Source organism: Gossypium hirsutum, chromosome D11 (genome assembly GCF_007990345.1).
Source record: "Gossypium hirsutum isolate 1008001.06 chromosome D11, Gossypium_hirsutum_v2.1, whole genome shotgun sequence".
Lineage (NCBI taxonomy): Eukaryota > Viridiplantae > Streptophyta > Magnoliopsida > Malvales > Malvaceae > Gossypium > Gossypium hirsutum.
The window spans coordinates 29638041-29710129 of record NC_053447.1 but is presented as its reverse complement, the minus strand read 5'-3'; the positions used below and the strand labels follow the sequence as shown (position 1 = coordinate 29710129).

At 33.4% G+C, this 72089-nt stretch overlaps 3 protein-coding genes and 1 long non-coding RNA gene across 4 annotated transcripts in view; all 4 read left to right on the top strand.

Moving 5' to 3' along the window:
* LOC107911396 (uncharacterized) overlaps positions 1-277 on the top strand; it is a 666-nt gene extending 389 nt beyond the window's left edge. The window contains exon 2 of the long non-coding RNA XR_001687870.2: positions 55-277. This is a non-coding gene — a long non-coding RNA (uncharacterized lncRNA). The remainder of the gene's footprint in view (positions 1-54) is intronic.
* Positions 278-34998: 34721 nt separating this feature from the next.
* On the top strand, positions 34999-36968 carry LOC121223171 (uncharacterized). The gene is made up of 3 exons (XM_041104267.1): positions 34999-35267; positions 36338-36495; positions 36613-36968. Exons 1-3 carry the CDS (start codon positions 34999-35001, stop codon positions 36966-36968), a joined length of 783 nt encoding a protein of 260 aa, XP_040960201.1.
* Positions 36969-37662: 694 nt separating this feature from the next.
* LOC121223170 (uncharacterized) lies at positions 37663-38454 on the top strand. The gene is made up of 2 exons (XM_041104266.1): positions 37663-37701; positions 37957-38454. Exons 1-2 carry the CDS (start codon positions 37663-37665, stop codon positions 38452-38454), a joined length of 537 nt encoding a protein of 178 aa, XP_040960200.1.
* An 8307-nt stretch (positions 38455-46761) lies between these two features.
* On the top strand, positions 46762-48292 carry LOC107913353 (probable xyloglucan endotransglucosylase/hydrolase protein 6). The gene is made up of 4 exons (NM_001327081.2): positions 46762-46974; positions 47084-47184; positions 47311-47507; positions 47710-48292. The coding sequence occupies exons 1-4, from the start codon at positions 46794-46796 to the stop codon at positions 48098-48100; spliced, it is 870 nt and encodes a 289-aa protein (NP_001314010.1). The 5' UTR covers positions 46762-46793; the 3' UTR covers positions 48101-48292.
* The last annotated feature ends 23797 nt before the right edge of the window (positions 48293-72089 follow it).

Below are 72089 nucleotides of genomic sequence, written 5' to 3'. Positions count from 1 at the left end.
TTGCTCTTTAGTTCTTTGTAATCCTCTGTTGTTTGCATTCACTTCTCCCTGCAGGTGTCAGAGGCGTGACGATGGCGTGCGAGGAGATGGAACGGTGCGCAGGGGTAGAGGCGGCGGCCAACGGTGCCCTAGGGTTTCTCTTTTTTTGCTGCAACAATTTGTTTGTGGGCTAGGGTTGTATTGGGCTGGCATAGTTGAGTTTTGGGTTTATTTTATTTTGGGTCTGGTTTTTTTGGTTTGTAAATGAACTGTTAACATTTTGGGTTTTATTTGTTTATTTTCGGGCTTTTAGCTTTGTCAAAAATTGGGTTACAACATTATATAAAAGGAAGGTCATAATTACCTTCCCTACAAAGACAAGCATTTTAAGGGAAACAAACTATAAGATAATGGTTAAAGGTTAAATTTCAATTTCAATTTTTATATTAATCTCAAATTTTAATATTTATACTTTAATTTTTTATGTAATTTGATATCTCAACTTTTATAAGGTAAGGCATTTTTTACATGAAACATGTCTAAGTCTTTTTTTTCTTTGACATTATAAGATAATTGTCAAATTTCAACTTTGATTTCTTTATTTCGTTTTTTTAAATTATATAACAATGGTCTAATTTTAGCTTTGATTCATATATTACGCTCAAATATTAAATTTAAACTCTATATTTAAAATTTTGATATAATTTGGTATTTTAACTTTTAAATTGTTCTTATTTGTTAAGTTTAGATCTATTGCAATGTCTCTTTTTTTTTCTGTCACATATTATCAACTGAGTCCTTAAAAAAATTTAATGATATTAACAAATAGACTTAAATTTTGAATTTTGAAAAATGAATAGACTAAATTATTAAAAATAGAAATATAGAAACTTAATTTCAAATATATAAAAAAAATTAAAAATATTGATACGTATATTAAAAAATTAGAGATTAAACATATTGTAACCTTATAATTTAAGCATGTTGGCCAAAAAACTAAATCCAATATAAAACTTGGAAACCATACTATTATAGGAAAGGTCCAAATTATAATACTGTGACATCGAAAAGGAAGGACGAGAAGCTTGGCATAATCTGCTTATAAGTCTAAGATGAAGCTGTTATTAGTCCTGTAATTGTTGTTGGTCTGTCAAATCCCGCAGGCTGACTTACCGGCAAACAACAAATATATTAAACCTATGTTTTTATGTCCAACCAAATTGCATTATTGGAGCTTCGATCAAAAAAAAAAAAAAACATTATTGGAGAAGTATTTGCACTATTTAATTTGTCATCAACAATGAAAATATATAATTTGGGGACCATGACCCTAATATATAACTTTTACACTTTAACATTAATTTCTAACCAACCCATCATCACGTAGGAATTAATTACCAGAGCATCTACGTATATTTTACTCATACTTTATTTAATAACTAAAGTCCCATAAACCTTAATTATATTAAATTACTTTTAATTTAGGCTAATATTTTATTATAGTAAATAATAACATATAATTATTCTTTATATATATATTAGTTTTCTTATCCCGTTCGATGCATAGATTAATCATGTGTATTTATTAAAATATGATATTTTTATTTGTTAAATTTTAATACAAAATTTGTAATGTTTAGTAATTACGCAATCTATGACTCAAAGTTTATAATACAAAAGAATGGAACAATTATTGTCAATGTTTTAAAATTTCAGTTATTTAAGTGAAATTTTTGTTTAAAATTATATGAAAATTTGTATTATGAGCTACATAAATTAACACCAAACAAATAATATCTATAATTGTATTATTAATTACAAATATTAATACCATTATTTATATTTTTTTCAAAATTTTAATTAAAAATCTATATTGATTTTTTTAAAAAAAATTAAATAAATTGATCAAAATGTTAATAAAATATTTTATGCTAATTTTAATTTTAATTTTATGAATAAATACTAAAATACACTGAGATATTGCATCTATGAAATAAGAGGACTAATATATTAACAAGGAAAAACATAAAGATAAATATGGTAACTTTTAAGAATATTAAAGTAACATTAAAATGCAATTTCAAACAAAATAATAATTGTCCCTTTAAAAAAAAAAGAAATGGTAATAATTGTCATACTTATCTAAAAAAGTTAAATTTAATATCAACAAAATCATCATTTAATATTAACCAAATATTAAGAATATCAAATATATATAACATTAAGTTCTCCTAAATAGAAAATAAGAAAAGAAAACACCAATAATGGGCCAAAATCTTCGTTAAAGGCAGACCTCGTTACTGTTGGATTGCCATTAACTAAACTGAGCAGGTTAAGGTTGATCTCTTGGAAGTCCATGCGGGGCAAAGGTCAAAATATCCCTTTTAATATTTCTTTTAACTTTCGATAAAAATCTTAAACCCTTATTAAACTGTTGCAATTCTTGTTTCGGTTGACACCTCCAACAATGAATATTACCGGTAGACTTCTTTTCATTTTTCCCTTTTGATTGTCTGATCTAATATTTGAGAATAAATCTTGAAATAGTCAAAATAAAACCCTCAAGATTTCAAATTTTCTTTGGCCAAATCTTCACGGTTGATGGTTAGATAACCACATAACTCTAACCACAATCTCTTATCGTCCTATGTAACTCTTAATCGATTAAATCTAAAGAAAATTCCTCTAAACGTATCAAACAGACCCAAATAGGTTCAAAACTTTCTCTTCCGTGTTTTGAAAAAGTAAAAAACAGAAGAAAAAAAAATCTCTTTATTGCGAAAAAAACCGTAAAAAAAATCTGTCAGGTTAAAAAAATATGGATGGGAGTATGCTAATTATTTATAATTGATTCAAACTTTAAATCAAAATTTATCTAATTAATTATTATTTTAAATCTCTGAACTTATTAATTTTATTTCAGACGTGTTTATTTTATCTCGTTAAAAAATAATTGTTGGGATAATTTTCGTTTTTAAAAAATAAATTGATAAAAAAATTTGTTGGGATAATTTCTATGTAAATAAGATTTAAATACACTTGATATATCATAATTGTTGAAATATTTAAATTTTGATAGGGATAATTTTATAATTAAATTAAATTTAATAACTGTGTTGTCAGTTAAATATCATATATTTATAATTATTAAATTCTTTAATAATATAAAGTTGATATTATTAGTTAATTATCATATATTTATAATTTTATAGTATTGTGTTATGAGATTAAATAATAATTTAATATTTATGATATTTGAATCAATATGATTAACTTATTATTTAAATATTATATATTTATGATATTTTATGCTAAATAAGTTAATCATATATTTTCATGACCCTAAGTTAAAATATATCATTAATAAGTGTATAAATAAAATGATTATGTGATTATATCAATATTTTCATATAGTTATTATGTATCAATTAATTAGTAATTTAGGGTTAAATTTAATATTATCAGATATATAAAAATGTACCAAATTGATTAAAAATATACATATTAAAATATAAATTCTAAAACTATTTTAATAAATATATTATATCAATTTTATATTACTATGTTATGAGTTATTGAATACATTTTTATATATTTAATAATATTGAATTTAACCCTAAATTACTATTAACTTCTTCGTAAGAATTATATGAAAACATTGATATAATTTCATAATTATTCAATTTATATACTTATCAGTTAAAATTAAAACTATTAAATAATAGTGTATAAAAAAACTTGTGTATTCATCGATATCTTGAAATCTTTAGGTCTTGTAGTGTTGATATTTCAAATTAACACACAAGTATTTTGGAGAATGTGAATATCATAACTTGAATATCATAACCCTAAAATATAACTTTTTAATCTTAATTTCTAGTCAATCCATTATCACTTAGGAATTAGTTACTCGAGTGCCTACACATATTTTACTTATACTTTATTTAATAACTAAAGCACGAAAAACATCAATCATATTAGATTACTTTTAATTTGAGCTAACATTTTACGATAGTAAATAATATCATGTAATTATTGTTTATATATATATAGTGTCTATATTCTCCAACAATCTCCTACTTGGACCATATATATATACTAATTACCTTATAATTACATGTCATTATATAATCTTATGAGCTTTAAACTTTGCTATCATATCCAAAAAGGTAGTTTGAACAATCTCATCAATTAGTTATGTTAGCATAGAACCAAAGCAACTTTTATTACATATATCGTAACTAAATCCATCCTTAATCATGTACATAAACACAACCAAATGACATAGATTAGGTGCAGATGTGTAACATGGAAATTATACGGAATGTGATCTAAACATGTCTATTTCCAACCTTAAACCTTAGTGAGATCAAATCTTACCAAAATTAGAGTGTGAATAAACCAAATAAACCTTATTTTAGTAGAAAATAACCTTAAAATATGTGTAACCTCCCCAACCCGGCCTAGACTTTATGGTCGGATCATGAAAGTTACATTAGCCACCGGAATGGCTCAGTAAATGTAACGCCTAAAAAATTTAAATTTTGATTGTTAATTTGGTTAGAAGTTAAGTGATCTGCTAAGGTAGTTAAGTGTTTTGGGTTATGTCTTTGAGTCCTTATGAAAGTATTTTTTTTTGCTAAATTCTTTATGTGATTGATCAGCTAGTAGTAGTTGGGTTAAACTGAATTTTAATATAGCTATTAGATAATGATTAGATTATTTGAGTTTTTTTTTATATAAAATGGACCTGAAAGCCACTACCTCTCATTAACTAGAATTAACGACTACAAACTCATGGATATCCCAAGGATACTCCATGTTAAAAGAAGGGTACAACATTTATTTAATGCAAGCTTACAAAGGCAATCCTTTACTCTATTACTACAACAGATCCATTTAATCTTAAAATTGGTGAAAGATTCCAAAAAACCGAAGATCTCCTTCAACCGATAGTCGAAAATAGAGATATCATCCCGATGATTCTTTTAATGATTCACTAAGCTCGCACAATTGGACTAAAAAATTACCCTTGTGATATTTTTTTACGCTCCCACATGATCCCTTCCCTCAAAGCCTCCACCTTTGCCCACTCCACATTTATCCAAGTCTCCCTATACATCACACAACCACCTAGAACAAACCCATCATAGTCTCGAGCAATGACCCTAAGGCCCACCGAATTATCATTAATAGCTGCATCAACATTAATCTTGACAAAAGCACAATGGGGCTTGTTCCACTTTTAGGGCCTAGGGGTCTTGGGGATTAAAGGCATATTCGTGAGGTTAAAAATCCTGAAATCATCCTCTAATGATCTAGCCCATTCCCACACAATTTAAGCATCTTCTTACTTACCCTGAAACATGGCATTATTGCAGCTATTCCAGATGTTCCATAAAACCGTGATAAGGTTCTCATAAGCCTTTAAGTCCAACAGATGGGTAACATCCTCTAACCAATCAATACACCTCACATAATCATTATCAAGTAAGCGGCCGTCAAATCCACCAAAAAAGAGAACCGCACGGGACTTAGGGCAATTTCTTAAAGTGTGGATGGTATATTCTTCCCCCATCCTACACTGAATGCATACTCGACTAGATCCCTGAATAACCGAAGCAACTCTGACATTGGTCGGGAGTAAATCATGATCGACCCTCCATGTGAAAATAAAAATTTTAAGAAGAGCCCGGAGCTTCCAAATAGTGTGCCAAAAGAGACGATACGGGCCACATCCTACCTTATGAAAGATAAGCCATGAGTAACCCAATTTTGAAGAGTAGCATCTGAACTTATTGTGAAACCAAACAATTCTATCTGGTGACCCATTCTAAACAATTAGCAAAGCACAAATTTCTTCACTCAACATGTTGCCATAAAGCTCCTCCTCTCGGTCTCTATCCCACTCAAAGGAATTGGGCATCCATAACTTGCTTACCAGCCCATCCCTATTGCCATTGAAAGAGGCCCTCAAATAGTTTCCATCAAGACCCTCAAAACCCCAACTATTGAGCCCAAATCTTTCATTCATGCCATCACCAATTTGCCACCCGAAGCTACTCTCAAGAGCTTTAACAGCATGCAGGATACTCGTCCAAGAATAAAAAGGTTTATCTTCCATTTTTGGGTGGAACACATCACCATTTGGGAAGTAATTTAAGCTAAGAACTTGATAGCATAAAGTGTTCTTGTGATTAATGAGTCACCACACTTATCTTCCGAGGAGCGCTATGTTGAAAAGCCTAAGGTCCCTAAATCCAAGCCCGCCCATGCCTTTTGGTTTATATAAGGAATCCCATGCCATCATCGTCCATCCTTGATCTTTGTTTTCATTCGCCCACCAAAAGCTCCTCATTCTCGAGAGCATCTCATCAAGTGTGCCTTTGGGAACAAGAAAAATTGAAAGAGCATAAGTAGGTAAAGACTGTAAAATAGATTTGATAAAAACGTCATTTCTGTTAGAGTATGCCCAAAGATCAATCATGAGATGGTTGTAATAACATACTTGATTTATCATGTTTATTAATATAAGGCGTTACCATTATTATTTCAGTTTCTTTTGTGTGTATAAATAAATTGTTTTATAATAATGTCCTGAGAATAATATGATTATTCTTAAAAGGTGCTTAGTCAAGTATTATTGTTGGATAGGACAACGATAACGCATTAAGACTATCATGTAGTTGATTGATGATAAAGAGTTGTCATTGATATGGAGTTTCAGAATCGATGCATGAATATGTGTGTTAGAGAACAACATATTGGGCTGACCCGTTATGAGTATGTTTCTTGGATTATTATGTAATTGTCACGACTTGAGATCATCATAATCCCAACATCGTGAGTTGTATATTTTGATATAGTCAAACGTACACCGTAACTAGTTGTTCTATAAAGGCTGATGTTGGATATACCACAATCTATGTAGAGGGATATGGTTGATCGATATAGGATAGGTCCCTCCTACATAATGGGAGTAATATCTTAGGCCACTTGATTGAGTGAGATTAGAAATGCATGGCCATGCTCAAATAAGCTGATATGAGATGTCATACTTATTTGTATATCATAGTCTACTTAAGATATCAAAGAACATGGAATGGACTATAAAAGTGTGACTATTCCATGACTTGTGTTCAATCCAGAGATAAAGGGCTTAAGGATTAATGCATGAAAAGATTAATCATAAGAAGGTTATGTCGAATCATGATTTCTTGTGACTTAGGTAGCAATGATGCATTGCTAGGTGCCACTCATTGTTTGTAACATTGGAATCGTTCTAACATTACTGCTAACGTTACAAGAACCTACAGGGTCACACCCTATAGTTGAAATAAACGGAATAAAACGTAATTGGTATTGTGTTCGGTTGTGGCATGAATTAAATTAATTATAGAATTAATTTAATTGGGTAATCAAATATCGAACACATTATATGTACAAGGTTGTTGTACACATAATGAGAATATGATTTTGGTTTGTATATAAAAAAATAATTAGATATAAAATCCCGTTTTTCTTTGCTTGGTGAGTCTAGCAACCATCAAAGCAAAGTCTTCTCCAAAATTGTTTGGGGATTCCTTCCGTTCATAGTCAACTTGGTGGATTACGTAGAGGTCGGAGTCATCAAAGATTGCGGCTTAGCTCGATAGTAGATCAGATTACTTATTGTTGAGGCGTCGCTGTCTACTCAAAATCACCATTCGATAATTTCAAAACCCTTTTTCACCCCAATTTGTTCCTCACACATGGATACATGGTTAGGATCGCTGGGTGTTATATTTTTTCGCTGCGCCGTAGGGGTGCCAGCGATCCAACAATTACCACCATAGGATAAAAGCCTTTTTGACCAACTTTTTATCCTAATGGAAAATTGATCAATGATGTGTTGAAAAGCCTTCGTTTTGTTCTTGCCAATGATTAGAGGCAAACCCAAGTAATTATCCATGGCTTCGAGAACCCACATACCCAAGACACCACTTAGCTGCAATCTTTGATTCCTTGAGGTATTAGGGCTAAAATAGGTGATGGACTTAGACGGATTAACCTTTTGACCCGAAATCATCTTAAAGTATTGTAAGATATCTTTGATAGTCTCAACCTCTTATTTTTTATTCCTCACAAATAAGAGAGCATCATCAACGAAAAAAAGGTTATTAATACGGGTTCCATTTTGGCTTGCCCGAATACCCTAAAGATTATTTAAGTTGATTGGGTTGTTGGGGGTAGTTTTTATTTCATTTCACTTTATCTTTTTATCTTTTATTTTAAAATTTAAAAAAGAAATATTTCCAAGATTCCCTTCCCATTACTCACGTTCTCAATTTTTTCCCACTTTCCCATCCATTTGCTTCACATCTGTTCCAGTGGAGAAATTACACAAAAAATTTGTTCTTTCTTTCTCCTTTATCCTACTTGAAAACTCCTTTACTTTCTTGTTTATGGTTCATTGGGTTCTTCAATTTTGGTGATAGATTTGTTTGCTACTCCGTTTCGTGCAAGTACTGTTTTTTATTATTTAGTATTTCTTTCTTCTTTCGTTATGTGGGTGTTCATTTCCTTATCTTTTGTTCAAGATAGGGTGTGTGTGTGTAATGTGTTATTTTGTATTAATCATTTGAGGTCTTCTATGTGACATTCATGAGATGATTTATCCTCTGACAAATTAAGTTCTTTGGTGTTCGACTATTTCGTTGGGGGTAAGTCATTTAATGTTGTGTTGGGAATTTCAATTTGCATAGTGTGGTCATTTTGTTGTCGATTTTACGATTAGATTTGGTTAAGGAATGTGTTAATTAATTCTTGTTTTCTATTAATTAGGTATTGGATTGCTCGATTCTTAAAGTTACATCAAAATCAGTCAAGGTGTGTAATGAAAACCCGAGAAAATAGCGAACGATAAAAGCCAAAAAAGAGGATTGTCGTTGCCACATGACTGTGTACCAAGCCATGTGGCAGGCCCTATGTGACACATGGTCGTGTACTAAATTGTGCGAGACACACGGTCTGGGCTAATTGGGCTATGTCGACCACACTGGCGTGTGTGAGACCGTGTGGGCCTAAAATCCTGAATTTTTCCATAGGTCCCGTATATTATAATTAAGCTATAAAAATGTGATTCTTGAAAAATTGTTAAGCATAAAACTTGATATAAGTATGGTCAAAGTATGTATATTTATCATGTAGCATAAAAAGTATAGTTTGCAAAACATTATGAGTATTCAGTAATATGATATGACTGATCTGTATATGCTATATGAGCATGTATGATATGCATATTTTGGACATCTGTAATTCTGTACGTGCATTGAGGTGGGATTTATGTATTGCAGGAATTGTGGGCAGTTTAATTATCTACTGTAACTGGTGGCATAGCCACATCTATTTTTGTACATGGCAATAATTCGCCTATTGATCTGGCAGCTAAGCTGCATATATTCTAAAAAGTGTAATACCAAAATTAAATGGTGTGTAAGGCTGGATGGGTGTTTCATACCTTTTATGGTGTGTTGGGATGGTTAGAGATGGTATGTAGCGAATAAAGGTAAGATTATATTTCTACATCTAACATGTTCTGATATTGTATCTGTTAAGCAAAGTGTTTATCTGAGAGTCGAAATATTGTCTATTGATTATACTATATGTTACATACTGAGTCAAGTACTTTTGTTAAAATATGAAAAATGGTTTGGTTTATAGTATTTTTATTTTGATGGACTGTTTGAGACGTTTTTGGGACTGGTTAAATTTTTGGATTTTATTTTCTGATTTTAATTGTTTTACCGTTTTGGTGGGCTTAAAATTTGATCTGTGAAATGTTTGATTTCACTATAACAAACCGTGTTTTCAAAACTAGACTCAAAAAAGATATTTCTGCTGCAAACTCAAATGCTTATGAAATATATAAATATGTATATAAAAAATGTTTTTGTTAAAACGGTTAAGGAAGATATGCTTGCAAACAAATTGGATTTTTATGCAATAAGAGCAAACGATGTTTTCTTATAATAAACAAATTATAGGTTTTCAAATGAACATGCAATAACATCTCCAGATCTGGTCAAAACGTCTAGGCCGGGTTTGGGGTGTTATAGTAAAACATCGAGGTTACGTAAAAAGAGTTAAGTAGTAAAAGCCTCAAATTTCTTAGAAGAAATCATCTCTTATTTATAAAAAGGCATTGAAACTCAATAAAGTACCGATATGATTTGGGTATTCTATCAAACTTTGAAAGTTTTGAACAAAACTTTTTTATACGATTTTGGTGTGTATATATAAGTAATCTCCTTATACAACTGGTGAGATTCACTTTTAGAAAACAATTATGTTTCAGTTTCAAAATCATAGTTAAAATCTAATTTTTTTAAGAAAATATTAGTTTATTTTAATTATCTCATTTACTTAATTTTAGTTACAAAATCAATAGGAAAATTCATACTTGTTCTATTTAAAAATAATTTAAAATAATATCTTGAAAACCTTAACCGTAATCGAGTTTATTGTCAATAGCCTATAAAATTAAATCCCAAAATTAACACCCGCGTTAAATAATAAAGTTCATACCATAGTCCGTTTGTAACAAGCAAAATAATCAACAAAATTTGTAAAATAGAGTTTAAAATATTTTTATAAAAGTCTGATGACAGTGCTCTAAAAGTCATGCCCGAACCTTAACCTCACGAGTTATCTGGTAAGATGTGAAACTAAAGAATGAGCTATGAAGCTCAGTGTAGCCTTAACACAAAAACAAATAAGTACATAAATAGTAAATATAGCATACAAACTAGAAGGAAACAAGGCATAACAGATTATCAGTCCCACAGTAAATATTCAGTAAATATTCAGTATGTATGGTTAACGGTACAATTTCCTACCCCATTTATCCGTTACATTGCACAGTAAAAGTTCCCTAGAACTCATCCATCCTTACACACCAAAATAATATTTTACGCGTGATAGTATAACAATATATTTGATCGGTGAACTGATCTGACATTTAAAGCTTATACTTCCACCTTCAATATCGCAATCCCAATGCAATAGAATGAATGCTTTTATAAATCAGAAAATAGTAACGATAGCAGTATTGAATGCAACTTTTCATGCAAACAGTAGCCGTTTATAATTTTAACTGTAGTAATAGGCATGCATCGATAATAATTACAGAACCAACATAGGGAATTTGTCACCACATAATCAACATAATCAAATCATAAAAATAATAGCATACTATAATCAGATCTACTATACACGATTTCGTTACCCACTGAATTGAATCGTCGATATTTCAATACCACAAGATAGTCTATTTTCAAATCAGATCTAGGATTGCTTAGCAAAACCGAAACTATTATGCAAACCGTGTGGTATACCTTTCGGTCAAATTTGATCCAACTCTCCCATATTTGGCCCTTTAGACACCATAGACATGAAATTATGCAATATTAAAATCAATTGACAAATGCTTCGGGTAGATCTAAATGTAATCGATTAAACCAAAAAGAAATGATTAACCACAACTCAGTTAATTTTCCCAGAATTGGTGTTTAATCCATACAAACTTATAACTTACCGATTTGCTATAAAAGGATATAGATCTAACACCAATAGTGTTTCAAATGAACAAAGGAGTCCAACAAGATAGAAAATGAAATAGGTCATTGGTGGTGGAGGAAGGGACAATGATAACTAGGGTGAATAAGGAGGAAATTGGCAGCAAGAAGCAATGGAAGGTGCGGCGGTGAGATGTGAAAAAGGGAGGAAAATAGAAATCCACATAGGTGATAGTTGTGATGGAAGCAAGAGAAAAATAAAGGGGATCGGAGGTTAAAGGGACAAGATGAGATGGCTATGTAAAACAAAGGAAGAAAATAAAAGGAAAAGGGAAGAGGGGGAAGACGGTGAGCCAATGGTGGAGGAGGGAATGACGAAACTTATAGAGAAAAGAAAGAAAAATAAAATAGAAGAGGAGAGGGGTACAGAGGAAGGAAGAGGGAAATGAGAGAAGGGGGATGGGGCTAAGGTAAGAGAAAAGACTAACAAAAGAAATAGAGAAAATAAAGGGTAAGGGCGGCAACAAAGAAAACAAGGGAAAAGAAAATGGGCCATCCATACAAAATTAGGTATAAATACCTAAGGTTTCAACACTAGGGTTGGAGACATAGGGAAAAGATGGGAAGGAAATTTAGGGCTTAGAGTTTGTCGGTAGTCCATAATAGACCAGGCTCTAATAGTAGCCTAAATATTCGCCCAAGCAGAAAATAAATTAATTACAGTATTTACCAAATTAAATCCCAAAAATTAATGCACTTTTAGGGCGTGAAAATATGTAGACCAAAATAACTTAAAAAATGTCTATAAAAGAATAGTATTTAATATTACCAGCTCCTACTAAAATTGAATCTCTTGTGTTATAGTATGCCCAAAGGCCAATCATGAGATGATTGTAATTACATACTTATTTTACCTTGTTTATTAATATAAGACATTGCCATTATTATTTTAGTTTCTTTTTCTGTGTATATAAATGAATTGTAATAAAGTCATAAGAAAAATATGATTATTCTTAAAAGGTCTTTAGTCAAATATTATTGTCGGCTTGGACAACAGTAATACATTGAGACTAATGGCAAAGTGTTGTTGACATAGGGATGTCAAAATCAAGACATGAGTATGTGTTAGAGAACAAAATATTGGGTTGACCCGCTATGAGTATGTTTCTTGGATTATAATGTAATACTCACAACATTACTCATAGTGATAACTATGCATATGATTCTCAGACTTGTTATCATATTTATCCCAAGATCGTGAGTTGTATATTTTGATACAGCCAAACGTCTTTCGTAACAAGTTGTACTAAAAAGACTGATCAATATAGGATTTGTCCCTCGTACATAATGGGAGCAATATCTTAGGCCACTTGATTAAGTGAGACTAGAAATGCATGCCCATGCTCGAATAAGTTGATATGAGATATCATACTTATTTGTTTATTGTAGTCTACTCGAGATATCAAGAAACATGAGATTGTATTATGCAAGTGTGACTGTTCCATAACTTGTGTCCAATCTATATATAAAGGACAAAAGGATGTAATACATGAAAGGTTTATCATAAAAAGGTTATCTTGAATTAAAACTTCTTGTACCTTAGGTAGCAATGATGCATTGCTAGATGTCACTCATTGCTTGTATTATTAGAAACGTTCTAGTATTACTACTAATGTTACAAGAATCTATAGGGTCACACCCAATGGTTAAAACGAACAAAATCGAAACACAGTTGATATTGTGTTTAGTTGTCACATGAATTAAATTAATTATTGAATTAATTTAATTTGACAGTTAAATATTAAACGAATTAAATGTACAAGCTTATTGTACACAAATAGAGAACATAGTTAAAATTAACATATGAATTTGATTCATATAATATTTTAATAGAATATAGTTTATCGAAATTATTATAATAAATTATTATAATTATAATTTCGGTCAAACATTGAAACATGGTAGTTATAATTCTTCTTAGAAAGACTATAACGTGTTTAATGCTTGTCATATGTTCTCTATAAGATTGATTCTGTTTTCAATATATGCATACCAAAATCCTGAATTAGGGCAAGGCTGTTTTAAAATAAAATTGAGAAAAAAAGGTCTACCAGTCGTTTGAGAGATTATTCTCTGGAATACTTCCAAGAGAGTTTTGACGTTCGTTTTATACCGGGTGGACTACGTAGAGGCTGAAATGTGTTCTTTGTGGCTTGGAATCAACATCAAATCAACAACATCCTTTCATTGTTTTCGATTAAGAAGGTATATCTTCAACCTTATTTCAACCCGTTTCATTCCTCGTATAGATCCATAGCTATGGATCGCCGAAATATTTTTCCACTGCACCATAAGGAGTACTGACGATCCCAACATCCTAAAATGAAATTATAATCATATGAGCAGTGTGCTCATAAAAACCTTGGGTGGTAACCCTGTCACATCCCGAAATTTAGGTTAAAATTTCAAGCTAAATTTGTAACTATTGGATTAATTTTAAATCTCTATTTGAGTATGCAATTGGGCTCCTCTTTGGGCTTAATCTGTTTAAATGTTGAATATTATATCGATACTTATGTAAGTTTTGATACCTTTCTAATAGGTATCGATACCTTCATAATTCCTAGTGTGCCGCCCAACCCTAGTATATAATAATATTTTTCCTTGGTCGACCTCCTCTATTCATATCCCTAGCTTACTGTTGTCTCCCCTTAACCTAATTTTCTCTACTTTCTCTCTATTTTCCCTCTTTGAGCAGCTTTCTTCTTCTCATTTCTTCTTTTCTTCCTAGTCGTCACCCCTCATCCACCATACTTGTTGTCGCGTCTTGCACTCCTTGAGCCACCGATCTCTTGGCCTTGATGAATCACCTCGCTCATTTGAGTCTTATTATTGTTATATCTATCGATGATAGCATCCTTTATCATTTGTGGTAGAATGATAAATGAGATCTCTTCTAAAGGTTAGGACTCTACTCTCTAATCTGTGATTGTGTTGCGGGTTGCCCTCCTCTGTCTTATCAATTGATATTTCTTTAGCTCCTGAATTTAAATTATGTTAATTGCTAATGTGCTTTTATTTGTGTGTTTTTCATGTAAAGCATCAAATCTAGGAGAATCAAATTGGATTTGAATCATAGGAGTCCATTATATCTGAGTTGAGGAAGTGGCACACGACGTGTGGAGTGCAGGTGTGTGCCTTAACCATTTGTGTTTTAGTGTTTGGTTAAATGTATCATAATATATTCGGATGATTGATTGCTAATTTTGTCCAATTTTATTACTTATATTAATCTAACAGATTTGGTTACATCAAGTAACATATGATCTAATTAGAAAATAACCTTTGATAAGCTACTGAGAAATCGATGGATCGACACATGGAAATGAAGCCGTGTGTGATAGATTTAGTTGTGGAATGTTGTCATTATTCTGAATTGTTATTGTTGATATGTGATTGATGTTGTTTCACTATTAATTCTGCATATTTTATCGTCGCATGCCTATTGTTATTTCTTAATTAACAAATTGTTACTGTTTGTATGTTAATTACATGTTACTACTGATATTGTAACTATTACCATTTACTATCATCATCAGCATGCAATATTGTTGCTTGGGGTTTTGGTTTCTAAGGAGGAAGTGCATGCATTTAATGTCGGATCGATTTACCGATCAAATTTCTATTTTACTCGTAGTTTATCTGCAACCTACTGATATACTAAAGGTTTATTCGCATAATTACTAGCGATTCACCCACAAATTATTGTTTGCTGTGTAGGGTTGGACGAGTTTTAAAGAACTCTTATTGTGGAGTGTAGTGGATGGATGGGTAGGAAAATTTTTATTGTTATTCATATGTTATTGATAATTACTGTGAGATTGATAATCTGATATGCACTGTTTATTGTAAGCTTGTATGTTATATTTATTGTTTATGTACTTATTTGTTTCTGCATTAAAACTACACTGAGCTTCATAGCTCACTCTTTAGTTTTCGCAACTTTCCAAATAACTCGTAAGGTTAGGGCTCGGACTCGACACTCGGAGCACTGTTGATGGATTTTACTTAAAAACGTATTTTAAACTACTCTATAAATATTTTTTGGTTTTATTTTGTTTAATGGACTATTAAAATATTTTAAAATAATTATAAATGGGATTTTTCTAACAACTTTTGAAATAAAATAAACTAGCATTTTCTTAAAATGGGTTAAACTGATACATATTTTTGAAACTAATTCAAAACCATTTTTAAAATTGATTTTCATCAATTCTGGCATAAAGTATCGATTCCCTGGCATAAAGTATCGATTCTTGATCATTTAAATCGATTTTAAAACCTACAGAATGCCAAATTGGTATCGATATCGATACCGAATGACTACGTTTTATAGATTTCAAAATTGGTAGAATGCTCAAATCATATCAATACTTAGTAATTGAATCCACAATCATAAAGCTTGTCATTATATGCTTTATAGACATCTAACCACTCTAAACTCATACTTTAACAACCAAAAATTTAAAGTTTATGTGCTTTGACTTTGATATGTTCTTATTATTATTGGAATAAAGGACTGCCATTTACTGTCACAATATGCAGCTTAGTGACAATATTTTGCATCCACATTCCTCAAAATTGAAGTTTATATACATGGCGATCTCTAACTTATCAAACATTTGATATGTGAGCATGTAATGTTTTGTTTTCTAATATAATATATGAATAATTTGGTTGATTTCCAATAATCTATACCTTAATTGCTTAAATATCCATACAATATCCTAACAATGTATGGAACATTAAAACATGAACAAACTTAAGCATACATTAAATTGCTGAAGCATAGGAAATATTTTTCATTTTTTTAATCTCAAAATCATTCTTGGGGCATTAGCTGAGACTAAATTTATTACTAGCAAGTAATATGTCATCAACATATAAAACCAAAAAATATGATTACTCTCACTAAACTTGTGGTATATACAATTATCAACCAAATTCACCTCAAAACCAAAAGAGGTAACCACTAGGTAAATATAGTAATATAATTGACATAAAGTCTACTTAAGCCTATAAATGTTGTTCTTTAACTTACAAATCATTGAGTTTGCATCACCAGACACTAAATTCATTATCATCCTAAAAAATTCTTTTGATGCAACCAGAGAGAAAGTCTTTTTATAATCAATGCATTCTTTTTGTGTAAAGCCTTTAGCAATAAGACGTATCTTGTATCTCTCCATATTATCTTTTGAATCTCTCTTAGTTTTGAATATCCATTTGCAACCAATGGGTTTCACCCCTTCTAGCCACGAAACAAGATTGAGCACATGGTTGTCTCTTATAGACTTTATCTCTTCATTCATGGCATCTATCTACTTTTGAGAGTTAGAACTTTCCAAGGGTTGATAAAAGTTGATAGGATTATCTTCCATCACTCTAATTTCAACTTCATGTTCTTGGAGAATATAATATAATCATCTAGTATTGCACTTATCATTTCTCTAGTGGCATTGGTTCTTCTATAAGTTTGTATATATGTTTTAAATTTAAAAAAAAATTGATGTCGTGGCATGCATGTGGACTACTACGTTAGCAAGGTTAACGGACGTTAACTTTTCCATTTATTTTAGGGTGGTTTGACAAACGACAGTAGTTCAAGGGCTAAACGAGACATAATTTTTTTTTAAATGTTGAGGGCTAAATTTATTGAATAATTTATATTTAGGATCAAATTGATAAAGTGTAAACATTAAAAGGCTAAATTTGTTATTCGACCAATAAAAAAGCCCACATTAGCACTTCTGGTAATATTCAAACGGCTCCTAATGTTTGGTGATGAAAATATTTGACTTTAAATAGTTTAATAACCAAAATAGAAAAAATTAGAAGTTCGTGGCCAAAATAGAACACGGGCAACACTTTAGTGACCATTTATTAACTTTACCCTAAACTGTAATATATCAATATACCAATATTTTACCTTATATGGAAACCCTAAACTCATATTTTAAACAAATTTAACAATGATAATTATTAATATATCAACCTTTAAGCAAACAATATATACTAAAATATAACAATCTAGTAAGATACTAACATCTAAAATAACAAAAATATCAAATATAACAATAAACAATCATTTAAACTAATCTCTAAATTTAACATTTTACTACTAAAAAAGGTTTAAAAATGTAACACCCCAAACCCGGTCTAAAAGGCTAAGCTGAATTTGGACGAGTTACACCAACGTATTGAAAACTAATTTCTTTTCGGAGTTTTAACTTTGAAAACCAGAAATTCATTTTAGTCGAATTAGGTGGTTTTGTAGTTTTGTGTTAGAAATTGACAGATACTGACGAGATTATAAAAAATAATAAGGCAAGTCCAAAAACAGATTACAAACCCAAAAGAAAAACCCAAAAGATCAAATCATAGTTATATCAATGCAAAACAATCCTAGCTCCCGTACGCCGTTCGATCCTAAGTCAGATGTCTACTTGAACAGATAAAGGTAAGACAAAGGGTGAGCTACCAAGCACCGCGTATAACCAAACTAAGATAAAAATAAACAGATCATAATATATAAATCAAAGTAATGCAAAGAACTTAATAATAATTATATAACCAATACGAAACAGATCTATATTATCACAAAGATTTCAACAACGATAGTACAACAGAACCGAACAAAACAGAATTGAGCAAAACAAAACAAATCAAGCAGAGCAGAATAGAACAGAACAGAACTACGCAGAGGATTCGTGTTATGTAGATGTATTTTTCAAATAGATCAGAATGTAGATTTATTAGAAAACATCCTACCCAACTCCGTTACACACCAAAATAGAGTTCCCCAAGAACTCGTCTAGCCAAATCACACCAACAAATAACTGTGGATGGTGCCACCAGAATTTTGCAGTTAAAACTGCTATATCAAATACATGTAGTCAAGCCACTATAGTATAGCCAAGCTATCAGAACAGAATTATGGATAAACCACCAGATAATGCAGATCACTAAACTACCAGAAACTTCCTCCTTTCACAACAACCCAAATCCCATGCAGTGTGTCATGGCATGCATATGCAGAACCGGAGTGATGAGTATGTAAGTCATGTTATCTTTCAATAACATAACCAATAGACATGGGTGTCCATGTTTTGTAAAAAAAAACTTATCAAACTTCAACAGATCATATCAGATTTTCCATGAAGGCACATGCACGGTTATAAATTAGAATCAGTAACAATCAATCTAACATGTTCAGATATCGTATATTCCTCATCAACAAAGTAACGTAGAAGATCATAAATCAGAATCAGTAACAATTAATCTAACATATTCAGATATCGTACATTCCTTATCAACAAAGTAACATAGAGGATTATAAACCAAAACCAGTAACAATCAATCTAACATAATCAGATATCACATATTCTTCATCAACAGAGTAACACGGAGGCGTACCAACAAACTTAACAAAATACAGATCGTACCTAGATAATTCACACACATTAGACAATAGCACATTACGTTTTGACAGATCCTACTCACCTAGGTTCAAACATAGCAGATATACGTACAGATCACAAGTTGTTCATCATCAGATATCAAGTTATATAGCCTAATTCAGATCGTACGGACCCTATAGTAGGCCTGCGTTCGTTTCAAATTACGCTTGTGGCTTAAGGGAAAAATTCAAAATATTACTTCACACGCCCGTGTGCTTATCCGTGTGTCCTACATGATCTGACACACGCCTGTGTCACTTGCCCATGTGGTCCTAATTCACAAATAGTGAGTTACATGGCCTAAACACATGCCCATGTCATTGGTCCATGTGAACCCTGCACAATTCATAACCACACACGGTATGGGCACCCTAATTTTTGTGAACAGTAAGTTACACGACCTAGCACATGGCCGTGTGGCGTCGACAGTCCCGTTTTCTGATGACTTTTCGAAGAAGAAGGGGTTTTCGATTCCCACCTGATACGGATTCGATGCATGAGCAACAAGGATGAATTTTCGTCCCTAAACAATAAGTAATTTCCCAACAAACAATTAATTCGCTGTCAAATTGCTAAAAACTAACAATCCAGAATCGAAGTTACGTTGAAGAACTTTCGACACCAAAACTTTAAATCAACTTACCGGTCAACAAATTGAACTAAACAAGTGAAGTCAGACCCCGTACAGAATCAGTGTAACATAACATAACAAAAAGAAAGGTCACTTGAAAATATGAAACCAAAATGAAGAAACTAAAGAATGGGAAAGGAATAACAGAAAAAGAAAGAACAAAATGAAAAACCACCTCGAAAGTTTCTAGAAGGTTTTAGGTAACCAACCGAAACCAAGTACCACACAAAAAAATTCAAAAATAAAACATTCCCTATTGCTTTCGCCGGATTCGAACACAAGAACAAAAGGTATATAGAAGCTTAACCATTGAACTAGTACGCTCATTCTTGTCATCAATTGGCTGAATTTAACTTATAACCCACATGTCTAAAGATAGGTATTTAATCAAAAGTAGAAAAATTTCAAGAGATAGGATTCGAATCTAGACCCTTACACATATAACTAGAAACTTAACCACTAAACCAAATTAAATCACTTGTCAAAAATTTCCTAAATCTAAACTCAAAATCGAGGGATGGCCACTCTTGGTTTCAAAATCCAATTTTTTCTGACCTGATTTTTGGGATGTTACAAAAAAAAAACTTAATTGAAAATGTTGAATACTAGGGATGTATTTTTAGAGAATATTTTACAAATATGTTGTGCTTGAGAGAAAATGAGAGAAGAAAATATGTTTGGAGAAAATGAGAGAAGAAAAAGAGGTTGGGAGAAAATGAGAAAACAACTCGTTGTGCTTGAACATTTTGTACTTTTATATACACAAAACTTAATTGACTAAATTGCATAACATTTAAACCTATTATTAAAAGATAATAATATGTCCAAATTGTAATGACCTACTTTTCAACGGTGTCGGAAAATTCAAGTTTTGGACTAAATTTATTAAATCAAGTTAGTAAATAATATGAATAGAATAATTACGAGACATATACGGAGTTAGAAAGGTCGAATTATTAAGTGTTATTGAAATAAACCGATTATTAAAAATAATACAGAGACCAAATTATTTCATGACTAAAACGAGTGGAAATTAATTTAAAATTTAGTAAGGCCTTAATTGATACTTAACCTAATGACTTATGAATAAATTTTCCGTAAATAAGTATGGATTAGTGGCTTAGTTTGATCATATCCATTCATTCTCCATTAAGGAATTCATGAGTTAATTGGGATAATTGATTAATGGATAATTAAATTAATTAATTATTAATAGATTGATAAATAAAAATAACAACATGCTAGTGTCATTTTCCTTCATCTTATTTCATGACCAAAAAAAAAATAAAAAAGTAATTAAGTTTTTTCTTTATAAATTTAGGCTTGATTTGTTTCATTGAAAATAATTTTTGGAAAATAATTTCTAGAAAATGATTTTTTTTGGAAAAATTAATATTTTTTTGTGTTTGGATGAATTTGTGAAAAATATTTTCTATTGTTTGGAAAATTTCCAAAATATATTTCTTAAAAACTATTTTCAATGAAATAAATATACATTTGAGGTTTTCTTAGCTTTTCATTTTTTAATTGAGTTTATTTTATATCTATAAATTTATAGTTTATATTATTTTTGCATATATTGCAATGATTTATTTATAAATAAATACATCAAATTAAATATATAATACTACTAAATTATTAAGTTAGAATATTAAGAGTTATAAATTGAAAACAACCGAAGCGAATAAATGTTTCCTGATTGTATTATAAAAAAATAAAAAAAATAATTGAATAATAATATAGCTTTCAAACCACAATTAGTACTACATGGTTCAAGAAAATGTGTAAGTGTACATAATCATTGACAAATAATAAAGTGATAAGTATAGAGTATCGTCTTCACAGTGATTGTATAGGCAATTTTTTTGAAATAAAAACTTAGCAAATTGGTGGTAAAAATAATTAAGGGTGAATTAGACTAACTACTCTATTTAATTTAAAATTACCTAAATGAAATTAAATGAAAGAGAAACACAGATAAAAGCAACAATTCATAGAAGAAAACCTCAATGACACTAATATGTTAGATTAATTATCTTCTTTAACTATGAATTATTAAAAGCTAGAAATGGTGTTAAGAAAAAATCCATGGCGACTTGGTTATTCATTAACCCATGAAATCATACTTATTAAATTAGTAAATTTCATACTTATTAAATTAGTAAATTTTCCTAACACAAGTCCATGTTAAAAAAACTTAGAAATTTTCATAAGCATTCATTCATATTAAGTAACGTAACATAATATTTTTATGTTGAAATAGTTTAATCACATTAATTCTAAGGTTATGCAAGGTAATAAAGTTTTTCAATATTATTACTAATTTGACATATTTTATCATAAATAAAACAAAACATGCACCAATCAGATAGTGTGTCAATTAACTATAATCTAGGTTGATTAAATAATTAGTTCAATTTCACCCACACATTCATAATGCACAATAACATGTCATGATTTTACCTGATTGAATGAACAACCAAGGCACATAATATCATTAGCAACATTTTAATAAATCTAAGTTAAAGAATATAATCAATCTAAAAACAATAAATTTAAGTCATTATGATTAAGTTAAAACCAGAAAATATTTGACAAGTATGTTCATCAATGCAAAACAAAATAAAAGTGAAAAGAGGAAGAACAAGACAAATCTAGTGTTTTTTTTGCTCGTGCTCCCTTCCTTTTTTCTTTCTGCGTCGCTTGTATTGCATAAATCTCATTAGGAATGTCAAAATTTTGCTGCCCAACACACTTTAGAATTGTTTCTCCCAAATTTCTATGTTTTTCTCTCAAAAGGGAAGTATAGAAAATGGAATAGAGGATGAGTGGGTGAGTGAGTGAATGAGTGAGTGCTGAAATGAGTGATCAACTAGGGCCTATTTATATATGAGGGGAGTGGCTATTTTTAGCAAATTGAAGTCTTGAAAATATCTCCCCCATGGCCAGCCTTTGCTTTAAGGGAATGGAGTTGATGGCTTTGCTAAATTTAGCTTGGTACATGAGAGAGGAAATTTAAAAATGGCGAGGGGTTTGAATGGCAATATGAGGGAATTTTGTGGCTTTTTTAAATATGTTAATCAACCTTGGATGGTTGATTTGGGCTTCTCTTTCTTAATGGGCAATTTAGACTTCTTCTTAGTAGACTATCTAATTTTTCTGCCCAATTTCTGAGTTAGGTCAAGCATGTCCTATGATCCATTAATACCTTAATTTGGGTGTCCAAAGCTTATTATTAATCAACCCTCCTCTACATGGCTTGTGCTATAGGGATGCTACAACATTTGAGCTCCAAAAGCTGACATTTCAAGACTGCCCTTTCTTCAAATGCATCAAACAACTTCAAATTGGCAAAATTGTGTAAGTTTAGCATGTAAATAAATAAAAATAGAGATTTGTCTTTAATTTTTTCCAAATTGGATATTTTGTAATAAAAATACAAAAATCTAATAAGAAACACTCGAAATTTGCATGAATTATTAGTCAAAAAATGCTATAAAATTCTATATATTTTGGAGTTATCAGTACACCACATGATGACTACAATATTGTCCAAGTGCATATTTAGTATTACACCACATAATTAATAGTTCACCACATAATAATATTGTCCAAGTACAGCTCAGATTATGGTAAAATCGTAAAACATGAGAAACGAAAAATGGTAAAAACATGATAACTCCGAAGAACAGTAGAAACACAAGCCAAGAAGTAGGGACAAGCTTAAAAATGTAGAACAATAGAAAGGGGTTCAGATCTATGAAAAATTCTTCTTTTATAGCATATAGGTTGAAGAAAATATGAATGGAAAAGATGGTATCCTTACTTGAGTTATCACCGTCGAAGAGGAAGAGGTGTAGACGCTGGAGATGGGTTGTTTCTTCGATGACGAAGAGAGATTCCACTTTGTTGCTCTGAAAGCTTCCCAATTTTGTTTCTTCAAGAGTGAAAAAAGCATTATCAATTTGGAAAATGTTATACCAAAAAAATTTGGTAAGACATTTTAAGAGAATAGGGGGTAATTTTACATTGATTGGAAAACCTTTTATGTTGACCATCCTATTTTACATGAAACAAACATCAGAAAAGGCTTAAAATATTTTTCGTAAAAGCTTTTACGTTAAACAAACGAAGCCTTAATTAGATTTTTAAGTAAATATGCTAGTTTATGTAAGCCCACTTGTTAGATCTTTGAATTGTTGAAGTTTAGTTTGGTTTCTATGGTTGATTTTATGATAGATTAGTAAGAAAATATGAGGACTTTAAATGAAATCGTGTATAATGTTAGTAAGGTAATGGGTGTTGTAGGAATAAGCTTGATTTAAGCTTAAAACCTTTGAAGGTATTTTTGAGTTTTAAGGACCAAATTGAAATAAGATAGGATCTATTAGAAATTTATGTTATCGTATGATAGTTAGAGGTCTTTATACTATATTTATTAAGTCGGATTTAAATTTGATCGGGTAAATGATAGGATAGGAGTGTTTCAAATATTAGATGTTTAGGGACAAAATTGAATAAAATTCATTCATGTATATAATGTGTTGAATTGTGTGATTAATGAATTTTTTGTATTCGAATTTAATTTCATAGCTATAAATGATGCAAGACCATCTCAGGACAAAGGGAAATCCAAAGCCGTTAACGAGTAGATACTCTGTTTTGTACTCTCATAATTCAAGCTCTTTAAATAATTAAATGTATATGCTTGAATTGTCAAATTATCGAAAATAGTAAACTATCTACGTGTTATGTTTGAAAGGTACGTATATACCTAATTATGTGATTATGATCATTATTAGTATGTGATTTGTACATATATATGCTTGCTTAATATTATATGATGAGTAATAAAGGAATTTTCCCTATTAATATTATCGGATAGAGTCACGGGTATTGTTGGCATGCCATAAAGTTCGTTTTGATAGGTGGGAGATTCAACACTATGAGCGTATATATATATCATGATAGTTCCCTAATACCTTAGGGGTTCAGAATGTATCACTAGCTCAAATGCCCTGAGGATAAGATCATATTTTGGTGTGGTTGATGGGATCAGTGCATTTATGCCCAATTAGCACTTCGGTGTGTACTTAGTGTGATGGTGGATTGATTTATGTATCCATCCTTGAGTCTGATTCTGTTAATAGGGAATAGAACATAAAACTTATTATCTATGTGATTTGTAATGATGTGATATATGACTGTGAACCAGTGAAAATAGATGTAAATACCTTGAGGGTGCATCAAGAATCTTATATTGTAAACGAGCACCTAAATGAAATGAATATGATCGATCAATAAATGATTATTTGGTTCATTGATATATACGTGCTAATGATATTGATATCGATTTAATTATTTAGTAATATGTTACATTTGGTAGTTAGTTGGTTATATGATTTTGTAATGTTAAATTTGAATTTGAATTATATTCGTACCACTGAGTATACATTACTTAGTATACGATTATGTTTGTTTCTGTGCGTAGGTCTCAGATGAGAGCTTTAGTGGATTTGAGGTCAAGCATCCAATTTCTCAAGAGCAGCTCAGAAGTCATCTCATTGCTATGTTGTATGTATTTAAATGTTTTGTGTTAGATGGCATATACCTAGTTCGGTGGATTAAGTACTTAGTAAGGTTTTACTACTTTTGGTAGTTTGGCTTACAATGTTATTTTGGTTGAATTTTAGCTTTTGGTTGCTAGCTATTTATGCTAGAGCATATATGTAACACCTCAAACCCAACGTAGACGCTATGATCAAATCTGGAGTTGTTACTTAATAAGATTGAAATTTTGGTTTTTGTATAACTGGAAACAAAAATCATCATTAACTTTCAAAATCATAGATTAGCGTACTATTTTATTAAAAATGTTGATTGTTTTTAATTTCTAAAAACTTATAATTTTTGTAACGGAAATTCCTTAAAAAAGAATATTTGAGAAACACGGTTCGTTGTTCGAAAGTCTTTAATTTTGCAAAAAAATGAGTTTTGTCGTGTAAAACATTTAAACAATATTAAGCAAAATACGAAAATAAAGTTTAAAATCTAAACAGTTCAAAAAGTCCAGAGAGTCCAATATTTACAGAACCCAAATACCAAAATTTAAATAAATCAAAATTTTTAAAAAATTTGATAATAATCGAGCTCCTGATTTACTGACCTACCTAAGTCTGGGGATTACTTGAAAATATCAGTCAAACAGATAATAAGTATTTGAAACTCAGTGTATAACGAATAACTTAAAATAGTTAATGTGCAGCAAACAGATTTATCAGAAACAGATTAATATAAGAGTAGTACAGATACAAATATATATAATCCTAACTCCATCCTCAACATACCAACTCCGACCATCCCAACACACCATATGGGGTATAAAACACCCACCTAGCCTTACACACCGCTTAGTGTAAATAAGACACTTTCCAGAAAATATGCAAGGAGCTGCCAGATGATGGGCGAATTATTGCCTTTTTCAGTAACACTTCCTCTAAAAAATATATAACCCATCCCAGATGCAAATACAGAACGTACTGTAATCAGACATATTCATAGTATATACGTATAAAATAACTAATATAGAGCATATATGGTATTTTTCATTTTTTCTATAGCCCATTACATAATTAACTCATCATACGATATTTCAGATGAAGAACAAATATCAAAATTCGTGCAAACAGGTGATTGAATTTCACATTTTGAAGCCTATTTAAGTATAATCCGACCCCACAGAAGGCCCACAGTCGATCGGAATGACATGTACGACTCTAGGGAAAATTTTAGAATTTTGGGCCTACACGCCCGCGTGGCACATGACCTCACACACACTCGTGAGGCCAATATGCCTTTATGGTCCACACGACCCAAATAGCCCAAATCGTGTCTCAAACACGGTCTATCACACGGCCGTGTGTCACACAAGACCTACTACACGACCGTGTGACGTCGACAAATTATTTTTTCGACTTTCACAGATTACTATTTTTCGTGTTTCTTGAAACACACCTGATTCGATTTTGATGTGAACACCCCCAAGAGCCTACTAGTGTCACGGGGCTAGACCTTTCATCTCGCAAACCGTGCAGCCTTAGGCGATCCGTTTGCTCCAAACTCGCCCAAGTCAGCCTTTACGCCTCAAAAGTGAGGATTCCTTAGAATTCCTCCAAGGCACCAATTTGTATAGCGGAAGCGATTGTGCCAAAAGAAGCTACAAAAGAACAACAGAAAGAGCGCTCGCAAAGTGTTTGAGTAAATGCTCTCAATTCTTATTCACAAAGAATAATGAAACAATTCAGGAGTGAGTACAAATGAGGGGGAGGCTCTCTATTTATAGTTGAGCTCCCCTAAAATCGATGGTCAAGATACAATTACATCGACGGATGAGATTTAACCATATCCCTTAATTTTAGGGATTTACAAGATAAGCCTTCCCAAACCTAATCTAATCTTTACAAGATACGATTCCCTCTATCTTCTAAGATTAGTTACCATATTAGCCTAAGTTGCTATCTCTTCATTATCGGGCCAACCAGGCGTCAATCTGACAGGCTTGTCCAATATCTCTTTGAATCGGGCCAGTTCTTGTGGGCCAAATGATCCCCATCTGAGCAACAGATCTCTATTGGATGCATTTGGTGTGCTGGTCACGGGCTTTGAACTGCAGCCCGTGACATTCTCCCCCACCCATTCTCGCAACGTCCTCGTTGCGACTTTCGAATGGCACTGACTTGATTCGCCTTGGTCTCGTCTCGACGCCTTAGCCTTTCCCTTCCTTCGGGACTTTTGCTTCGGCTTACGTCGGTTCTTCACTCGAACCGTCCTACTCATTTGTACATCTCGATGACAAGAAGCTATGTCGCTCTCTTGCTCACATTCTAACTTTGCTCGAACAGAATCCTCTTGATTCGCCACACTTCGCCCACAGTCTCTCGGCCTCTTTGCTCAAGAACTTCGAAAGGGCCCCTACGTTCTCGCCAAGTCAACAAGTTAGAATGCAAAACACTATCACAGTGTTCGAAATGTAGCTTCGCATTTACTCTGGTCAACTGTCCCTCATGCATCACTTTCTTTTCCTTGAAGTCTAATGCACCACCCACCTCTCCCATAGATGGAAGCCTTGTCGATGACTCGGCCAACTCTGACACTTCACTCAACTTGAGCCTCATTGGTCCCAGCTTCACTGTTTTCATCGCAACTTTTTCCACTAAGTTCGATGACAAACTCACCTCTTCCTTGGGTGGAAGCCCCTCCGACGACTCACCAAGCTCAGACGTTGCCTTTCTTTTGACTTCGGCTTGCTTTGGATAGTTCCGCAACTCATGCGGACCACGGCACAAGAAGCACTTTACTCGCTTCTTTTTGCTCCTCTTTGTCCTCTTGGCTTCGGCTTTTCCCTTGCTCGAACCAAGCTTCTTGGGCTCATTGTCTGCTCCATCGTTCCCCTCGATGATAGACTTCCTCGGACACTTCTGCAACCTATGCGGACCATGACACAAGAAGCACTCCACTGGCTTCTTCTCGCTTTCGGTCTCCTTGGCTTCGACACCCCTTGTGCTCGAACCAAGTACCAAGGCCTTACCTACCGGCTTCTCCTTAAGCGCGGATTTCCTCAGACATTTCTTCAACATGTGTGGACTGTCGAAGAGAAAGCATTTTAGCTTGTCCCTTTTCCTCTTGCGTTTCTTCTTCCCAACTCGTGGTTTCCCATTACCACCATTGTCGCCGTTGCCATTGCCATTAACTCTATCTTCCTTGTGATCCATTTCACATACACCCCTTCCATCGGACTTGGAAGACCCAAGCTTGTCTTTCGCTAGACCAAGCTTAACCACGGACTCAACTACCGTCATGGCTTCCGACAGCTTTTGGACACCTCTTTGTTCCACCTCCTGTCTGACCCACGGCTTCAATCCCTTTTGAAAAGCAAGCAATGCTTCTTCATCGGTCACATCTGAAACTCGGAGCATGAGTTCCTTGAACTCTTGAACATACTCCCCTACTGTGCCCCGTTGTATTATCCCTTGCAACTTTGCCCGAGCTTCTTCCTCGGTGAATTCTGGGTAAAACTGTCCCTTCAACTCGCATTGGAACTCTTGCCACGTCCCAATCTCACCTTGCCTTTTATCTGTGGTCCTACCTCGCCACCATAAAAGTGCAATGTTAGTAAGAAACATTGAAGCAGTGTTTACCTTAACCGCATCCTCCATGATTCCTTTGGCACGGAAGTAGTGTTCCATCCTCCACAAGAAATTGTCCACATCGCATGCAGACCTTGTCCCCACAAACTCTTTCGGCTTTGGGACATCCTCGTTACTGAATGTTGCATTTTCCACTTCTTTCCCCATGACTGCTTGACACAAGGCCAGCTCTCCCTCGAGCTCCTCTATTCTTGTGCTCAAAGCCCTCGTCGTGGCCATTGTTTCCTCTTTCAAAGCCATCATCATGGCCTCGAGAGCATCATACCTATCCGATAGCTTATCCCTGTGTGAATTAAACAACTCGTTTACCTTATCCATGGTGGAACCAAGAGACATCTTTACATAGTCTCTAGACTGCTCCTTCCAGTTTACTATGCGATCCTCGACCCCATCGAGTGCCTCCTTTACATCCTCCATGGATCCCTCGAGTTTTCCCACACGTTCCTATACTGCCGATAATGTCTCCTTCAAAGACTTCCTCGCCCACCTTTGTTCAAACTCTTCTCTTGACATCCCAACGGTGCCTTTGAACCAACAACTAGAATATTACTTGGTTCAAACCTTGGCTCGGATACCACTTGTCACGGGGCTAGACCTTTCGTCTTGCAAACCGTGCGGACTTAGGCGATCCGTTTGCTCCAAACTCGCCCAAGTCAGCCTTTACGCCTCAAAAGTGAGGATTCCTTAGAATTCCTCCAATGCACCAATTTGTATAGCGGAAGCGATTGTGCCAAAAGAAGCTACAAAAGAACAACAGAAAGAGCACTCGCAAAGTGTTTGAGTAAATGCTCTCAATTAAGTCTTACAATCTCAGAAACATATAACTTGGCAAACTTCTAAAGGGAATAATCTATCCTAATAGGAATGAAATGGGCAGACTTGGTAAAATGATCTACGATAACCCATATAAAATCATTTTTAGTAGATGTTAAAGGCATCCTACTAACGAAGTTCATAGTCACACGTTCCCATTTCCAAAGAGAAATATTATTGGGTTGAAGCAAACCCGAAAGCAATTGGTGCTCAGCCTTAACCTGTAGGCACATTAGACATCAAGAGACAAAATTCGTCACCTCCCGTCTTAACCCAAGCCACCAGTACAACTCATGAAGATCTTGAAACATCTTATTTCTACCAAGATGCATAGCATAAGGGCTGCTATGCATTTCCTGCAAAATAGATTATCTCAAATCAAAGTCGTTAGGTACACAAACTCATCTTTAAAACCATAAAACCCCATCACTGTTCAGCCCAAAATATGAAGTACTAACATCCTCAACTTGATGGAATCGTAGTAGCAAAGAATCATCTCCTAATTGCTTAACCCGAATCTACACAATCCAAGTCGGCTTAACTTGCAACTCGGCTAATAGACTCCTATCATCAAATAAACTTAAACGAGCAAACATTGTCCTCAAATTAGACATTACTCTTCAACTAAGAGCATCAGCCTCCACATTGGCCTAACCGAGATGATACTCAATCGAGCAGTCATAGTCCTTAAACAACTCAATCCACCAACGTTGCCTAAGGTTTAACTCCTTCTGAGTAAGGAGATATTTAGGGCTCTTGTGATCGGTGTAAATGATACACCTCTCACCATACAAATAATGCCTCCAAACCTTTAAGGCAAAAACAACCACGACCAACTCAAGATCGTGTGTAGGATAAATGTCTTCATGTGACTTAATTTTTCGGGATGCATAAGCTACTACCTTCCTGTCTTACATTAGAACACAACCCAAACCGACGTGTGATGCATCACTGTATACCACGAATTCATTACCCGATTCAAGCTGTATCAGAATAGGGGCCTCATTCAAAACAGATTTAAGCTTCTTGAAGCTTATTATTCATCAATCCAGACAAACGAAGTGTTCTTACGCAACAACTTAGCTAGAGGAGCTGCGATAAGCGAGAACCTGTTAACAAACCTCCGATAATAACCTACTAGCCCAAGAAAATTGCAAATATCAGAAATTTTTCTAGGTTGTTTCCGCTCAAGAACAACCTCAAATTTCTTAGAATCAACTTGAATTCCCCCAGTAGAAACTATATGACCCAGAAAAGTTACCTCCCTCAACCAGAATTTGCATTTGCTCAACTTAGCGTAAAGCTGTTTATCATGGAGTATCTGAAGAAATACTATAAGATGCTCATCATTATCATCCCCTGTCTTAGAGTATACTAGAATGTTATCATTGAATACGACCATGAATTGATCCAAATACGGCTGAAAAACCCGGTTTATAAGATCTAGAAATGTAGCCGGAGCATTCGTCAAACCAAAGGGCATAATTAAGAACTCGTAGTGCCCATAACGAGTCCTAAAAGCAGTCTTATGAACATCGATTCCCCTAACCTTAAGCTGATGGTACCCAGAATGAATATCTAACTTGGATAACATAGAAGCCCCACAAAACTAATCGAATAAGTCATCGATTCTAAAAACTGGGTGTGTTCTTTACCATTAACTTTCTCACTTGGCGGTAATCGATACACATCCTCATAGTACCATCCTTCTTCTTTACAAATAGAACTGGTGCCCCTGACGGAGATACACTAAGACGAATGAACCCTCGATCGAGGAGTTTCTAAAGCTGAGACTTTAGTTCCATAAGCTCTTTTGGTGCAATACGGTATTGAGCAATAAACACTGGAGCAGTACCTGGTAGAACCTTAATGCTAAACTCAACCTCCCTATCTGGAGGTAAACTTGATAACTCCTCAAGAAAAACATTCAGAAACTCTTTAACTGTCTAAATACAAAACTTGGTAAACTCAGTAACTCGCAATTTTAATGTCACATACAAAACTCAAACCTAATAAAGATAGAACACCAAATTACCTGACGAACGACCAGTAAGAGAGTGAAAAGCAGAATTGAAGTAAGGGAATAAACCAATATTAAGATAAAAATTAAATGGCAACCCAACGATGATGGAAAAACTAAAGAGTAGGAACGACAGAAGAAAAGCAAGGCAAAAGCCAAATTGAAATCAATAGCAGGGTAGAAAGATGATGGCGTAATTGAGGTAATGAAGGAACCAAATAAAAATAATAATAAAAAGGGAGCATGGGAAAAATAAATATTTAATCAAAATATTATTTGCTTTTGAAACAAAAAGATAACTACCAAGATACATTCCTAAAAAAAAGGTCAACCATCTAATTTGACAAAACATATAATATTCCCACTTGCTCGCAAAAATAATTCAAACCTAAGACCTCAAAGACACACTAAAGCACTGGGCCACTAAAACAGAATTTAACAAAATAGAAGTCAATAATTTTAGGGCGTTACAATATAAGTTCGAATGTGAAAATTAATAAATTAAGTGTTGATGTGTTGGAAACCATGATTTGATGGTGATTGAATGTGTTTTGATATGCTGAATTGATGATTTTATATAGGTGTTAGTTTTAGGTAAGTTTAAGTACAAAGTGGTAAGGTTTTAAACACTTGAAAATGTACATTTTAGGCTTATTGACCATTAAGTCTCGACATAGCAAGAGCATATCTTGACACCATTAGAATAAAAAATTACTTTATTATACATTCAAATGCTTAATGTCTCGAGACATGTCAAGGTGGTCTCAAGACAATTTCATCTAGATCTTGAGACAAATGACTTATATATCAAGACTAGGAAACATCGAACCTAAATAAATTATGCCATGTTCGAAGTCTCAAGACAAGAACCCCTTGTCTCGAGACATTCAAACATCAAAACTAAAATAGGAAAACAGAGGAGGTCCGTCTCAAGACTTAAGAATATTTGTCTAGAGACATGAATTTCATTGTCTCGAGACTTGTTAACATCGAAACAAAAATACGAAATTGAAAATGGAATATGTCTCGAGAGAACAGGATACATTTTGACATTTGAGTTGGAATTTGAATCCTAAATTCAATATTGATTTATCATAAACCTGTAGATAGATATAGCTGATTCTTGAGTACTATGAATGTACGTGTATAATAGTAAATAATGTATAGATTGTTATGAGTGATAATTATGAATTTAATTTTGTATATTTATTTCAAGTTAACCTAAATTACTTTGGTGACATAATATGATGTCACATATTCGAATTTGATGTCTGAATTGAGTGTGGGGTATCACACAAATTCTTACCTACCTTAATTATTTACTTGCACTTCAAGTCTACGCGTGCTTTATTTTTCTGCTGCTTGCTACATGCTTCAATAATTTCTCTGCTTGTTGCATTTTTCTGCTTTGTGCATGCTTGAATTATTTGGTTGCATGTTGCCAGCGCTTTAATTACTTCCTTACATTCTTTGTTATGCCACTGTGCCATGCAAAATATATTTCCTTGCATTCAAAAACTGTAGTCGACATCTTCAGAATTGACTTTCAATTTTCCAAAATAGAAGTTGATCGACTTCAATGTTGAAACTTCAGAGGTGTCAACTTCGTCTATTTCCGTAAATAATTATAATACCCAACTATTTTGATAATTAATTCTCAACCTAATATATATGGTTAAAAAACCATTTTTCATATGTTCTTATAGAAAACTTGGGATCATATTTGCCCAAAATATCTTTACCACATCTTATACATTACAATTACTAAAATAAAATATAGTAGTAACTAAATTTATCCTATTTTCAATGTAAAAAAAAGCTCCTCTTTTTCCAGTCTAAGAGTGCTTTGCTTAGAGTCCTAGAGAAAGCAGTAATTGCTGCGGCTTAGGATGGAAGAAAGTGGTGGTGGCGATAAAAAGGGGACGGATGAGATCTCTCTTTTGACAGAAGAACTCATTCAGTTATCAGTTAAAAGTTCGACGGTAGTACTAAGCGCAAGTCCAACCCTGATCTGTACAAGCTGGATAGAAAAATCATACAACTCGGAAAGTTTTAGGGCACAAATGAAACACATATAGAAGACAAGGAAGAAATTTGAAATTCAGATGGCTAGGCAGAATTTATTCTTGATCGTGTTTGATTTAAAAGAAGATCTGAAGACAGTAATGGAACGGAGGCCATGGATTTTTTGTAAAAATCTTATATTATTTGACAGATTAACTAAACCGATGGAAAGGAACCATATTCGGCTCAATTCCTCACCGTTTTGGATTAAGATAGGGTCGTGTTTACCAGAATTTGATAAAAAGATCTTTTGCATGCTATTGGAGTCATGTTTGGAGGGGTAATCAGATCTGAAATTATTGGTGATTCATGTCGTCTCAGGATAAATCATAATGTGCAGTAACCCCTTCGATGAGGTATTTTTGTTTCAATAGATAATATAAATAAATCGTGGATCTCGTTCAAATATGATAAATTACCAATTTTTGTTTTAGATGTGGAAGAATGGGACATGATTTCAAGAGATGTCTTCGGCTAAGTCCTGTAGAAAAGAATAAAATTAGAGATGATCCTCCATACTTTGCAGCACTAAAAGCAGAATCAAATTTAATTGGGAAGGAAAATATGAAATTTAATACACTCTTCAAAAAGAAGGCATCCTAATACTCTTATACTGATAGTTCAGAGTCGCCATTGAATTATGCCAAAATAGCAGTATATGGGAATAATATGTTTTGGAGGTCTCAAGAGAACTTAAATTGGTAGGATTGAAGGAAGAACCAATGGAACATGGGGAAGGAGACGCAATTAATAAAGACGAAAAGGTGATGCAAGTAACAGTAAGCTGGTTACAAATTTAAATTCAGCAAAAAAGACAAGCTGGAAAAGATTATATCAAGTGGCTACGTTGAATCAAAAAAAGGAAGAATTTATTACGAGAAAGAGGAAATCCCTAGAAGAGATAATCAGAGTCTTATGCACAGAAGTTGAAGATGATGATGGAGCAAAAAGACTGAAACATGAAGAAGTAGCGAATCGAAGTGATGTTCGAACAAGTATGGAGATAGAAAATTTAGAGCAAAGTGTCAATTCAAATTTTATAGGACCGACGGCTGCCAAGAGGCAAGCTGACCGAACGTAATAAAAATCTTAAGCTAGAATGTCCGTGGATTGGGGAGTCCACGGGCAGTAAGAAGGGTGCGGTATTTTTTAAAGTAGCAAAATCCCCATTTGGTCTTCTTTTTGGAGACAAAAATTGATAAAAAAATGTATGGAGAAGGTTAGAAGGAGCTATAGATTACTGAACAGGATTGATGTTGAGGTAAAGGGTTCTCGTGGTAGATTATGTTTGGCATGGAAAGCAGATATCTCGGTCAATTTGAGAAGTTTTTCAAAAAGCCACATTGATGTCACATTAAAGGCGGAAGGCGTCAAAGAAGAATGGAGATTCACGGGATTTTATGGCTCACATTATGTTCATAAGAAGAATGATTCTTCGATTCTGCTAAAAAACTTGGGTCAACAACAATCATTTCCATGGTTAGTAAGTGGAGATTGGTTAGTAAGTGGGCTGGGCAGGAAAAATTAAAAAAAGGCAAGAGGGGCTCAAGAGGAAGCTTACTAAGGACTTAGAGATACTGATTGAGAAAGAAAGGGATGATGATACATTGGCAAAGATTATTGATACTAAAATTCATCTTAATATGGAAATTGATAAAGAGGAAATGTATTGGGAATAGAGGGTAAGGGCAAACTGGCTTAAACTAGGAGATAAGAATTCAGCCTTTTTTCACAAATATGCCTCAAATCGTAAAAGAGTAAACACAATATCTAGGCTGGAACTTGATGAAAGAGGAGAGGTTACTGATAAGATTGAGATATATGAGGTTACTGATGGGTATTGACAATAGTATTCCACAAAATATTAATACTTTTCTACTGTCAACATTTACAGCAGACGAAGTGTATGTGGCCTTGAAAAGTATGGGGCCTACTAAAGCACCAGGACCCGATGGTTTTTCCGTATTATTTTTTAAAAAATTCTGGCGCATCGTTAGTAAAGACATCACAACCTTTTGTTTAGGAATTTTGAATGAAGATTAAAATTTTGGCTCTTTCAATTCAATAGATATAGTGCTGATCCCAAAGACCCCAAACCCTACAAATCTCGTTAATTATAGGCCTATTAGCTTGTGCACAGTTATTTACAAAATTGTGGCCAAAACACTAGCCAATCAACTTCAAGTAGTAATTGGGAGATGTATTGATACGACTCGGAGTGCTTTTGTCCCTGGCAGATTAATCTCTGATAACGTGCTTTTGGCTTATAAAATTTTGCACACTCTCCGACTAAAGCATACATGGAAGAAAGGATATATGGCAGTGAAGCTAGATATGAGCAAAGCCTATGATAGAGTTGAATGGGAATTTTTAAAGGAAGTAATGTTAAAGATGGATTTTGCTAAAGAATGAGTGGCATTAATTCTGAAATGCATTACCACAGTTTCGAATGTAGTAAACATTAATGGAGGAAGAGGAAAAAATTTTGAATCTACTAAAGGGTTGAGACAAGGAGATCCTCTGAGTCCTTTTCTTTCTCTTTTCTGTAGTGAGGGCCTTTCATCGTTGATGAGATTGGCAACAAAAGAGGGTCTATTAAAAGGCGCAAAGGCTAGCAGGCAGGGTCCAGCGGTATCATACTTGCTTTTTGTAGATGATTGTATATTGTTTGGAGAAGCAACACGTAATAGAGCGATGGTTTTAAAAGGTATTTTGAAGGAATATGAAAAGTGCTCAAGATAATGTGTGAATTTTAACAAATCTACGATTTTTTATAGTTCAAACACATTGGAAGGAAGAAAATGTAAAATTTCGTCATTAATAGGGGTAAGAAGTTCAACAAATCCGGAGAAATATTTAGGACTTCCCAATGTGCTTGGCAGACGAAAGAAAGAATCTTTTCAGAATCTTAAAGAGAGGATCCATGCAATAATTGAAGACTGGATTGTCAAACTATTATCACAATGGGGTAAGGAGGCTTTTATCAAATCAGTGCTTCAAGCAATACCCACCTATGTTATGTCTTATTTTCTTTTACCAAAATCTTTCTGTGGGGACCTCGAAAATGTCTTTGCTAAATTTTGGTGGCAAAAGGGATATGGGAAAAAGGAATTCGTTGGTGCCAGTGGAAGTTTCTGTGTCGACCGAAAGAAGAGGGCGGAATGGGTTTTCAGAGTATGACCCAATTTAATACTTTATTACTAGCAAAGCAAGGATGGAGAATTTTAAATAGTCCAAATTCTTTAATTGCGCAAGTTCTTAAAGTGAAATATTTTCCAAATGAGAATTTTTTAAATTCGCGCTTGAAGAATAATAGCTCGTATACATGGAAAAGCTTATGGGCGGCAAAAGGAATTTTAGGGGAGGGACTTTGCTGGAAGGTGGGTAGGGGCACGAATATCTCAGTTCTTCATGATGCATGGATTTTGGATACAAGAAATTATAGATTATCATCGATTATTAACAATTTATGTGATTTTAAAGTTGCTGAGCTTATTGATGTTAATAACAGAAGCTGGAAAATAGAGAACATTGTCAATACCTTTTTGAATGAAGTAGCAGAGAAGATTTTGCATATTCCTCTTGCGAAAGCACCTCGTGATGATTTTCTGGCTTGGAATGGTGAACTCTCGAGAGAATACTTTGTCCGTAGTGCCTATAAACTATTACAAAGGTCGGAAGATCCTAGTGTTTATGCTTTAAAAACTGACTAAGTAGTTTCTATAAAAAACTATGGCTATTAAATCTACCCTCCAAAATTAAGATTACAGTTTGGAAAACCTCCTTGAATTACTTGCCTACACGAGCTAACATGCAATACAAAAAGCTAATTACTAATGTCATTTGCCCCCGGTGTGAATCAGTAGTGGAAACGATGGACGATCTCTTCCGGGAATGCCCTGTATCAGTGACAGTATGGACAGAATTATCATTCCAGAAGCTTCTACAGGCTAATATGGAATTTCTACAATGGCTAACCTAGGTGTTTGCTCAGAATAACATTTCCTTATGCTGATTATTTTGTTGCGCGTTATGGACAATCTGAGGAGAAAGAAATAGTAGATAACATGAGAAAGTTAGTAGATCTGGGAAAGAAATTGCAAATTTTTTCCAGAGCTACATCAGAAAGTTAGATGAGAGTGAAAAAGAAACATAAAAAATTACCCAGAAATTCAGTAAATGGAAACACCCACCTAATCAGACAGTGAAGATTAATTTTGACGCAGCATATGATGAAAGATCTAGTCAAGCGGCTTCGGGGATAGTGGTTAGAAACACTGAAGGAAAGGCCCTAATATCTTGCTTAGAGATTCATCACCAGATAGGCTCAGCTTTTGCCGCGGAGGCACTCGCTTGCCGTAGAGCAGTCCAAATCGGGATAGAGATGAAATGGTCCAAGATCATTATTGAAGGTGATTCATTATCAATCATCAAGAAATGCAAGGAAAACAGAGAGGACAAATCACATATCAGAGCATATATACATGATATCCAGCAAATAATGTCCAGATCTAGAAACTTAACGTTTGAATATATCCCAAGAGCAACAAATAGTTTAACACATATACTAGCTAGAGAATCAATGAAGAAAAGGGAGGAGATATACCTGGTGGATAGTGTTCCTGAATATGCCGAATTTCAGAGAGTAAATGACAGTGTACGATAACCGGATTGAAAATGGATAGAGAAAAAGAGAAAGAAAGGGAAGCTGTGAAATGGGCAGATCAACAGACAAAGTGTTAAATACTCCCCTTGGAATTGTGAAAACGTCTTGAAGAAGAAATGCCAGCCTAGCAAACAAGATGTGTATCAGTTTTCTGATTGGGCAGAATAGGGGTATAATTATGGTATTCTAGAATATTCTTAGTTTAGTTTTAAATTTCCTTCCGGGCCAAAGCTTAACAGCGCGTTTGGTTGGGGGGTATGCATGCGTATTCCCCCCTATGCAGCGGGCCCACTGCTAAACGGCCGTTTGATTCGCTGTAATCCCAATCCGCGTGTAATCGGTTACCCCCTATGCAGTTATTGCGCGTAATAACTATTACGCTCCCTCATCCCCGATTTCCTAATCCGTGTTTTCCCCTTCTCTGCTTTTCCATTTTTTGCCCTCGTCCTCAGCCTTCAGATTCTTCGACGCCTCCTTACACAGGTAATTTCTTTTCCCTTCCACTCAGTCCGTCATTGATTTGAGTTTGTTTCTTTGATTTTCTTTATTTTATCAAGAAGGAGGAACCGATTTGCTGTTTTATTTTAACTGTTCACTAACCCAAATCGATTTCCCTTTTCTTATTTCAAACACCTTCTTCATCGCAATCTTGCCTAATTTTGCATTCACCCGGTTAGTTTTCCAGAGGTTTTTCCAAAGTTTGTTTTGCATGTTCGATTGAAAGACATAATTTTAGGGCTAAATAGTTTGTTTCGGTTCTTGCCTGTATTGCATTATTTGTTTCAGTTCTTTGTTTCGATTCTTGCCTGTATTGCATTATTTGTTTGAGTTAATCGATTTCTCTTTTCTTATTACAGGTTGTTGTTCATCGAACTCTTCCCCAATTTCCCTGGTTACAGGTTAGTTTTCCTTCCCAAGTAAAACTCCTCTACGATTTGTGAAGAGAAACTTGAGGGGACGAATATGCTCTCCCTTGCTATTCCTACTTAACTGCTTTCGATCTGTTGTTTTTGTTCTTTGGCATGCTAATGAGCTTTATGATTGTTTAGTTGTTGTTTGGCATACTTAATCTGCTCAAATTCCAAACAATGGAGAATTTGCGTAATTTTAGTTGTTGTTGCGTCTTGGTCTGTTTGGTCTGTTTATACTTTGTTGTTAGTAATGCTCTGCTCTTTTGGCTAGATTTTGTTCTAGTTTGCTTAGCTTAGGTGGAATGGTGTTGGGTTTGATAGATATCTTACATCTGATACATGGAAGATTGTTGTCTCTTTTCCTTTGTTATGTAATCCAAATACTTTTAAGGCATGCAAGTATGTTAATTGAAGTTGTTTAAGCTATGTTTATTATTTCATAGGTAGTAGTACTGAACCATTAGGTTCATTTTGGTTGCAATCAAAGTTAATAAGCTTAACTGCAGACTTGAGGCAGTGAGCAATTACGGCTTCATTTTCTAAGTTAGCTTAATGACTGATCCAGACTTGTGAATTGCCATTTAAATCCAGACAGTTTTGGGATACTCTGCTGTTGTTTGAAGGAGTTTACAGTGGAAAATGTTGTTAGTGCTGTTTTTTCAATTCAGAAATTGTTTAGTTGTTGTTAGTGACTAGAAGATGAAACTGGAAATTATTGCGTCTGTTTTGATATTATTTTATAGGTTCTGGTTCCTGCTTGTTTTGGGGATTATTAATTGCAAGTTTGGTATGATATAGTTCTGTTATTCTTTAGATTTTGAAATGAAATGCTGTAAAAGAGTTACTTGAGGTAGAGGTAGATATTCGATTAAGGGTTAATTATGTTGTTATTATTAAAGAGTCAAATAATTATTGAATTAATTTACAAGGCTTTTTTTATATAATAAGCTCTCTATTTTTAATTATTGAATTAATTATTAAAGACTCAAACAATCAATCAAGTTCCAATTTCGATTCTTATATAATGTCCAAATTTAAGATTAAATCTTCATATTTTAATTAAAATATAATTCGGTACATCAACCGATTGAAATGCTAACGCAAATTTTTATACTTCATAATAATATTCAAATTTCTTATTTAATTCGAATTGATTATAATATTATTTTCAAATAAATTATCAAATTATAAAATGACACTCAATTGACATAATTATTCATAAAGAGTTCATTCCTTTTCAAATGCGTATAATGTTAATTACTCATGTTTTTGTTACAGCAACGGAGAAAATGTTCTCAAAATTAAAATTGATAAAATCTTACTGAAGATTAACAATATCTCAACAAAAATTGAATGAATTAGCTATTTTATTAATTGAAAAAAGATATCTTATACGAGATTTATTTTAATAATTTTGCATCTCTAAAGTCTAAAAAATAAATTTTAAATAAACATTTATAATGTTGATTTAATAGTTAGTTAACTAATTTGAAGGTCTATTTTTACAGTTTTTCTTTTTAAGTTTTTAGAAATGTTGAGACACATTAGCTAAATATATTAACAATTTAATTACCTTAGGTGCAATTTACCTTAAATTTAATGATTAGTAATAAATTTGATAAAAAAATTTGATTAATAATTATTAAGCCTAGTATAGTATTATTTCTTAAATTGCTTCTCAAAAGTGTTAGAGCCGTATGTAATACCAAACAAACAACTTTCTAAATCAGAATTATTTTTGAAAATTATTTTTGAACTCAAAAGAAAAAGCTACAAATTTGAACATGCTTTATAATTTATTAAATCATAATGAGTTTAGTTATAATCTAACAAATACCAACAATTAATTTTAGTTCAATTATACATATTCCTACAAATTTTAATTACGAAGACAAAAAATTTATGCAAATTGCTATAGACGAATAAATTTTATAATTTATAAATATATTGATAATGTGTAATTGCAACTTCAGGGGATTGATACTGAGTTCTAATTTTAATATGTTGCAGTAATGGCTCGTCTGCCTTTAATTGCACAAAGTGTGAGGCGTAAAAGAATTGGTGCTGCATTGACAATATGGTTGGAAATCTGTAGAATTGCGATAAGGTTCTTATTTAGAATGGGTGCCAGCCTTAGCCTACATACTTATGGACCAATGATTAGGTCCTACACCTTAGATTTTTATGCAAAACGAGATTATGTGAAAAAGCTTGTATATGCTAGTGACGAGACCTGTATTGAACAAGTTAGGATGAATAGAACTGCCTTTTTTAAACTATGTGAGATGTTAGAATCGTTAGGGGGATTGAAGTCGTCCAGAAACATGCTTGTTCATGAGCAAGTGACAATGTTTTTACATATCATCTCCCATCACCTGAAAAATCGAGTTATCAAGCATCACTTTAGAAGGTCCGGGGAAACTGTTAGCAGAGCATTTCATAGTGTTTTAAATGCTGTCATACGCTTACAAGATGTGTTATTTAAAAAGGCGGAGCCAATTACAGCTGATTCTTCTGACACAAGGTGGAAATGGTTTAAGGTATTGAATTGTGAGTTTTATATATAGTTTGTACAACATTTAGTTGATTTAGATTTAAATTAGTATTCTAACTCAAGGTTTTATATCATCTGATATAGAATTGCTTAGGTGCTCTTGATGGAACCCACATCAAAATTAGGGTTCCAACAGTTGATAAACCTAGATATCGAACGCGAAAAGGTGACATAGCAACAAATATGCTAGGTGTTTGTACACCTGATATGCAATTTGTTTACGTTCTTCCTGTTTGGGAAGGTTCAGTTGCTGATGGACGGGTTCTTCGAGATGCCATTAGTAGGACACGTGGACTAAAAGTTCCTCATGGTAAAGTAGATAGTTAGAGGACTTTGAATTATTCATTAAGAACAATTTTTTTGTGCTGAATTAATCATTTTTAAAAAAAATTATTTTTTAGGTTGTTATTATCTAGTTGATGCTAGATACACAAATTGTGAGGGATTTCTTGCACCTTTTAGAGGACAATGATATCATTTGAACGAGTGGCGTCAGGGTTATCAGCCAAGTTCTCCGCAATAGTTTTTTAATATGAAACATGCCTCAGCACGTAATGTTATTGAAAGATGCTTTGGGTTATTAAAAGTTAGATGGGGAATACTTAGTAGTCCATCATTCTATCCTTTAAGGGTGCACAATAGAATTATTATTGCATGTTGTTTGCTCCATAATTTTATTCGAACCCATATGAGTATTGATCCTATTGAAGCGGATGTGGGAGAAGGATTACCTAGTAATGTCCTGAATGACGATGAACCGACTATCGCAAATATTCATTCATCGGATGCTTGGGCTACTTGGAGGATGAAACTAGCCAACCAAATGTTCAATGAATGACAAGCATCTAGAAATTAGTTAGGTTTAGAGCTAAAATGAGTTTGACTTAATTTGTTGATGTTATTTTATGTATCTAGTTTGTGAAACTTTGGGGGTGTTTGAATTGATTTCTGTATTGTACTAAACTTGTTGAATTATAATATAATTTATTTTCATTCAGTATGTGTTATTGAACTAAATTTAGTATTGAGCTTTTGATTCATGATATTGAACTAACGATATAATTTTATAAAGTATTCACCTTTTGATTCATGATATTAAAAATAGTAATTAATATAATTTGTTTTTTTTTCCTTAAGATTAAAATGTCAGGTGTTCCACAATCAAATGCTTCTTCTCAAGCTTATCGAGGAACCAAAAGAAAATGGGTTCCAGAAGAAGATGCAGCATTAGTTTCTTCCATGGTGGACTTGCACAACGTTGGAACATTTAATGCTGATACCGGGTTCAAAGCCGGTTATTTAAACGAGTTGGAGAAAATGCTAGAAAAGGCTTTACCAAATGCAATGTTGAAGGCGAAACCAAATATTGAATCGAGGATTAGGTTACTGAAAAGGGAATGGTCAATCGTCTATGACATGCTTAATGGCCAAAACAATAGCGGTTTTGGTTGGGACTAGCATAGGCAGCTTGTTGTTGCTGAAGATGCAGTTTGGGACTCCTATTTAAAGGTAAAATGTATTTCTAGTCTTTATTATCTTATTTTTACAAACTTATAACTAATATGATTTCCTCATTTGTTTAGAGTCACAGAGAAGCCGCTTAGTTCAGACATCGCACTTTCCCTTACTACGACCAGCTTACTACCATATACGCAAGAGATCGAGCAACTGGGAAAGATGCTCAAACAGCTGCTGATGTTCTTCAAGAAATAAATGCTGATGATGTACCTACTACAGATATGAATGAAGAGAGAAACACATTCTATGACTGCGAAGCTGACGTCTCTTTGGACGACATGGATGTTTCTGGTACGGAGCCGCGAGGAGATAGAGACCAAGGGGGTTCCTCATCTTCAAACAAGAGAAAGAAGAAATCTGATGCTCGTGATAATATGTATTCTTCATTTGATGAGGCTGCCACTTTATTGGCCGAAAACATCAAGGCCGTTGGCGATCAAATCAGTAGGAGTATTGCCTCGAAGGTGGTAGTTCAGCAGAAGTCAGAAGAATATCAAAAGATGGAAGAGAAAGCTTCAAATTTGTATTCAACCTTATGGGAAATTGAAGGTTTAACCGACGATCAGCGGTATGAAGCTTTGAGTAAAATTCCAGATCATCCAACTCAAATGATCGTTTTCTTTAGTTTACCTTCTGTTGCGCGATTGGAATGGGTCAGAAGATTTCTTTCTCACCATTAAAAATCAATGTTTAAACTTTTTGATGTTGTAAAACTATATAACATATGGATTATGATGTAGAATTTCATTTTCATCTAACCTTTTCTTAATATAAGTTAATTATGTTTATGCAGAATATAATTCTCAAGTTATATTTTGATTTTAGTAAATTCATATAAGAACATTTTATTATTAAGAATTTTATGAAATTATATATCATTATTAAATTATATTTAATGTTAATAATTTTAAATTGTAATATATTTAATAATAAATTATATATTTTAATTATAATATATTTAATAATAAATATGTTAATTTATATTTTATAGTATCATATATTATAATTTGAGTAAATTTATATAAGAATATTAATTATTAAGAATTTTATTAAATTATATATTTTAATTACAATATATTTAATAATAATTATGTTAATTCATATTTTATAGTATCATATATTATGATTTGAGTAAATTCATATAAGAATATTAATTATTAAGAATTTTATTAAATTATATATTTTAATTATAATATATTTAATAATAATTATGTTAATTTATATTTTATAGTATCATATATTATGATTTGAGTAAATTCATATAAGAATATTGATTATTAAGAATTTTATTAAATTATATATTTAAATTATAATATATTTAATAATAATTATGTTTAAATATGATTAAATTATTTATTATTGATAATAATAATATTATTAAAATTTAAATAACAATAACAATAATCATTTACCAAAACAAATTTATGGTAAGGGTATTCTAGTCATTTTAGTTTTTTCCATTATGCTATTACACCTCTATTCCATTCAACCAAACACAAGATTACTATTACGCCTCTATTCCATTACATTCAACCAAACAGTTGATTTACTATTACACTTCTATTCCATTACGCCTCTATTCCAATACAGCGAACCAAACGTGCAGTAAATGTTAGACCTCCTTTTGTTTAGTTTATTTTTGTTGTTTAATATTTAATCAGCATTAACAAAAAGGACCAATCTTCTTTTAACATGTGTAGGTTCGGCTACATTTCAGCCTGGCCACATTTGGAGATGCACGTCAAAAGAGGTCCCCACTATTTACTAGCCACAGTCACCATTCGTGGGACCATCATCCAATTAAAGTCATCCACGCGTTCTTGCAAAATCAAGTAAAAGAAATATGGTTAGCTGATACACGTGGCTCCCAATGTTTGGTGAATCCCAGGATTCTTCTTTTTCAATTATCATGCTGAGTGAAAGAATATGTTTTGTCTCTTAGTTTTCAGTTTCCTCACTATATTTCTTTTCTTCATTTATTCTTAAAAGCTTAATTTGGTCTCTCAATTCCAATTTCCATGTACACTAACTTTATTCTTTTTCTGTTCATAAACATATAACCTCTACATTTTGGTTGCATTTGCAAAACTCTTAAAATGATAATACCACACGTTACAACAATTATAAATACTAAATTATTTATTTTATATAAGTGAGACTGCAACTTTAGATTTTTAAATTTTTAAAATTTCAACTTACCATTAGCAAAAATATAATAAGCTCATTAAACACAACAAATATTATATTTCATTCGTATTTAAGATTCTAGCATGTTTAATTATTTGTGTTTTATTTTTTATTAGCATATTTATATAATCTTTCATCTCTGCACACTATGTAAGATGAGACCCTCCAAAAAGTGGTGGTGGGGCATGAACAGGACGAATCCGCCCAACCCGAGGGATCCATATCAATCACCATCTCTCGGCTGTCCATAGATACTTTTAGATAAGGATGATTAGATGAAATTGGCTATAACTTTCAAGTCTAAACCAAGCTGACCATTTTTTCTTTTTCTTTTTTTAATAGTTGGATTTCGATTAAATTTAAAGTGAAGTTTAATTCAACACTTAAATGAGATATAAGCTTTTTCAATACTATTTTTTATTCACAAAATTAATATTTAAAATTCTTTAAGAAAAACATTACACTCCTCTCACTTATCTAATACAAATTGGTTAAACAAAACCTTTTATAATATAAAATAATTATATTTTTTTATTTTTTAATCAAAATTTAAATTAACAAAAAAATGGAAAAGAATATAAATGTAAGTATATCGTCATTTTGATGATTGATGTTTTCATATGACAATACAATTATGACTATAATAGTAAACTAAAAGTGTTAAGTGCAGTAGGAAAAGGTATTGCACTTTTATGGAGAGACACAAACTTAAATATTAAAGATAATATTATTGAGGTAAAACAGATATAACGAATAGAAGAAAAATTATAATAATAATCCACGGAAGAAGAAAAAAAAATGAGATGGTAAAGGGAAGAAAGAAAAAAAAATGGTCATTAGAATTAGGTTCCCGAAAGACGAAATAAAAACAATGGTGTAGTAGGGCCTGACGACGGCTTGCCATTAGCTGGATGGAAAGCTAAGCTGCTGATGCCAACACTCCCTTTCCATATTTGAATACCAGCAGTCTACGTCGATTTTTAAGGGATTTAAATTATTGTCCACTATTATATTATTGCAATACCTTCAAGATTTAATACGTAATACTGCAATACCTTGTCTCTAGCCTTAACCTCCTACCTATATAAACACTAGAACTCCCATTTCATCACTAAACCCAACTCAATAATCAAAATTCTCTCATCTTTCTTTCCTTATTTAAAGAAAAGATGACAATGGCATTAACGAATGCTTTTGTTTTGCTTTTCTCTTGTGTTCTTGCAATTTCCTTCTGTGTTTGGGGTAAACCAGCTACTTTTCTTGATGATTTTCAAATTACTTGGTCTGATTCCCATATTAGGCAAATCGATGGAGGGAAGGCCATCCAACTTGTTCTAGACCAAAATTCAGGTTAAACCATTTCGTGGGGTCACTTATTGTTTAAGTAGAACTATTTTTTGAAACCTTAAATTATTTGGATTATCATAATGATATTTTTATACGTTTTTTTGTTTCCAAGGCTGTGGATTTGCTTCAAAAAGGAAGTATTTGTTCGGACGTGTCAGCATGAAGATCAAGCTTATACCTGGTGACGCCGCCGGAACAGTCACCGCTTTTTATGTATATGCTACATAATCTTTCAAAACTGGTCTATTTTCATCAAAAACTAAAAGCCTGTAAATAATAGCTTAATTTTTCTCAGCTTATTAATTAGTTGGGTTCCATTGTAATTCGGATTGCGTGCAGATGAACTCTGATACAGATACAGTAAGAGATGAGCTAGATTTCGAGTTCTTGGGAAACCGTAGCGGCCAGCCTTATACTGTCCAAACCAATATCTATGCTCATGGAAAAGGAGATAGGGAACAAAGGGTTAACCTTTGGTTTGATCCTTCTGCAGATTTCCATACTTACACTATTATGTGGAATCATCATCATATTGTGTAAGTTCAATAGCTACAGATATCACAAACACAGCCGACACTTGTATGGTAATAAAATGACAGAAAGAGAGAGAGACTATCAGTCTATCAAATCAGTAAAGTTTAACATATAATGGGATGATTGACTGTATCTAATGATTGAGTTAAATTGAGCCTTGGTTATTTTTAATGGGTTTTTTTTATTTTGTCGGTGGAATTACAGCTTCTATGTTGATGATGTGCCAATCCGAGTTTACAAGAACAATGAAGCTAGAAATATACCATTCCCTAAGTTTCAGCCAATGGGAGTCTATTCAACACTGTGGGAAGCTGATGATTGGGCGACAAGGGGAGGCCTGGAGAAAATTGATTGGAGTAAAGCTCCTTTCTTAGCTTACTACAAGGACTTCGACATCGAAGGATGCCCAGTGCCAGGCCCAGCAAGCTGTGCCTCAAACACAGGGAACTGGTGGGAGGGATCTACTTATCAAGCCCTTAATGCCATGGAAGCTAGAAGGTATAGGTGGGTTCGTATGAACCACATGATCTACGATTACTGCACCGACAAATCCAGATACCCAGTTATCCCACCGGAGTGCATCGCTGGCATCTGAAGTCCTATTCGAAGCTCCACATCCATTTCAAATGTCATACTTCACGTACATACCTACCTCCCCTTTGTATAATAATAGCTCTAGAGTCTGTCCTTTGTATGCATATAATTATGAAGCGAGAAGTGGGATTCCGAGAATGGCCCAAGTTAATATCTATTTTATGCCCAATAAAAAATAATTTATTAATTGAATATTTTTCAGGCATACAAGAATCTTATTGGCTTTCAAAACAAATGGTTGGTTAAACCGGTAAGTTCTTCAATCATGATGATGGAAAACAACAACAAAAAATTGAATGGAAGGAAAGTCAACAGTGTTTGAAATATTTGCTTTGAATTGTCATGCTAATGGTCCCCCAGCGCCTCTTTTGATATATTGTTTTTTCACTTGGTAGTGTTAGGGCAGTATTTGATTCATTTGGTCCTAAATAAATGTATAAAAGCAGGTTCATGGTTAAGAACCTTCACCACATTTAAGGTCCCTGGAGTGAAGGATTTGTCTGGAAGGGTCTTGCCACGGTCGATGTTATCATGATACGGTTGCCATTACAGAGCTAGCAAGGACCATCTTGTGAATAGCAGAAATATTTACTGCAACTCCATTAAATTGGATATAGAAGCAACATAATGTTGGATAAGGACGGACAATGCCAAAGAAATGAATGAATGGGGGAACAAAGGATCTATATTTCCGGGAGAACTACCAATCAAATTAAATATTAATCATGGTCACAAGTCACATTCAATGAAACTGTAGGGGATTAGTGGCCACATACCTACAATTTTGGATGCTGTGTTGGTCTTGTTTTAAGGCTTTTGAAAGAAAAATGTTAATCCTCTTAACAAAATGGAATGGAATTTTAGTATCTGCATGCACAAGAGAAGCGTAATCTTTACGGAAGTTTACTGTATATGACCTCAGATATTTTGTAGCTTTAGTGGGCTAAATTTTAACAAGCTTATTCTCCTCAATGTGGGAATCATAAATGATAAATCGTAGACTGCAACTAGCTCCAAATGTGGACAACATCGAAACAGAACATTGAATGACTTGCAACACAAGCATTCACAACTATAAATCAAGCAACCGAGTTATTGAACGGAACAAAGAAACGCTCGATGTCACCAACTTATCAAACCTTGACACCATTAACCTAACAGGTAAAAGTAGTTCTATTGATTTTATTCAACAATGTTTTGGATAATGTATTTCTGCCTTTAAAAGCTTGTAAGTATTCCCCGATTATCCAAATCCGACAGGACATTCACATTACATCCGATCTATATTTCTTGTAGATCCCTTTTGATCGGAGATCACTAGGTGCTATAACTTTTGTATTGCCTTAAACACAAGATGCAAAAAGAAAGCTCGTGCAATTGAAGTTAAGTACAATATGTCTGTGTGTATGCTTTTGCATGTGCCTGTATATATATAATTACATGTATATGTATAAAGCTTAAGATATATAAGATAAATAATGAACTTTAAAGAGCTGTCTATTTATCTACAAAGCATGCTATTTTTTGTTGGTTCATTTGCGTGATTATGTTATATACGCCGGTGTTGCTTGAAATGCCTTACGGTAACTGTTATTGTCACAACCCAGTCTTAGGTCCAACCTCACCATCACCTACAAAGTGTAAAAATAGTTCATAATGTGGAAAATGTTCTCAATATAAAATTGTTCTCTCATATAAAATCAAAAGCTTACAAACTATTTATAGGCTATAGTTTACCATTTAAAACAACAAAAATTGAAAATATTAAAATCTAATAATAACCATAAACCAATGATTCTTGACCTTTCATTTTCCTAAACAAAAAACTACTAATTTAAACCCATTAAAAAAACAATATAACTCTTGACCTTTCAACTCTTGACCTTTCACTTACATGACTCTTAACTTTCATTTAAGTTTATTTAACAAAACTCCCCTGTAAACTTAAATGCTTCTGCCATCCTTCATGCCGATTAATTTCTTGTAGTTGTCGAAGAGTATCATCGGTAGCGGTTTTGTAAAGATATCCGCGACTTGGTCCCGACTTGCCACGTGCACTAATTTCACACTTCCTTCCTTTACATGATCTCGGATGAAATGAAAACGAATGTCAATGTGTTTGCTTCTCTCATGATTCACTGGGTTCCTTGCCAACTCAATCGCTGATTTATTGTCAACTCGTATCTCAGTTGCACCAAGTTGTTGTTGCTCCAACTCACCCAACAAATTTCTGAGCCATATAGCGTGACACACACACCAAGATGCTGCCACATATTCAGCTTCACATGTCGATAGTGTCACGATTGGTTGCTTCTTTGAAAGCCAAGCAAATGCTGTGTTACCCATAAAGAACACATATCCCGATGTACTTTTCCGATCATCTAAGTATCCGCACCAATCACTGTCGGAATACCCAATCAACTTGTAATCTTCCATATTTGAATAAAATAACCCGTGTGACACCGTTCCTTGAATGTACCGTAGGATTCGCTTCAACGCCTTCCAATGTGAATAAACCGGCTCCTCCATGAACCGACTTACAATGCCAACACTTAGCGAAATGTCAGGCCTTGTGCAAGTGAGATAGCGAAGGCTTCCCACCAAACTTCGGTATTTACTTGCGTCGACTCGTTCTCCTCCATCAAATTTCGAGAGTTTTACACCTGGTTCCATTGGTGTTGATACCGAGTTGCAATGTGTCATCTTGTACTTCTTCAAAATTTCCTTTGCATATGCCTCCTGTGACACAAAAATACCTGTCCTTTCTTGTCGAACCTCCAAACCAAGGAAAAATTTCATTAAACCCAAATCTGTCATCTCGAATTCTTGTGTCATTTTGCTCTTAAAATCCAGTATCATCTTACCATTGTTCCCCATAAAAATGAGGTCATCGACATAAAGAGCAACAAATAACATATTACCTCCATTCTTCTTCACGTAGAGGGCATGTTCATAAGGACATTGTTTGAACCCATTCTCCTTGAAGTATGTATCGATACGAGTATTCCATGCCCGCGGTGCTTGCTTCAACCCGTAAAGTGCCTTCTTTAATTTTAGCACCTTTTTCTCCTCTCCATTTTTCATGTACCCGGGTGGTTGTTCGATGTAGACTTCTTCTTCGAGCACACCATTCAAGAATGCCGACTTGACATCCATTTGAAATATTGGCCATTTAAATTGTGCCGCTTGTGCAATGAGCAGCCGGATTGTCTCCATTCTTACAACAGGAGCAAATACCTCATCATAATCGATCCCCTCCTTTTGCTTATATCCCTTTGCAACAAGTCGCGCCTTGTACCGTTCTAACTCGCCTTGAGCATTCATCTTTCTTTTGAACACCCACTTCACACCAATGGGTTGACTTCCTTTCGGCAATTCTGTTAACTCCCATGTGTTGTTGCGGTCAATTGCTTTAATCTTCTCATCCATAGCAGTTTGCCACTTCTTGTCCCGTGCAGCCTCTTCAAAACTTATAATCTCAGAATCTGCCAAAAGACATACAATATGTACCTCATTTGTTGAATCATACAAATCTTGCAAACTTCGCATTTTTGGTTGTTTCGGTTCATCTTCATCATCGGTAGTTTCAGGATTTGTCGGTATGATTGTTGGTGTAGCGATTGATGATCCTCCATCTTTGGTGATAACCTCCGTTGAGTTATTCCAATCCCACTGGCTTGCTTCATTGAATCGTACATCACGACTTACCACAACCTTCTTACTTATCGGGTCGAGTAGCTTGTATCCTTTTGTTTTCTCATCATACCCAATAAAAATAAACATTTTGCTTTTGTCTTCGAGCTTCGTTCTTCGCTGATCCGGCACATGTGCATAGGCCTCACTACCGAATACTTTAAGATGAGAAATTGATGGTTTTTGTCCGCTCCAAGCTTCTTGTGGTGTTTGATCATCCAACTTCGCATGTGGACATCGATTTTGCACATAGATGGCACATTGCACGGCTTCCGCCCAAAATTCCTTCGGCATCTTCTTGCTCTTGAGCATTGATCGAACCATGTCGAGAATAGTCCGATTCTTCCTCTCGGCCACACCATTTTGTTGGGGAGAGTACGGTGCGGTTAGGAATCGTCTTATGCCTTGCTCCTCACAATACTCCATGAAAGCCGTCGAAGTATACTCGCCACCTCTATCAGATCGTACAGATTTGATGTGTCTACCAGTTGTTTTTTCCACCATCACTTTGAACTTTTTGAACACCTCCAATGCCTCGGATTTTTCTTTAAGAAATAAACCCAAGTTTTTCGTGAGAAATCATCGATAAAGAAATGAAATACCTTTTACCGCTAAAAGATTCAGGGGTGATTGGTCCACATATGTCGGTATGAATCAATTCGAGAAGTTGCTTAGCCTGATATTCTGCCTTATTTTGAAACGAAGTTCTCGCATGCTTACCGAGCACACATTCTTCACAAAATTTTCCCTCATAGTCCATGTCTGGTAGCCCATGCACCAAATTCTTCTTTGCCAACTCGTTTAGACCACCATAATGTAGATGGCCAAAACGGAGATGCCATAGCAACGCCTTGTCTTCAACATCAACTCGCAAACATTTTCCTCGAACACTTCCAAGATTCAACCTGAACATGCGATTTCTCTCCATTTCAACTCGAGCGACCAAACACCCTTCCTTATCTTTCAAGTGTAACACCCGATCTTTCATAAGTACCGAATAACCTTTTTCCATGAGTTGCCCCATACTCAAAATGTTGCTCTTGAGGTCTGGTACGTAATACACATCATGGATTGACCCAATTAACCCATCATTTTGTAAATAACAAATGGTACCTTGGCCTTTTACCTCAACCTTCGACGCATCTCCAAATGACACATGTCCCGTTTCAACCTTTTGCATCTCTTTGAATAGGTGCTTGAGCCCACACATATGGTTGCTTGCACCCGTGTCAAGGTACCACACCATGCTGTTGTTGGTGTTGACTTCGTTGTGTGCCATCAAGAGAAAACCTTCTTTTGCCTCCTCATTTTCCGTGGTTAGGTTGGTTGTCTCTTCCACCTTTTTCGAGAAGCGACATTCTTTCGCGAAGTGTCCCGCCTTACCACAATTGTAACACTTATCAGAGTTACAATCCTTCGCATAGTGACCATATTTGCCACACTTGTAGCACTCGACATTGGAATAATTCGACCATCCGCCTCTTCCACGACCACGTCTTCTTCCCCGCCAATTTTGTTGGTTTGAATGCTCATTCTCTTCATAATTCCCTTCTTGACCACGACCTTTTCCACCACGACCATTTCCTCGATCTCCACGACCACGGCCTCTACCTCGAAAGCTTTGAGAATAGAGAACCTTTTCATCTTTGATTGATGCCTTGGTTTGAAGTGCTTGCTCGAGTGTCTCCTCTTTCTTCTTCTTCTTACGTTGTTCATGTGCCTCGAGAGAACCGGCGAGTTCATCGACTGTAAGCGTTGCTAGATCTTTTGACTCTTCTATGTCACATACGACATTTTCGAAACTGTTAGTTAACGATCTCAAAATCTTCTCCACAACTCGTGCATCAGTTAACGCTTCTCTGTTTCGGTTGAGTTGGTTCACCACGGTTTGAACACGCGTGATGTAGTCGGAGACACCTTCTGATTCCTTCATCTTCATGCCTTCCAGCTCGCCACGAAGAGTTTGAAGTCGGACTTGTTTAACTCGGTCGGCTCCTTTGTACACCTTTGCTAAAATGTCCCACGCTTCTTTTGAAGTTGTCGCACTTGCAATCTTCTCAAAGCCCGACTCATCAACGGCTCGAAATAACATGTACAATGCCGCCTTATCTTTCGACCGCATTTCTTTCAACGCCTTGTTTTGAGCCGCCGTATATCCCGCAGTAGTTGTCGGTTCTACGAAACCTTCTTGGACCACCTCCCAACCATCTTGAGACCCGAGAAGAGCTTTCATTTGGATGCTCCAATTCTCATAGTTCACCTTTGTTAGTCGAGGCAATGGCACATTACTAGTCACACTCTCCATAGCTCAGATACCAAATTGTGGAAAATGTTCTCAATATAAAATTGTTCTCTCATATAAAATCAAAAGCTTACAAACTATTTATAGGCTATAGTTTACCATTTAAAACAACAAAAATTGAAAATATTAAAATCTAATAATAACCATAAACCAATGACTCTTGACCTTTCATTTTCCTAAACAAAAAACTACTAATTTAAACCCATTAAAAAAACAATATAACTCTTGACCTTTCAACTCTTGACCTTTCACTTACATGACTCTTAACTTTCATTTAAGTTTATTTAACACATAAACATTAGATGGTTACTTTTCTTCATTGGCAATTGTGTCTTCAGAACACATCTCATATTTTTTGTTTAAGGGTGAAAAAAGCCTTCAAATATTTTCAAAAATACAATTAAGCTTCTACTTTTTTTTTCACTCATTTCGGTACTTGAACTTTTAAAGTGCATCAAAAAGACCTTCAAACCTTTTTTAAAAAAGCAATTAAGTCCCTACATTTTTTTGCACTCAATTGGGTACTTGAACTTTCAAAATACTTCAAAAAGATCCTCAAAATTTTTCAAAAAAGCAATTAAGCCCTTGCTTTTATTAAAGATTATAAAAAATATAAAAAATTAAAATAAATAAAAGCTATAAATATTATTAAATTTTAATAAAAAATTCAATATTAAAAATTTATTAAAAATTAGAATATATATAAATCATAAAAAATAAAAAAAATTATAAAATTTTATAAAAATAGTAACAAGTTATAAAATATATAGAAATATAAAAAATTTATAAAATTTTATAAAATCGTAAGAAAATTATACAAAATGTAAATAAATATAAATATCGTAAAAAAAATTTATAAAAATTATCGTACCAAAAGAATCATTTTTTAAGTTTTCTATAAGTTATTTTTATTTTTTATTATTTTTCATATGTCACGTTGTGTTATGGCACGCGATGGCTTTAATTGAAAAAACTACGGAATTTTTATGATTTTTATAAAATTTTAAAATTTTTATGATTTTTATAAAAAAAATTCTAATTTTTAAAATTTTTTATTTTTTTAAATTTTAATAATTTTTCTAAAATTTTTTTTAGTTTTTTTATAATTTTCTTTCTAACTTTTAATAAGAAAAGGGCTTTAATTGCTTTTTTGAAAAATTTTGAGGGTCTTTTTAATGCATTTTGAAAGTTCAAGTACCCAATTGAGTGAAAACAAAAGTAGGGGCTCAATTGCTTTTTTTTGAAGAAGTTTGAGGGCCTTTTTGATGCATTTTGAAAACTAAAGTGCTCAATTGAATGCAAAAAAAAGGGTCTTAAATTCTTTTTTTTTTGAAAAAGTTTGAGGGCTTTTTACACCCTTAAGCTCAGATTTTTTTAAAAGGGTTTATCCTTCATACTACACAATTAATCAGAAGACACTCCAGATCTTAATCTAGGATCATTAATATCAATGGCAATGGGCAATATGATAATCCGCTGAAACGTATAGGTCTTATTTAGAAGACTGAGGACGAAATATCAAGATCTTATTGGTCTATCGAAAGATCACAAAACTATCATGACTCATAAGACTAACTAATTATCAATAATCTATCTTCTATATATATATATATATTGTAGGGGCCTATTTTTATCTAACCCAAACAAACCAAATCAGAAACTAAAAAAAATTAATAAAAGTTCATTTACAGAAAAACACAAATCCTAAGCCCAATAGCCTTAGGACCCAATCTACTAACCTAACCCTAAGCCCAAATCCTAAAACCTAAACATAAAAAAAGAAAAAGAAAACCCTAAGTCCCCTTCAGCGTCGCTCCCTAATCACCACATCAGTAGGCGCGCCGCCCGAGGTCTTCCCCCTTTTCACCGAAATGGCAAAGCGTGGCTTCCATTGTCATTGACCGCCACGAACACTTGCAAAAAAAAAAAGGAAAAAAAAACAAAAACAAAAGGTAGAGAGCATAAATGGGAAAATAAAAGCAAAAAAGAAGAAGATATTTTGTAATATATTGCAGTTATAAAAACCAAAACCATGTAACGTAACAAAAAAAGAGGAAGAAATCAAATACAAAAAAAGCAACAAGCTTTAAAAGAAAAGGTAGTTCATTTTTTATATTTCACGAAAAATATAAATAAAAGAAAAGGAAAGTTATTTCTTACTTGAGCGTCGATTCGCCTCCCCATCGCAGACGGACGTGGCCCTTGTCTCCGACGATAAATAGCCCCTATTGTAATAGCTTGATTTTCAGTAATGTCGAAAATAGTGGTTCGAGACCACTAAATTTGGAAAATGATCTCATAAATTTTATTATTTAATATTTACGAGCTAAATGAGGTTTTTAAAGGATTTTTGAATTAGTAAGTTTGTGGTTATAAAGATTTACTAGATTAATTAATTTAGTAAAAAGAGGTATCGAGACCTTGGTGTTATAAAATAAGCTGTAAATATTTTTATAAATATTTACGGAGTATAAATAAGGTAGTATTAAATTTCTGTTTGGAAATTTTAACGTTTTGGTAGTCAATTAATTAAAAAGGACTAAATTGAAAAAGATGCAAAACTTGCTAAAGTGATTAAATAGTCTAAATAGTAAATAAAGGAGGACTAAAAGGGCAAATAGACCCATATGAATGGCTTAGATGGCATAGAATGAAAAAAAATCAAGGATTTTATGTGAAATAAGGGCAAAATTGTAAATTTTGCCAAATTAAAGAGAAATAAATGGGAAATTGAAAATTCTAGACAAATTCATCACCATTTTCAGCTCAAAAACAGCCATTGAAAAGGGTTCAAGCTGGTTTTTCATATTTTAGCTTCATGTAAGTTTAATTCTTGCTTTTTCCTTTAAATTTTTATGTTTTTGGACTTTTACAACTAGGTCCAACTTACTATTTCATTAGTTTTTTATTTTTTTTGAAAGTTTTGGAAGATACCATTGATAAGTTAATATTATTTTAGTTATTATATGATGAAATTGAGATGTTGATGGGTATTTAAAGGTATTTTATTAAGGAATTTTGGATGAAATCATGTTTTAGGGATTAATATGTAAAGTTGTTGAATTTATGTGAAATTCTAAAATTTCATGGAATTTATGGGCTGCTATTGATACATGTGAAAGTATTTAGGCTTGGAATAAGGAATAAATTACATGAATTTCATTTTTCGAGCCTAGGGATGAAATCGTCATTTTGCCTAAGATGTGACTTGGATAGAATTGAATGTAAATTTTATTAAATTGATGTTAAATTTACTCATATTGATCTGGATAGATCAAATACGGAGCTAGATCAAGGTAAAGAAAAAGTGACGGATTAGTAGACATCAATTTATGAACACTTGTCGAGGTAAGTTCGTGTAACTAAATTGTGTATATTTATATACTTAAATTTGAATGTTGAATATGTAAATTGTATAAATTTCATGTATATGTATATAATTTACCTCATATCCGATAATTCTTGATAAATGAATAAGTCCCGATAAAATGAATGAAACTCGATTGGATATAGAGTTCTGTTTCCCGAAATGGTAATGTTCCTGCATATGTTGCGAACGTACCGTAGCTAGAAAGAGCGTTCCATTACAAACCCTCTCAAACTTCCCGTTATAGTGTTCTTGTGAGCTTCCCGTTAAATTCTCTTCTGAGCATCTTGACTGGTTGTGTTCTGTATATGTTGTAGACACACCCACGCTCTTATGAGCGTTCTGTTTATAGGCTCTTTGTGAGCTTCCCATTAAAGGCTCCTCAAAGCTTCCCGTTGGTGCTAGCTTGAACTTCCCATTATATTGCTATCCGGTGCTCTATATTAAAGTGCTCTTCGGAGCTTCTTGTTAAGTGCTCTTCAGAGCTACCCGATATAGGCTCTTTGTGAGCTTCCCGTCATTAAGCCCGGGTAAGCTTCCCATTACATGGCTCAATGAGCTTCTCGTTTTAGTGCTTGAGAGAGAGCTTTCTTTTTAAATGCTTTAATGAGTACTCTCGGACATAAATTGACGGATTTCTGATTTGTACACTTTATGTGTACTACCCTCGTATCCATCGAGATTTCAAATGATTCAACAGGTGAAATTCTGACATGAAGACAAGTGAAAATCAAAATGAAACCAATATCTGAAAAAAAATATGAAATGCATGGAACTTGGTATTTGATGAGCTCATCTTTGGTATTGATATTTATATGAAATGTTTAACTAACATATTTGATGAGATTATATGCTTAGACTATGGCCAAGTTGTTTGGAATGCATGAGTATGTTTACTTAGTGTACAAATGAATGGTAAGTTTACTTCTACTTATACGAACTTACTAAGCACTAAGTGCTTACTCTATTTCATTTTCTCTGTTTGATAGTACTCGGAATCTCATTGGGTTGGAAGCTTGCCGAAGATCACTCACACTATCCATCGACTCACTTCGGTATATTTATGACATTATTTTTGGATTTAATGACATGTATAGGTTTGGTTAGCCAAAGTTGGCATACAAATATTTTGGTTGTAAATAGCCATTGGAATGGCTTGTGATGAATGTGTTTTGGCATATTAACATATGAGTTAATTTCATATTTGGTATAAGTGTTTAATTTGGTTTATGAATATTAATATGATAATAAGTAAATGTGGTCAAATAGATAAATTCACAAACATGGATTATGAAGTGATATGGTAAGTATGAGACTTGAGTTTTGCATGTTTTTAAATGTTTTCGATTGGCTTTTGGATGTGTTAAAATGTTTGTATAGGTGAATGATCAAATGGGTGAGAAATAAGGCTTGGAAATAACCTTATTTTGTCCACACAGGCAGAGACACGGGTGTGTGTCTCAGCCGTGTGTGACACACAGCCTAGCATATGGGTATTTGTTCTAGCCGTGTGTCCCCTACATCTTAAAATTTTAAAACAGAGTACTTGAAATTGATCATACAGCCTGGCACACGGGCATGTGACTTGGCTGTGTGACCCCTACACTTGAAATTAACCCTAAAAGCTTGCCCTAGGTAGAACCATGTCAAACCTTTAGCAGTTACCCGAATGGAAAAGAATGAATATTTTAATTGTTATTCTTTGCTTTGTTTTCAAGCTTTATACAAAATGCACTGACTGGTTTCGTTTTGTTTTAGTTGTGGTTGCATTGCATTTTCATCTTAAAGGAAAAGTATTTATTCGTGTTCAATCACTAAATAGAGAGTTTGTCATGGAAAATGGATTTCTTGATAAAGTGGAAGACAATGCGGTCGTGCGAATATAGTCAAAGAAAAGACAACAAGAGAAAGGTGACAGCCTGTCAGAGGGACAGGTCAGAAATATGGACCATGTTATGAGCGAAGCTTTGGCCCAAGTACAAGCAGTGGCTGACCATTTGCAAATCCTAATCGTTCAAAGCCTGAAATATGAATCAAAGTTGGATCGAAGCCGAGAATTCGCTTGGCGTCTTGGGAAAGTTAAGGTTTTGAGTGTTAAGGCGGGGTCGTATATGTATCTGCTTTATGTAAAGAAACTTATTTTCTAGTAAAGTTGTTCTAATGGAATTAAACTAGAATCAACACATTTTTGCATGCATCTTTTCCATTCATTAGTATTACATTTCATTACATGCATTTCATTACATAAAAGGTCCCATAATTAATTAAGAAATTGTCGCAGTTCCCTCTAAAGTGGGTTTGGCAGAAAATGGTAGACGTGGGCTAAATCATTCAAAATTCAGAGGAGGTACCAGAAGGTGTTAAAAAGCTACTCTGAATTCCATGCTATGAAAGGACATGAGATCCAAAAATGCGTCGAATTCAAAACTCAAGTATAGAGTTTAATGGACAATAAGGAATTAGAATTTTTCAAAGATATTGAGGATTTGGAAGAGAAATATGTTTGTGCCTCCGAAGATGGAGCTAAGGAAGGGAACTTATTAGGAATTCATCCCTACACCCCTAGAAGTGTTCTGAACAACTGGATTGTGAAAGAGATCCCTGTAGTTTTTAGGACTATTTCAGAGTAATGTTCAAAACACACATGTTGCTCTAAAGCCTAGAAGCAATAGGGATCATTTTGTGAAAAGGCGCATGTCCATTATCTTTATTTCAATGAAATCAATCTATCTTTGTGTCCCATTTGGCAAACATTTTACTATTTCATTCATACCCATACTATATAGTTAATCATTCTCAAATTCATTTGTCCCTTGGGTCTCTTTTTATTCCTATAACAGGTCTCCGAATATCGATGATACGAGTGACATTGCTGCTAACTCATAGTCTCATTTTTTAGTAGGATATGTGTTTAGAAAAACCTCAAGACTTCGAAGATGATCAAGATTGTAACTTGTCTCTTAATCTACTAATGATGGTAGAGCAAGATGAGAAACAGATCTTACCTCACAAAGAATTAGTAGAAATTGTGAGCTTAGGGGATGAACAAGAAAAGAAAGAGGTGAAAATCGAAATTTGCATCACTGCAGAAACAAGCCGAGATCTCGTTGAGTTACTCTGAGAATTCAAAGATGTATTTGCATAGTCCTATCAAGACATGTTTGGTTTAAGTACTGATGTCGTGGTACATAAACTTCCCATAAAGGTAGAATGCAAGCCGATTCAACAGAAACTTCGAAGGATGAGGTGTGATGTATTGTTGAAGACAAAAGAAGAGGTCAAAAAATAGTTTGACGGTAGTTTCCTACAAGTGGTCAAATATTCAGAATGGGTAGCCAATACAGTTCCCGTCCCTAAGAAAAATGGGAAAGTGCGAATGTGTGTCGATTATCGGGACTTAAACAAGGCCAGCCCAAAAGATAATTTCCCATTGCCCCATATCGATACTTTAGTGGATAACACAGCAGGTCATTCATTGTTTTCCTTCATGGATTGTTTCTCCAGATATAACTAGATAAAGATGCATCCTGAATATATGGAGAAGACCACATTCGTAACAATTTGAGGAACATTTTGTTATAAAGTAATTCCATTTGGATTGAAAATTGCGGGACCAACATATCAAAGAGCAATGGTGACTTTGTTTCATGATATGATGCACAAAGAAATTGAGGTTTATGTCGATTATATGATCACTAAATCTCGAACAGAGAGCGAACATGTGAAAGTCTTGAGGAAATTGTAACAACCCGTTTTTTAGTGGTGTCAGAAATAATGGTTTCGAGGCCACCAAATCCAATGAGTAAGTTCGTAAAAATTATATTTAAAATTTACGAGTTAATTGTGACTTTTAAAAAGTTTTTGATATAGTGATTTTTGTTTTATAAGCGATTTATTAAGTTCAAGTGGTAAGACCCTAAGGTCAAGTGGTTTTAGAAAATGAGGTATCGGGACCTCGTTTCTAAAAACTGAGTCATAAATATTTTTATAAATATTTAAGGGGTGTCATTAAGGTGGTATTAAAGTTTTGTTGAAAAATTTTAACGTTTCGATAATTAATTAAGCGAAAAGGACTAAATCGTAAAAGTTGAAAAAGTCAATCTATTAGTTTAAAGGTGTTAATTGATTAAAGGATTATAATTGGATGGCCTTATTCAGTAAATTTATCCATCCTGAAGATAATGGGATGGTTGGATGCTTAAATTTCTTTTTATTATAATGTTTTATATATTATTACATGATAAAGATAAAATAATGAATAAAAAAAGTTAATAAAATTAAAACATAAGCCATCATCTTCTTTAACACTAAATGGCCATGGAAAGAAAGAAATGGAGAAGCTTCAAGCTTCGGCGTAGCTTTGGATGATGCATGTAAGTCCGTTTTAGCCCCGTTTTTAATAATTTTTATGTTTTTGAGATCGTTGCAATTACGTCCAGCTAGCCCATACCTTCGATTTTGAAATTGTTAAAGATGTTGAATGTTTCCATTGATGAATCTTGTGAATTTTTATGTTAAATGATGAATTTGGAATGTTGATTGATAATTAAAAGTATTTTGTTAAGTGATTTTTGATGAATTTACCGATTATGGACTAAATTATTAAATTAATAAAAGTACAAGGATTTAATGTGAAATTGTTGTATAATGGGCTGTTATGGATACCATGAACATTCGGCTATGCTCAATTTTGGGTAAAAATGGTTAATTTGCATGTTTTGGGCTTAAAGACTAAAATGAATAAAAGTAAAACTTTAGGGGCAATTTTGTAAAAATGTAAAAAAGACTAAATTGCATAAAATAAATTTTTATGCTGTCTAAATTAAAATATTTAATGAAATTATTAATTTAGATCAAAATCGAATGGAAAATCGAGGAGAATAGAAAATGACCAAAATGACCCTATACTTTGTCATTTCTACAAATTAGCCAGATAAGTTCGTATGAACTGTATTATGTATAATTTTGATTAAATTTAATGTTAATATATGATTTTATTGAAAATGAATCAATATATATGTTATTATAAAGTTATCATGTTGTGAGACGACGTAAATCCAACGGTGTATCAGCGATCATCGACCAATGAAAAGGGATAGATTCGGCTATCGATTATGAAAAGGGATAGCTTCGACTATCGAATATGAAAAGGGATAGTGACGACCATCGATTAATGAAAAGGGATGGTTTTAACCATCGAATATGAAAAGGGACGGTTACGACCATCATTTAACACACTTTCTGTGAGCTCCCATAAGGGTTCTGATTGTCTTCACTACAACAAATATGGAAAGGTATGTTATACCAATGGTGAAAGTATGAATATTTATGTTTATGAAAGGTATGATATAATTGAATATTTATGTTTATGAAAGGTATGATATAATTGATGTTATGTTATGTTCCATATCTTAACATGTGATGATATTGTTAAGTTATGTGTTTAATCACTAGCTTGTGGCTATGGTTAATGTATTGTTTGTATCATATGTATATGCAAATGAAATTGTAAGTGTTCAATAAGAACCAACACATGTTTATATAAAACTCAATGGGCTGGTGATACATGGAAAGACATGATATGTTGTGATGGATGATAAATCCAATTGAATCATACTCAAGTATAATGGTTTTCCATGTCAAATTTATATGAATCATGTTTACATAAACTAACATGTGTTGTTGATGTGCTAGGGCTTTTTCCAAGCTTTTGGATATGATTGATGTTTATGATTATTCTTTTACTATGCATACAAAACGAGTAAGAAAAAGGAAATGAATGGTAAGTACATAATTGGGATGTATTATATGTGAGTAAATTGCTTATGCTATGAATGAGTACACTAATTCGGGAATTGATAAGGTTGTTTAGGCTTATGATAAGCATTGGGAACGAAATGAAAAGAAAGTAAATGGAAAGATATATAATTTTATAGAAAGGTTGATGATTATATATTATGTCTCATGAAATCCTATCATGTTATGAATAGTTAATAATTATGCGACATTAATAAACTTATTCAATTGTGAGTTGATAATTATGGTTGGATAAATCTTGGGGAATTAGTCTAGGCTTGTATTTTAACCTATAAATTTCATTACTGAAATGTAATTTTAACCTATATGAATGGTTGATTGGTATGGATTGAGGTAGTTCATGATATGGTTAATGGCTAGATTTGGTAGCTTGAATGTGTTTGGCTTTAGGTCAAAATGGTAAGTTGTATGATAGATGTGAAAATGGCAAAAATGGTATTTGTTCTGCATATATATATGTGGTATACGAACATCATGGAAAATGTGATATTGAAATTGTTCAATTGGTGATTTGATTGATAATTGAAAATGATAGATTGGTAAGCAAGTTTAATTGTTAAAATTGAGGTGTCATGTTGGCATATTGGTTGAATGCTTAGTTTCTATAATGTATAAGCTTGTATATGCATATGTTACATTTGTTTTAAATGCATGATTATAGGTACAATTGGCTTGTGCAAGTGGTATGAGTTTGGGTGAGAAAAATGGCTTGCAAATGGCCTATTTTTCGTCCTCATGGGCAGAGACACGGGTGTTTGTCTCAGCTGTGTATGGCACACAGTCAGGCGACACGGTCGTTTGTCCCCTGTAGCTTTCACAGGGTTGCAAGTCAAGTTGTTACGCGGCCAAGCACACAGGCGTGTGAGGCCATTTCAAAGGGTACACGGCCTAGTACACGGGTGTGTGGCTTGGCGTGTGACCCAAGTTAGTGAGTTGCACGGGCATGGACACGAGCTGGGTTACGACCGTGTGTTCCTATTTCGAATGTCCATACAGCTTGAGACTCGGGTGTGCCTCTCGGCCATGTGAGTCACATGGCCTGGCCACACGGTCATGTGACCCTTGTAATTTGAAGATTTTCATCTTTTTCTGAAAAATTCTAAATGTTTCCGATTTAGTCCCGATTTGTTTCTAATGTGTTTTTAGGGCTTCGAGGGCTCTTATAAGGGAAAATATGTATGCTATTGATGGAATTTGCTATGATAAATGTTGTGAACTAAATGATTTATATTTTTTATAAGTTCTGAAATGTAAACTCTGGTAGTGCTCTTTAACCCTATTCTAACGACGGATATGGGTTAGGGGTGTTACAGAAACTATTCTTGAGGTTGAGGAAATTCCAACTAAATTTAAACCCAACAAAATGCACTTTCAGGGCCATGTCGGGCAAATTGTTGGGATTTATAGTCAGCGAGAAGGGGATTAAGATTGACCCGGATAAAGTTAAGGCCATACAGGAGTTACCACCACCGCATACCCAAAAGGAAGTTTGGGGTTTCTTAGGGAGATTAAATTACATTGCCTGATTCATTTCACAACTAACCGAGAAATGTGACCCCATATTCTGTCTCCTTAAGAAACACAATCCAAGTGTATGGGATGATGAATGCCAGAAGACCTTTGATAAGGTTAAACATTACTTGTCCAATGCCACAGTGCTGATGCTACATAGCCCAAATAAACCACTGATACTATACTTGGCAGTATTTGGAAATTCTATTGGATGTGTACTAGGCCAATATGATGAGTCGGGAAGGAAAGAAAGAGCAATCTATTACCTGAGCAAGAAGTTCACCGAATGCGAGACAAGATTACAAGCATTTGAACTTCAATTTCCCAAATGAAGATCTGATGTATGTTGCGACCATTGAAGAAGGTGCTTCAAGAGAATATCCTTGAGAACTGAATTATGATGGCGCCTCAAACGCTATGGGTAACGAAATTGGGGCAATCCTAGTATCTCCAGACGGAGATCACTATCCTTTCACCAGTAAACTTGATTTTGATTGTACAAATAACATGGCGGAATACAAAACGTGTATCATGGGTATTCGTGCAGCTATAAAACGCAAGATCAAAGTGCTGGAAGTATATCGAATTCTGCACTAGTAATCTATCAACTTAGGGGAGAATAGGAGACAAGAGATTCCAAGCTGATTAATTATCCAAAGTTAGTTCTCGAATTAATTAAGGAGTTTGATGACATCACATTCTGCTACGTCCCATTAGATGAAAATTTTATGGCTGATGCCCTAGCTACCTTAACCTTCATGCTTAAGGTGAACAAACAACAGGATGTAAAACCTATCCAGATAGGCATTTATGAGGCTCCGACCCATTGTTACAACATTGAGGAAGAAGAAAAGGATGATCACCCTTAGTATCATGACATATTACAATATGTAAAGAACCATGAATACCCTAAATAGATAACCGAGAATGATAAAAGGAAGCTAAGAAGGCTGGCCAATTAGTATGTCCTAGATGAAGAGATTCTATACAAAAGCTGAAAGGATCATGTGTTACTAAGATGTGTAGATACTGTCGAAGCCAAGAAAATCCTGGAAGAAGCCCATGAAGGGGTTTGTAGAACACTTTCCAATGGTTTCACAATGGCTAGACTAATCATGAGATTCGAATATTATTGGTCCACCATGGAAAGGAATTATGTCAATTATGCCAAGAGGTGTCATAAATGCCAAATTTATGGGGACAAAATTCATGTGCCTCATTCACCTCTCCATGTGCTGACTTCTCTGTGGCCTTTCTCAATGTGGGGCATGGATGCCATTGGGCCAATCTCGTTAAAGTCTTCCAATGGGCATCAATTCATATTCGTGGTGATTGACTACTTCACCAAGTGGGTAGAAGCTGCTTCTTATGCTAATGTCACAAAGTTGAGAGTTGGCAAATTCTTGAATATGTTGGTATGGAATGCCAAAAAGGATCATATCTGAGAATGCATTAAACCTGAGCAACAACACGATAGCGGAAGTCTATAGTCAATTCAAGATCAAACATCACAACTCGTCACCATATTGCTCAAAAATAAATTGTGTAGTGGAGACAAACAATAAGAACATTAAGAAGATCGTGGGAAAAATGACAGAGACTTATAAAGATAGACATACCATTTGTCTTCTATACGTATCGAACGTCTGTCAGAACATCCACTAGGGCAACACCTTTTCCATTAGTTTATGGAATAGAGGCAGTCTTGCCCATTGAAGTTGAGATTCTTTCACTCTAAGTTTTATCAGAATTGAAATTAGATGAAGTAGAATGGATCCAATCTAGATATGATCAATTGAACTTGATCGGAGAGAAAAGGCTGAAAGTTATCTGTCATGGTCAGATGTACCAAAAACGAATGATGCAAGCTTATGACAAAAAGGTTCGCCCCAAAGAATTCCATAAGGGGAACCTCGTGTTGAAAAAAATCCTTTCCATACAAAAGGACTTTAGAGGAAAATGGATGCCGAATTGGGAAGGAGCTTATAGGCTGAAGAAAGTCTTTTCCAGAGAAGCGCTGATTTTGACTGAGATGGATGGCAAAAACCTGCCCAACCCCGTGAATTCAAATTCACTCAAGAAATATTTCACCTAAAAAAAGAGGAGAGGTCAAGGCAAAAACCCAAAAAGGGCGCCTTGATACCAAAAGAATTTTAAGTTGAAAACCCGAAATGGGCGGCTGAAATTTTGATCGAAGATTTAGCATGTAGTAGTCGTGTCTCCTCAGATGCAACAAAGAGGAGAAGCTTTACATGTCGGGACATCAATGGAGTACTCTGGATCTCCCAAATACATATCAGGCTCAGGTTGGTCCTCAACAAGTTTGTTCAAAAAAGCTCATACTGCGATATATGGGGCTCATTTTCACTCACTTTGTATTCTAGCAATGTTTGTCCTTTTAGTTAATCCTTTCATTAAGATTTTTACACTCAATAAGTTTCAGTCTTATCCATGTCGCAACCTTGTTCAAGCATTTTTTGCATTGAAATAACGATTAATGAACTAACAATATTAAAGTAATTGGATTTTTGCACATCACTCTGAAAGATTTTTAAATAGTATAGGGACCTGAAACAGGACCACTAGATGGAAATAACAAATTTTGAAAGTTGGAAAGATCTTGGAACGAATAGTCCAGATTGTGATTACCTCTTCGAGTTTCCTATCAAAGATACCATACCTGAATAATAAGGCATTGTCATACATCAATGATAGAACCTTGACGAACAATAAGTAATGTCAACCTAAGTACTAAAAAGGGGACCATTCTCAAAAATGACATTTTGCATTCATCATTTATATGCATCTAGATAAGAGCATTTGATTCATTCCAATCATAACATCCTAATTGCTTGGCAAAACATAGACCTATGAAATAGGTTCTATAGGTCCTATTCCCCAGAGAGTAATGTAATAGATCAGTGAAACCTCAAATCCTATATCCTTAAAGATGCAGTGAATTGGATAAAAGTGAAAATATCAAATCTCATCTCTATAAAGATATAGTGAGGCAAGATAAAGCTACAACATTAAATTCGGTCTTCTTGAAGTTTCAGTGAAACGGATAAAGAAACAAATTCTATACCTCTAAAGTTGCAGTAGGTCGAAATGAAACTACAATGGCGAATCTCATCTACCTGAAGTTACAGTGGAGCAAGATGAAGCTACAAATCTTATCTCCCTGAAGTTTTAGTGAAGCAAGATGAAGCTATAAATCCTGTACCCCTGAAGTTGCAATGAGTCGGAATGAAACTACAATAGCAAATCTTATCTCCCTGAAGTTACAGTGGAGCAAGATAAAGCTACAAGTCCTATACCCCTACAGTTACAATGGTTTGGAATGAAGCTACAATAACAAATTTTATCTCCCTGAACTTGTAGTGGAGCAAGATGAAGCTACAAATCTTATACCCCTAAAGTTACAGTAGTTTGGAATGAAGCTACAATGGCGTGTCTTATCTCTCTAAAGTTGCAGTAGGGCAAGATGGAGCTACAAATCCTATATCCCTGAAGTTGTAATGGAATAGATTGAAACTACAATAGCAAATCTAATCTCCCTGAAGATGCAGTGGAGCAAGATAAAGCTACAACCTCGAATCTCGTCCTCCTAAAGTTGCAGTGAAAGGGATAAATCAGTGATTCCAGTCCTCCTAAAGTTGCAGTGGGTTGGAATGAGACTACAACTATAACAGCCCAAATTTTAGTGGTGTCGAAAACAGTGGTTCGAGAATTTTATTATTTAGTATTTATGAGTTAAGTGTGATTTTAAAAAGACTTTTGAAATAGTGATTTGTGTTTTAGAAGAAAGTATTAAGTTAATTGGTTTTGAAAACGAGGTATCAAGACCTTGATTCTATAAACCGAGCCGTAAATATTTTTATAAATATTTACAGAGTATCATTAAGTTAGTATTAAAGTTTCGCTAGAAAATTTTAACGTTTTGATAGTTAATTAATTAAAAGGACTAAATTGAAAATAGTGAAAAACTTGCTAATTAAAGAAATAGTGATTAAATAGTCCAAATAGTAAATAAGGAGGACTTAAAGATTAGTTGGGCCTAAATTATACAGCTGAGGCGGCATAAGCATAAAAAAAGAGCTAAAATGATGTGATTCAATGGCAAAATTGGAAATAAATGAAATTAAAATATCAAATTAAAAAACCTAAAAGTTTCTAAACATTTTCTTCATCAATTTTTCTGTCAGAAACACCATTGAAAAGCTCTCAAGGCTGGTTTTCATATTTTAGCTTCATGTAAGTTTAATTCTTGCCTTTTTTCTTGAAATTTTTGTGTTTTTAAAACTTTTACAATTAGGTCCAAATAGTTATTTCATTAGTTTTTGATTTTATGGTTAATTTTGAAAGTTACCATTGATGAGTGTTGGATGTTTGTGACTAATTAACATGGATTTTGAGCTTTAATTTATTTATATGATGATTTTATCAAGTGATTTTAATAGAAAATCTATTTTAGGACCAAATTGTTAAAAAGGTTAGATATTAGGGTTTGTTAATAAATTATGTTTATAAAAAGCTTTATGGTAGCTTAGAATAATTAGATAAATTGTAAATTGAGAAAAATTAGTTCAATTGATAGAATAATTGGTGAGGGACTAAATTGAAAAAACTATAAAAGTTGGGGTAATTGTGTAATTTCAAAAATTAAGGAGTATTAATTGTGAATTGAATTGAAACTGAATTATATGCTAATGAATGAATAATTTTATATTTTAACTCAATAGCCCGTAGATAATCATGAAAAAGGGAAATTAGCTGAATAGTCCCTGAACTATTACAAATTCCACAATTTAACCCAAGTAAGTTCGTATGGTTAAAGTTTAATAATTATATGGAAATTGATAAATGGTGTTACGTATTTAATATATTATCGAAAATGGAATGTTGTTAAATTTATTATGTATTTAATATATTGTTAAAAAATGAAATATTGTTGTATTATGAATTGGAATAAGCATCAGGCTAAAGTGGAACGCGAGATTGAGTATAGTCGTTTTGTGCAATGGAGGAATTGACGGCAAATTACCCAAGTAAACCAAGGTTCAGCATTTGTTGCGAACTTTCGTGTTTGTTTTCCATTTAGCTCTTATGAGCTTCAGTTAACTCATATGAGTGTCAATTTAACCCGAATGGGTTTCGGTTTAGCTCTTTCGAGCTTGAATTTAACCCTTATGGGTTTCTATTCAGCTCTTATGAGTTTCCGTTCAACCCTTATGGGTTTCTGTTTAGCACATGTATGCTTCTGTATAGCCTTCGGGCTTCTATATACAATGCACTCATATCCGTAAGTCGTTCTTAGATTCAGTAAGGTTGGTCAATGACATATGAAATTAGTATATGATGACTTAAAGTTATTGATGGTTTTGATGTGAATTAAATGAATTCATAAATTGAAGTTGTGGTTGGCAGGAAATGTAATTTGAATGATTTATTTACTTGATTTGGTTATAGTATTTGACTATGGGGCGAGATATGTGTTATGTGGAGGAAATATTATGTATGATGAGATATCTCGCCAATATACTGGTAGCATTGCTGCGATTATTTTGAAAAGTGTCGTATGGATACTATACAGTGTGTAGGGTTGGGTGGGTGTTTTATATCCCACATGGTGTGTTGGGATGGTCGGAGTTGGTGTGTAAAAGATGGGGATAGGACTATGCATATTTGTATCTGTACGATTCGGTTACAAATCTGATTCTATAAAGATTTATGTTTGTATCTATTCTACCATGTGATTAAATCTGAATTTATGTTTCTGTTGAGTTACATACTGAGTTTTAAAACTCACCTTCTATTTGTCCGTTACTTTCAAGTAACCCTCAAACTTAGGTGGGTCGGTGTGACGGGAGCTCGGATATGCCCATGATTGCGTAAAACACTAATTACACTATTTACTTAATTAAAATCTTGGTTTTAAGAGTTTTGTAATTTTGGGACTCTCTGGACATTTGAGTTTTTATTTTTGGATTTGGATTTTAATTTGAGATATCTTGCAATGATGTTTGATAAAATGATTTTCGAAATCAACCGTTTTCAAGGAAATAAACTCGATTTTTCAAAATACAATGATTTAAGAACTTTCACTGGAAATTATTTGATTTATTTAAAAATGTAAAAGATTGACAATTTTAACTGATAAGCATAACAACACGTTTTTAAATAAGTGGACTCTTTTAGTAACAAAGATACACGATGTTTTCAAAATGAAAATGTCAGATTTACAACTTTTCTTCGTAACATTCCCAGATTCGGCCATAACGTCTAGGCCGAGTTTGGGGTGTTACACTTAAATTCATCGCTTAATTTTTCAGACATATTTCCTTTTATCTATTGTTGCATATTTTCTTATATATATAGATATAGATATAAGTGAAAATGTATAAATCAACTATAGTATTTTATTTTATTAAAATAAAATATCAAATATTATTTTATTTATTTTTATTGAAATTCTTATTAAATTAAATATAAACTAATATTCATATTGAAGTATAAAATGTTGTTGCTAAAAATTAAATAATCCATTCTTCATTACCTATTATTTGTCCTTATAATATATATAATATATATATATTGAGATGATTTAATACCTTCTTGAATAAATATAGTGTCTATTTAAAAAAAATTAAAGGCTCAAAATGGCAATTCATTCACCAAATTAACTTGAATACGATGGAGCTCATTTGGATAATCTTTCTAAACCATGACGAGTAAGGTTAATTTATAATAACACTTGGGGGTGTTTAGATGAGAATTCCAAAATGCCTAGTATTCTAAAATACTAAATTTCCAGAAAACCAAAATTCATGTTTCGTTAATTGTTTTTAAAATTAAAATTGGAAACAAAAAGAAATTTGAAATTTATTGTTTATTGTGTTTTTTGCCTACGATTTCCAAATTCCATCACCATCACACAGTCTTGAAATTCCTACCATAACAATTATCTCATTTTTATACGATGCTAATAACCTCTATACATCTTCTCCCGTAAAACTGGTAGTGCTATTTGGATAGATGGCGTTTATCTTTAGTAAAGTTAAAAATAATAATAACAATTAGATTAGATGTTGTAGCATAAAGATTAAAATTAGTGGCGGAATGTACGTTTGAATTCAAAAACAAAATGACTATTAAGGACATGACATTAACAATTATATATATGATAGAAGTTTTAAATTATTTTATTTTTATGAAATTATTAAAAATATGTAAAATTGTAGTTTTATTTAATAAAATGATATATATCACAATAAATTTTTCATAAATATTTTAATTAAT

What these genes read in the sequence shown, in the direction of transcription:
- LOC121223171 (XM_041104267.1), top strand. Translation starts at nt 34,999, where the DNA reads ATGGAGAAGGTTAGAAGGAGCTATAGATTACTGAACAGGATTGATGTT. An exon ending in CAACAACAATCATTTCCATG is followed by an intron (nt 35,268 to 36,337) that starts GTTAGTAAGTGG and finishes TCTTTTCTGTAG; the next exon opens with TGAGGGCCTTTCATCGTTGA. An exon ending in TAGAGCGATGGTTTTAAAAG is followed by an intron (nt 36,496 to 36,612) that starts GTATTTTGAAGG and finishes CGTCATTAATAG; the next exon opens with GGGTAAGAAGTTCAACAAAT.
- LOC121223170 (XM_041104266.1), top strand. Translation starts at nt 37,663, where the DNA reads ATGGACGATCTCTTCCGGGAATGCCCTGTATCAGTGACA. An exon ending in AATGCCCTGTATCAGTGACA is followed by an intron (nt 37,702 to 37,956) that starts GTATGGACAGAA and finishes AAAATTACCCAG; the next exon opens with AAATTCAGTAAATGGAAACA.
- LOC107913353 (NM_001327081.2), top strand. Translation starts at nt 46,794, where the DNA reads ATGACAATGGCATTAACGAATGCTTTTGTTTTGCTTTTCTCTTGTGTT. An exon ending in TGTTCTAGACCAAAATTCAG is followed by an intron (nt 46,975 to 47,083) that starts GTTAAACCATTT and finishes TTTGTTTCCAAG; the next exon opens with GCTGTGGATTTGCTTCAAAA. An exon ending in TGGAATCATCATCATATTGT is followed by an intron (nt 47,508 to 47,709) that starts GTAAGTTCAATA and finishes GTGGAATTACAG; the next exon opens with CTTCTATGTTGATGATGTGC.